The sequence below is a fragment of the Lytechinus variegatus genome, chromosome 8 (genome assembly GCF_018143015.1).
Source record: "Lytechinus variegatus isolate NC3 chromosome 8, Lvar_3.0, whole genome shotgun sequence".
NCBI classification, from domain to species: Eukaryota; Metazoa; Echinodermata; class Echinoidea; order Temnopleuroida; family Toxopneustidae; genus Lytechinus; species Lytechinus variegatus.
The window spans coordinates 29,249,722-29,303,179 of NC_054747.1; the positions used below are offsets into that span (position 1 = coordinate 29,249,722).

General features: G+C 34.9%; 1 protein-coding gene across 1 annotated transcript; it reads left to right on the forward strand.

Moving 5' to 3' along the window:
• The first annotated feature begins 39,429 nt into the window (after window positions 1-39,429).
• Window positions 39,430-49,077, forward strand: LOC121420802. The gene is made up of 8 exons (XM_041615439.1): window positions 39,430-39,854; window positions 41,836-42,114; window positions 42,828-42,848; window positions 43,331-43,597; window positions 45,964-46,266; window positions 47,025-47,147; window positions 48,174-48,277; window positions 48,518-49,077. The coding sequence occupies exons 1-8, from the start codon at window positions 39,479-39,481 to the stop codon at window positions 48,758-48,760; spliced, it is 1,716 nt and encodes a 571-aa protein (XP_041471373.1). The 5' UTR covers window positions 39,430-39,478; the 3' UTR covers window positions 48,761-49,077.
• The last annotated feature ends 4,381 nt before the right edge of the window (window positions 49,078-53,458 follow it).

Consider the following 53,458-nt stretch of genomic DNA (forward strand, 5'->3'; position numbering starts at 1 on the left):
CCACATAGAAGTACTAAACTCATTGTCCACTGATGCTTTTATTAATGCCCTTCGACATTTCATCTCTGTTCGTGGTCCTGTTCGTCAACTGAGGTCGGACAGAGGGACAAATTTTGTTGGTGCCTAGAATGAACTCATGAAAGCCTGGAAGGAGATGAATCATGAGAAAGTTAAACATCATTTGCTCAGAGAAGGATGCGATTACTTTGACTTCGCCTTTAACTTCCCCTACTCAAGCCACATGGGAGGAGCTTGGGAGAGGCAAATACGTACTGTTCGTAGAGTCTTGGAAGCATTGCTGTGTAATAATAGTCAGCAACTGGATGACGACTCACTGCGAACATTGCTATGTGAGGCAGCAGCTATTGTGAATAGTCGTCCACTGTCTGTAGAATTCCTGAACGTTCCATCTCACCTAGAGCCCATAACTCCAAATCTATTGTTGACTCAAAAATCAAGGGTAATACTTCCGCCGCCTGGTATTTTTCCTCGGGAGGACTTATACGCAACGAAACGTTGGAGAAGAGTTTAACATCTAGCAAATGAGTTTTGGTCTCGTTGGAGAAAGGAATTCCTGAGTCAACTTCAATCAAGAAATAAATGGACTGTTCCACAGCGTGACATGAGGATTGGCGATATCGTATTAATCAAAGATGAGAATGTTCCCAGAAATATGTGGTCTCTGGGTAGAATTGTTGAAACATATGCTTCTGGTGACACTCATGTTCGCAAAGTGAAAATTGCAATAGGTAATTCGAAACTAAACAATCAAGCAAAGCGTGTTTCTCCACTGTGTCATCTCGACCGCCCAATTCATAAACTGGTTCTTTTGATCGCGCAAGAAGACCAAGTATAAATTCCCAGCCAAAGAGCCTATAGACATTTAATTAGGATTTCGCAAACTTCATAATTGATTTGCTATCTTCTATTTAAATATGTTATTAATTGATATTTGTATAAAGCGAACTCAGAAAATAGTCAAAATGTGAATCAGAGAAAAGGTTCTCCCTTTTTTGCGAAAACCAAAGGACATCCATATTTGAGAACGTACTTTTGACTCCAATACTCCGATTGGACAATGATGCATTTCAAATCTACAGGGAAGACTGTATGAACATTTATGGTTGAAGAAGGATGAACATTTGACATAAATTTGAATTTCTCTAAGAGTAACTTATTCATTTTAAGGTCTGAAATTCAGACTACATGTTCATGTTCAGTGATATATATGATCCTGTACTTTAAACCAGAATTTAAAAATGGGGGAGGGGCCTATAATCGGGGTAGCCACCAACATTTCCAAATTTTGATAAGACCTAACAAGTTGTAGAGGATACTACCAAAAACCCCTATGAAGATATGTCACAATACAAGGGCCATGAAACGGTTTTCAAAGTGTCGGGGAGGTGCTGAGCCAAAATTGGGGGGGGGGGGGTGTTACACCCACAAATGTAATAATCGCCCACAAATGTAATAACGCCCACAAATGTAATAACACTTTACCCAAAATGTAATAATTTCACCCACAAATGTAATAATGCACTTTACCCACAAATGTAATAATTTTTGATCGCCCACAAATGTAATAATGACTTTACCCACAAATGTAATAAATTTGAAGGGATTTTTGGCAAATCCTTTCTAAGCTAAAATCGTATAGTAATGCGTTCATTTAGCACAAAAGTGCAAAGTCTCATTTCCTGACCCGGTTAATTAACAAATTATATTATAAGTCCAAAGTCTTTATTCCAAACCCGGTTTTTTTCAAAAATTATAATATAAATCCAAAGTGTTTATTCCAGACCCGGTTGTTTCGAAAATAATAATATGAGCCCAAAGTCTTTATTCCAGACTCGGTTGTTTCAAAAATTATAATATAAATCAAAAGTCTTTATTCCAGACCCGGTTGTTTCAAAGATCATGATATGAATCCAAAATCTTTTTTCCAGACCCGGTTGTTTAAAAAAATTATAATATAAATCCAAAGTCTTTTTCCAGACCCGGTTATTTCAAAAATTATAATATAAATCCAAAGTGTTAATTCCAGACCCGTTGTTTAAAAAATAACAATATGAGCCCAAAGTCTTTATTCCAGACCCGGTTGTTTGAAAAATTATAATATAAATCCAAAGTCTTTATTCCAGACCCGGTTGTTTCGAAAATAATAATATGAGCCCAAAGTCTTTATTCCAGACCCGGTTGTTTCAAAAATTGTAATATAAATCAAAAGTCTTTATTCCAGACCCGGTTGTTTAAAAAAATAATCATATGAGCCAAAAGTCTTTATTCCAGACCCGATTGTTTCAAAAATGATAATTTAAGTCCAAAGTCTTTTCTCCAGACCCGGTTGTTTCAAAAAATTATAATATAAATCCAAAGTGTTTTTCCAGACCCTGTTGTTTCAAAAATTATAATATAAATCAAAAGTCTTTATTGCAGACCCGGTTGTTTAAAAAATAATATTATAAGTCCAAAGTCTCTATTCCAGACCCGGTTGTTTACAAAATAATCATATGAGCCAAAAGTCTTTATTCCAGACCCGATTGTTTCAAAAATGATAATATAAGTCCAAAGTCTTTATTCCAGACCCGATTGTTTCAAAGATTATGATATGAATCCAAAATCTTTTTTCCAGACCCGGTTGTTTAAAAAATCATGATATAAATCCAAAGTCTTTTTTCCAGACCCGGTTATTTAAAAAATGATAATTTTAGTCCCAAATGAGATACATTAATGATATTCCAGTGGAATAAAAATGAGAATCGAGCTTAGTCTTTTCTCCAGACGCTAATGGTAAATTGAAAATCAAGCATTTCATCAAAATCGGATGTAAAATAAGAAAGCTATGAAATTTCAAAGTTTTGCTTATTTAAGAAAATAGTTATATGAACGAGCCAGCTACATCCAAATGAGAGAGTCGATGATGTCACTCACTCACTATTTCTTTTGGTTTTCATTGTTTGAATTATACATTATTTCAATTTTTACGAATTTGACGATTAGGACCTCCTTGCCTTAAGCACAAAGTGTTAAAATAATAAATTTCCACGTGTTGCAGGGAGGAATGAAACTTCATTTCACATGACAATGACGAGAAAATAAAAATATTTCATATTTTATTTAAGAAAATACAAAAGAAATAGTGAGTGAGTGATGTCATCAGTTCCTCATTTGCATACCGACCGAGATGTGCATATAACTGTTATGTTAAATGAAGCGAAACATTAAAATGCCATAACTTTCTTATTTTACATCCGATTTTGATGAAATTTTCAGTGTTATGCTTGTTGAATTTTTCTCTTTTTATTCAAATCAAGTTTTTGTTGGGGTGGACTTGTCCTTTAAAAAAATAATTTCTTGCATATTCCTTCCTTTTTTCTATGAAAAAACCTAAATAACAAAACATTAAAATACATATGAAAAAAAAGAGAAATAAGATATCAGTAAACAACAGGGGGATTAGTTCCCAAAAACGATAAAGTTGTTGATTGACGATCTATGATATATTATATAAAAGAAAAACATTCTAACAAGAGGGGATAACCATTCCATTCCATGTTTTTATTTGGCAATAAGTCATGATTGACTATTTTTGCCACCCACTGTATGAGAAGTAGGGTAACAATTTTATTTAGTATTATTTTTATTACTTCTTTTTGTCTCACCTGCATAGCAGAGTGAGACTATAGGCGCCGCTTTTCCGACGGCGACGGCGGCGGCGGTGTCAACATCAAATCTTAACCTAAGGTTAAGTTTTTGAAATGACATCATAACTTAGAAAGTATAAGAACCTAGTTCATGAAACTTGGCCATAAGGTTAATCAAGTATTACTTAACATCCTTTTAGAGTTTCATGTCACATGACTAAGGTCAAAGGTCATTTAGGGTCAATGAACTTAGACCATGTTGGGGGAATCAACATCAAAATCTTAACCTAAGGTTAAGATTTTGAAATATCATCATAACTTAGAAAATATATAGACCTGGTTCATTAAACTTAAACATAAGGTTAATCAAGTATCACCAAACATCCTGCATGAGTTTTACGTCACATGACCAAGGTCAAAGGTCATTTAGGGTCAATGAACTTTGGCCGATTTGGGGGTATCTGATGAATTACAATCAAAACTTAAAAATGTTTTGGATCTGATTCATGAAACTTTGACATTACAGTAATCAAGTATCACTGAACATCCTGGGCAAGTTTCACGTCACATGGTCAAGGTTAAAGGTCATTTAGGGGCAATGAACTTTGGCCGAATTGTTTGTTGAATTACCATCATAACTTTGAAAGTATGATGGTCTAGTTCATAAAACTTGGACATAAGAGTATTCAAGTATCACTGAACATCCTGTGTGCATTTTAGGTCACATGACCAATGTCAAAGGTCAATGAACTTTGGCCATAATGGGGGTATCTGTTGAATTACCATCATAACTTAGCAAGTTTGTTGATCTGACTTTTGAAACTTGGACATAAGAGTAATAAAGTACCACTGAATATCATGTGCAAGTTTCAAGTCACATGATCAAGGTCAGAGGTCATGTGAGGTCAATGAATTTTGGCCACATTGGGAGTATTTGTTGAATTACCATCCTATCTCTGTAAGTGTATTGGTCTAGTTCATAAAACGTGGAAATAAGAGTAACCAAGTATCACTTAACATCTTGTGCGAGTTATAGTAGTTTTCAAAGTCAGCACTGCTGCTATGTTGAATCGCGTGATGCAGGTGAGACGGTCAGAGGCATTCCACTTGTTTATTATTATTATTTCTTGTATATTAATTTCTTTTTCATGAAAAAAACCACAAAATACATATAAAACAAAAAACTGAGGAATAAGATATCAGCACACAATATGGGGATTACTTCCCGTAAACGATAAGGTTGTTGATCGACGATCTATGAGATATTATATAAAAGAAAATCATTCTAACAAGAGGGGATAACGCTTTAACAAGTTCTTCGGTACTTTAAATTTTCAGTGTACCAAGCACCATTTGTAATATATTCAGCATTTTCTTTTTATTAGTTACAATTCCAATAATCTCAGTGGCCTAATATATATTTTCTGGGGTTATATTGACCTGTTAAGTAAAAAAGAGAGAGAGAGAGGGGATTTATGTGATCAAGAAGTGATAAGATAGGACAAAAACTGATTCGAAATAACTGAATGAGAGACAGGCAAAGAAAGAAGAGCCCCCTCCCACACCCGTACCAGAGTTACGGAGTTAGGCTGTCCCGTCGGTGGATTAAGGTCCATCAACATCTTGAGGTTAATCTTTCCAGGGAGCAAACGTGTGTGTGTGTTTGAGTTTTGTCAGACGTGTCTCAATCAGATATGAATATTTACGTCTGGGACCGACCTTTAACGTCACCATCCGAAAGACGTGACCAGGACTCGAACCTCGAACCTCTGCATCAATTTGTAACTTCCCCACATAGCTTGGATTACAGGCGCACGCCACAACGCCCAGTCTTTAAATATGGTGTAGTCTTTGCTCTAGACCCATGCAGTTATTTCAAAATAGGAAATTATTAGAAACGATAAAAACAGACAAACAATATTAACAAAGACGCCACAATATCATTGATGTAGAATAACGTTGTTGTTGTTATTTTGGGTTTTTAAAGCGCGTACCATTCAGATCTGAATATTTACGCCTTTTATTAAATTAATAAAAACGTCAAATTAAATTTGACGTTTTTGTGGTATGCCTTATCACAGGGTTTTATATTTGGGAGATGCTGGTGTCTAAGTTTTTAGATTAATCTTTTGCTTAATTTGTATTTTAAGAGAACTGGATGTGGGGTAAAGACAACTCTCTAAACCCAAGCATTTTAACTGGGTTTAATTTTAAAGATTGGTCTTAGCTTTGATTTTTTTTAAATATTTGTTTATCTTATAAATAGCTGGGTCTAGACGAAGGTCTAAGCATAATAATAATTTTATTCAACAGGAATAAGAATATGACAAAGTCTTATGTTTTTAAGATTGTTTGAATTTCTAAATGACTGGGTCTGGAATAGAGACAACGCTCTAAACATGTGCTTTTGTACTTGGTCTTAATTTGGAGGATTGTTGGTTCTTAGATTCGTTGTTGGGGGTTGGGTTTTATTTTTTTTTTATTCTTGAAATTATTGTGTCTGGAGGAAAGTCTACGATCGATCTCCATGTTATTCCACAGTAGTTAGATTATTGGGTATTTGTTTTAGACAATTTTATTTTTAAATAATAACCAAGTCTGGAAAATGGACGTTTTCTTTGCAAATGCATAATTACAATGTTTTGTAGGGGTCTTAGTATTATTATACAAAAAAATCTGGGTGTGGGCTACAGACATATTTTTACTGGGTGTAACTTTTGAAAACTGGTTTTAGACTTGATTTTCTTTTTTAATCCATTTCTTAGATTACCTGGTCTGGAGGAAAGAGTACGTTTTACAACTCATGTTATTCTAAGAGAATATGATAGGGTCTTGTGTTAGAAGATTTTTTTTCGTAAGTTTTGTAATGATTAGGTCTGGCATAAAGTAACATTCTAACCTCTTTTTAAAACATGTTCTTAGGTTCAAGGATTGCTTGGTATTAGATTTGGAGTTATTTATATTTTTACTCTTAGCCTTATTTTGAAAAACAAATGACTGGGTCTGGCTGAAAGACTACGCTATATGTCCATGTTATCCAGTATTAATAAGATTATGGGGTCTTTATACGGTTTTTGTTGTTGTTGTTGTATTGTTATTTACAACTTTTGAATAACAGGGTTTGGAGAAAAGGCTAAGCTCGATTTTCTTTTTTTCCACTGGAATATCATTATGGTATCTTAGTTTTGACTTATATCATAATTTTTGAAATAACTGGGTCTGGAAAAAGACTTTGGACTTTTGTGCTATATGAAGGCATTACTATAAGATTTTAGTTTTTAGTTTTAGATAACCGGGTCTGGAGAAAAGACTATTCTCAATTTACTCATAGCGCGTATATTCACAATACGTTCAGTATAATTTAAAACAACAACAAAGATTTTGATTCCACCAGTTTCAATTAACTGGGTCTGGAGAGAAGACTAGGCTCGATTCTCATTTTTATTCCACCGGAACATCATTATCGTATCTTAGTTTGGACTTATATCATAATATTTGAAACAATCGGGTCTGGAATAAAGACTTTGGACTTATATTATTATTTTTTAAACTACCGGGTCTGGAATAAAGACTTTGGATTTATATTATAATTTTTGAAACAACAGGGTCTGGAAAAACACTTTGGATTTATATTATAATTTTTTAAACAACCGGGTCTGGAAAAAAGACTTTGGACTTATATTATCATTTTTGAAACAATCGGGTCTGGAATAAAGACTTTAGGCTCATATGATTATTTTTTAAACAACCTGGTCTGGAATAAAGACTTTGTACTTATATTATAATTTTTGAAACAACCGGGTCTGGAATAAAGACTTTGGGCTCATATTATATTTTTTTAAACAACCGGGTCTGGAATAAAGACTTTGGATTTATAAACCGGGTCAGGAAAAGAGACTTTGCACTTTTGTGCTATATGAACGCATTACTATACGATTTTAGTTGAGAACGGATTTGCCAAAAATCCCTTCAAATTTATTACATTTGTGGGTAAAGTCATTATTACATTTGTGGGCGATCAAAAATTATTACATTTGTGGGTAAAGTGCATTATTACATTTGTGGGCGAAATTATTACATTTGTGGGTAAAGTGTTATTACATTTGTGGGCGTTATTACATTTGTAGGTAAAGTGTTATTACATTTGTGGGCGTTATTACATTTGTGGGCGTTATTACATTTGTGGGTGCAACAGGGGGCTGACCATGCAAAAATCACAATCGTATGGTCAATTTTACATTTTTATACATGCTTTTGGAAAAAAGCACCCTCACCCTGCTTCTGCGGCCACTGCAATATTGTGCTCACTCAACCATGAACATACGATATCAAAATTGTGTGTGGAGTGGCTAAATGATGGATAGTAAAACAGCATTAACACCATAAAATTCACCTAAAAACAACTTTTGCCCAACTTTGTATTTGCACAATCTGAAAAACGACTCTTGTGACTTTCAAAAATTGTCATTTTTAATTCAATCTTTAATTATTCATGCATTACTCAACCGATCAAATCTCATTTTTTTGCGTAATGAGTGTAGAAAAGTACCTACGAAATATCTTATCTCAAAATAATTCCGTTCAAAAGTTACAGCAATTTGATTTAGGGGGACTTACTTTTTTGTTGTGTATATATTATGAACAAGCCGTGTATATCAATAAACGTGATGAGAGCACCAACAGCGCGCTTAAATTTTTGATACAGGCGTAATGACCCGAAACTATCTTTTGAAGTATTGTCCAAAGTGAAGGAAAAATGTGGGGTTTTCATGGATCTCACTAAGTATATGATGCGAGCGAGAGCGCGATCTGAAAATTTAGACCTTTAACCGGTCATTCTAATCACACTCGGTACCGAGAGCTCCCAATGTTTGCATTGCGAAAAAATCACACTTTAATGACATTGCAATTTGACATTTATTCGACATTGACAAAGATAATGGAACTCAATGACCAGGCAAGAAAAAGGTACATGGTGTAGTTGGAACATCCCTGCGTGACCCGACAGACGTCAGCCCAACACCCCTGCGCTTGCGTAATAGACAATTTATCATTTTGCAATATCTCAGAGTCCGCATCTTTAGCTACACCGACACAAGGTTTACCCATTCATATCCTCGTATACCCCGTCTCCCTTTCTATCTCTCTCTTTGATTTTCTCCTTCCTTTTGATCAACTCCTCAACTTTGAATATTTTATGAGATAAGTATTTTCCAGTCCAACTGTTCTCGATATTCAGTGTCTCGTTTGTGCATTAAAATAATTATTTCTCGCGCTTCTGCAATAACCTCCCTTTTTTTCATGATGCATAAACCGGTTTCTCCTGTCTGTCCTTGTTATGTTTCCTGTTGGATAGTAGATTCAATGACCTCTAGCCCCGAACCCTAAGTCATGTATTCGGTATTTTTGGGAGGGCGTAACAGTGAATAACAGCACAGCTTCGTGACGGTCGCCAAGATCATGAAGATTTTACATTATTATTATTTTCAAAAATGACGAGTGAAGCTAAGACACAAATTAAGAGATCGCAGTTTGATGTAAATGTACTAATAATTTTCTCTTCACATTTTGTTCCATTTTTTTCAATATTTCTTTAATAACTTTTGATTAATGTGTGTTTCTTTTCAGATATAAATGAATGTGCATCAGATCCTTGCATTAATGGCGGAACATGTGTGGATTCAATAAACTCATATGTCTGTATGTGTGTTCCTGGTATTTCTGGCAGTACTTGCTCGTTAGGTATTTTCACAATTTATTGTCATTTGCATATCATAAATTTCAGACATTATTGAAGTGGAAGAGATTCAACTTTGTGTTTTTATTTACATGCTATGTCTCATTAGTTTAATCATCTGGTCTTGTGTATTATGTACATGAACAATACTAAGATAATCCTTTATTCACGACTATTTTCTTTCAAGCTAATTTACTGTAGTTTGCCAATACTTGTATAATGATTATTTTGGTTGTTCTGTTTCTTTGCAGAAATAAACGAATGTGTATCAGATCCTTGCATGAATGGTGGAGCCTGTATAGATGGATTTAACACATATATCTGTATTTGTGCTCCTGGCTTTAGAGGAAATACTTGTTCGATAGGTATTTACCAAATTTATCATCAACTCCATATTCATTATTCAAGCAAACCTGATTCCACTTCCTTTTTATTGAGATTTTTGTAGAATTTTGTTTCTGTTTTTATTATAGTCAATCCCACAGGAACTCGGCAGTAAGCTTTTTTCTGGAATAATTCCAAGTAGGTTCATAATAAATTACCTATGTAATATTTCACGCCTAAGTTAGCCATAGTGGCTGACCATAAAGATGACAGAAATTGCGTTCGGGTCCTTTTTATCAAAGGGCGGACAATGATAAAGCGCGGGCTTGAACTCAGAACCTCACGGATATAAGTCCAATGTTCTTACTACCAGACCACACGACCCCTCGAGTCTTGTTTAATATATGTACATTTAAGATGATTCTTATTCACAATTATTTTCTTTATATTGTTTGTTGTTGCTTGTCAATACTTATATAGTTATCATTTGGGTCATTATTCTGTGTTTCTATGTAGAAATAAATGAATGTGCATCGGATCCTTGCATGAATGGTGCAACCTGTATGGATGAACTTGGCTCGTATCTCTGTCTTTGTGCTCCTGGCTATAGAGGAAGTACTTGCTCGATAGGTATTTGCCCGAATTATCATTATACACTTCCTGCATGGCATGCATTATTCCAGCAAAGTAGATTCAATTTCTTATTTTTCATTCTGTCTCAGCAGTTTGTTTATCTATTTTGTTAATACAGTTTTCTGGATAATTTTTGTTTCGCATTTCTTTCCTTTCTGTTTAATTGTAATCAACACTCATATATAGTTATCATTTGGGTCATTATTCTGTGTTTCTATGTAGAAATAAATGAATGTGCATCGGATCCGTGTATGAATGGTGCAACCTGTATGGATGAACTTGGCTCGTATCGATGTATTTGTGCTCCTGGCTATAAAGGAAGTACTTGCTTGATAGGTATTTGCCCAATTTATAATTCATGTCATATTATACACTTTATGTATTGCATGGATTGTTCCAGCAAAGTAGATTCAACTTTTTTTTATATATATTCTGTCTCAGCAGTTGTTTATCTAGTCTAGTTTAGTACATGTATGTTTACATAATCAGGATAATTCTGCTTTAATTCGCAATTCTTTTTTTAATGTCATCAATACTCATATACATTGTTAGAAAATTTATCCGTAAAAGAAAAGAAGTTCCTGCAGCAGAGTCTTGAGAAAACCTGTAATCTTACCATATTGCGTAATCTTACAGGAAATTGGTATTTGGTGTGTGGAACCTTACAAATTTACTTTTAGAAAACATCCTTTCCCCTTATAGAAGCATACCTGTTCTGTTAAATTGCAGAAAAATACCTGTTTATGAATTTACAGAGTGATTCTGTTATTGCTTTCTGCGAAATCTTCTATTTTTAGGTAAATCAGGGTTTTTAACAGTGTAGTTATCAATTTCGCTCATTATTCTGTATTTCTTTGTAATGTTTGTAGAAATAAATGAATGTGCATCGGATCCTTGCATAAATGGTGCAACCTGTATAGATGGACTTAACTCATACCATTGTATTTGTGCTCCTGGCTTTGGAGGAAGTATTTGTTCGATAGGTATTTACCCCATTTATCATCAGTTTGATATTTTACATTTCACGCATTATTCATAGGAAAGGATGTTCAACTTTATTAATTATTTAAATATCGTGTATCATTAGTTTGTTCATCTGAAATGAGATATTACGATATCAATAACCTCAAAAAATAACAAATTAGATTTATTTTCAAACTTCATCTTTTCTTTAATTACTGAAAAATGACAATGAAAATCCATAATTTATTGTTCGAAGTAGACATGAAATTAAATACTCCGAAAATTTACTTTGCCCAATTGATCGTGGGCCCGGCAGCCACTGTGCAGCGCCAGATCGACGAGGCTCTATCCCTTTTAATCGTTGAATGCCAAACAGGGTAGCAGCAACTCCCATCTTTTAACGTCTTTTGGTCTGACGCGGCCGGGGTTTGAACCCCCGACCTCCCGTTTGTGAGACGGACGCTCTACCAACTGAGCCAACACACCGGTTGCAAATGCAAACAAAATAACAGATCATCTTACTCAATATCCATCAGTGGAATGAAGATAAATCAATTTCTCAGGAACTAATAATTCCTCTCTTCGAAATATTTGCAAACATTTGATTTAACATAGATGTACACTAGGCACTGACATAAAATATCCTGGCTCTGAATCCTAAGATCTGATCTTGAAAAGAAATTTCCTATCGTTCTATACAACTTTCCAATCTTCCAGAGAGTTCCAAATTAATTTTTGAAAAGAACATTCTGCTTCTGTCGTAGCAAGTCCAATTTTGCATGTTCTAGAAGTGCCTTGAATAACGTCCATTCAATAATAAACTTCAGTGAAATTAACAAAATAAACAACATTCTTAATTCTTTTGTCTTGTATCCCTTGCATGCATTCCCTATTTTCTAGAATTACCAGTTCATTATTGTAAATTTCAACACACTTTAATACGATTCCACTGTCCCAATAAATATGCTTGCCAACATGTACTATAGTAGGAAATATTGCAACAAAACTTTATTGAGACATTCTAAATATTCTGGTTTCTTGAAACATAGCAATTCTTTGCCTGTAATTTCTTTCATTTAAGAATGATAATTTCTCATCTGCAATCTCTCTTTGGAGTTATGAACAAACAAAGCGATAAGAACAAATCGCATGTAATTGTTTTTTATTTGTAACTCAATGTGTATATATTCATTACAGAACTGTGGTTTTCTAATTAACGTGCATTATTGCCAGAAGGATTGTGCACCTTCTACTTCAAATATAAATTGCAAATGGATGACTGGAATCAAATATAATGTATAAAATCAATACAGGTAACTACATTTGTCTGTCCTATATTACAGATATTAACGATTGTGGTCCTGTCAGTTGTATGAATGGTGGAACCTGTAGAGATGGAATAAACTCTTACACCTGCGATTGTGTTCCTGAATTCACTGGCTCGCGTTGTTCAACGGGTAAATGGTGATTTATCTTGTGATTTATATTTTCCAAAACCACTGCTTAACAGAAGAATTCTTGATTCAAAATTGTCCTCCGGGGTGTAAAAGATGAATTGACATGACAACTGATTTAATGCATGAGATTTTCATTGCTGCAGCTTATATTATTATGAGGGAGACATACCTATTGAAATACGAAATAATGGTGATTGCATGTAATATCATATGAAATGGGAAATGTGAAGTCATCAGCCCACCTCAATATCGATGAAGATCTTATTAAGCTTTAAGCTTTACTAAGCTATAAATTCAATAACTTCGTTATTTGTTATCAGATTTGGATTAATCTTTCAGCATTTTCCTCAAAGAATTTAATATATTTATTTAGATAATAATGCTGCTTATCTTGGTGTTCTCTTTTTTCCAAAGGAATATAGACCAAATATAATTCTTGCATTGCAATTCCACAGCTTCCCGCTTAGTCCGCAAAGGGCTCATAAGTGCAGTCTTTTCATTCAAATGCGAAAAAAAAATTCGGATACGGTACCTGCGGTATATTTTACGAATTATGCGTGATTTTAGGTAAAGAATACGTGTTATAAAATTGGTACTCTAATGGGAACAATCTATAATATATGACAATTTCTATTTTTTTTATTTAAGAATGCAGATGTTTCACAAAAATTGTAAACACACTTTCTTTTCAAAGATAATGGAAATTAAAGTGTCCTTTTTTCTTTCTTATTTTTTTTTGTTCATTGGCTCGTGATTTTATTTTGCAGGGTGTATCATTCAACATTTTTAAACATTTTTAAGCGCTATTGTGAATTTATAGTCACTTGCAGAGCCATGATCCTATGAAGCGGATAGCGGAAGTGCAGTAAGCGCAAATTAAGATAGGGGTTCTTTTGCCTCGTACCCCACCCCACCCCCCCCCCCCCCCCCCATAAAGCCGTGAAGACCTTTTTGCCAAACAACATTTTCAAGTCCTTGGCATTCCAGCTGACTCTCTCGCTGTGACTGTGAAGCTAAGCGTGAGAGAAGACGAAGTAAAAGAAAGGTGGTAAAATCAAATCTTCGAAGACATATACCGGACTTATTGTCTGAGATATAACACACTCCCATTGAAAGTGAAGACTGATATTTCTACCGTGTCAAACTTGTATTTGGTGACCAACAAGGCTTTCTCGGGATGGTTGATAAACATTCATACCCAACTTTATGATAAGTCCTTCCCACTTTCAGTTGTGCAATTAAGCTGGGTAATCGTTTTGCTAGGTTCTTCAAGGTAAAGTGTGCAATTAGGAATTAAACACAAACTGAATAAAGCAAGTCTTCAGGATGTAACTTCTTAAACCGGTGGACAATGCCAGTCAAAGCTCCATGAGTTCCAGAAAGTTGCTGAGGATCACATCTTATGTATAATCTTGTCGTCGTCATATGCATCGTGCGAGTTAAAGATTTTTGCCAACAGTGCTAACAAAGTGATTTACATACGAGCTTCTTCCAATTTTAATAACACTGGTCAATGCAAATCTCACGTCGGGTGTAATGCCTCATTTCTTTTTCCGGAAGACCATTGTTACTCGTTTCTGGAGATCAATGATGGTGCTCCACAAGATGATCTGACAAATGGTCGCCCTATTTGTACAACGGTGGTTAGAGTCGAGTATGCAAGTGGGTATTTTTTTTTAAATCAAAGGGTTAAACAGTGCTTGGAAACAAAAAATATATATTTCATGATGGTTCTATGCCATGTTTGTATTCCTTATCTTAATGTATATCTTATTCAATCCAGACCTGCCGAGAGGAGGATTGTCAACTGCCATTGTCATAGTAATCGTGATAATTTCTGTAATTTTGGCAACAGGACTCCTAGCCCTTATATATTACATTTGCAAGTAAGTATATTTTTATTTTTTTAATGTTTTTTTTTATTTATATAATTTGATAGTAAAAGGCCATCCTGGGAACACGCTTTTTTGTTAGAGATGCGTCATTTTAAATGCATAAATTGTAAACAACATTAATTTAGGACATTTTACCGCACTTTGCTTAAGACATTGTCCTGTAGAGAATTCGCGTTAGAGCTATTATCCGCCCGCTCTGTGAAATTATATATTTATTCATATGTAACGTTAATCCCTTTTATCATCATCCTCTCTACCCCCTTCCCTTCTGTCTTTTTCTATATCTCTCTGTACTCGATGATGCAAGCCCAGGCGCCGCTTTCATTCATCACTGATAGCAAGGCAAGTTAGAATTTTCAATTTCCCTATTTTCTGTCATTCTAGTATGGACAATACTGTGGAAAAGTGAAAATGCATGTAAGATGGATATTAAATCAAGGAAAAGATCCAAAAATACCGCTTTGCTATATTTTCATTCATAGGACAAGTTCACCTCAATAAAAAATGAATAGAAATAGAAAAATCAATCACCTAAAACATTTCATCCAAATCCGATTTGGGACTGATGACGTCACCCACCCACTAATTCTTACGTATTTTATTATATAAAATATTCAGATTTTCTTTTCATTGCCCTGTGAACAAAATGCATTCTCTTCGAACAAGGAGAATTGCCACTCTTTAAACATGTTATGGTTCAGTCAAGTTGTTCTTTATTTTTTATGAAATATCGTATAAGATAAGACATAAAACATAGGAAACAATAATTTACATGTCCTGAGTTGTGTATTATGTGAAAAAAGAAAATGATAACTTTCGTATTTTCTTAATATCAGGCATACATCCAATTTTGAAGAAATTTTCGGCGTTTGGCTTGTTTGATTTTTCTCTATATATTTATATCGATCGCGTTTGGGGGTTAAACTTCACCTTTGATTTTTTATTTAGGTATGATTGAAAAAAATATGAAACGTTACAAGTATCGAGCAAATTTAAAACAGACAAGTGCTGTGTTGACAAAATGTACATACACAATATGTGAAGCTCTAATAATGAAAAATTCTCAATATTTGGACAATGGATGGGGTATAGTATAGTAGTATGCCTATACTACATTGAGGTGAATCTGATCTAGATAACCAGTAATACAGAGCCTAAGAAGTCAGTGGTGGATGTGCTCACTATAAGTGAAAACCCCCAGTATTGTATCTCAAATTTTGACCTAAAAACAAAATATCTTGAAAACAGCGAATAGTTGTAACCATATCGTTTCCGGCAGGGATGTGTCAATGTGGTGCCTACTATTTTTATAATAAATACTGGGCACATCCTTACAGAATCGGGATACGTTACACTGTATAATCGTATGGTAATGCCAATACATCGTATGCCTGTATTTTCTCGCAATTAGAGAGCAGCATCCATCACCAGGACAGGTTCAAGATACTGCAGTCAAAATGTAAGTGTCCTGTCTCGCAGCCCATTTTTATCATTTAAAACAAAAACATTAATTGGAAGTGGAAGTTGGTGGAGGTTGAGATTCATAAAATAAACATACAATAAAAAAACCCCACTGCATTTGACGAAGAACACTTATTTGGAGTGTGATTGGAAAATAAATCATAAAGTTACCACATATTTAGTCATTTTGCCCCTCGGTAACATTCCTTTACCTTTACCCTGAATCGCCTATGAACAAATTAGAATGAATGAATGAATGAATGGAGAAACATGATCGGCTATAGACCAATTTTTTTCAGAATGTCCACTGATGACAATCGTATTTTTTTGTTAATGTATTGTAAGGTTGAGAAATTATAAATTTTGAGGTAGAAAATAAAGTTCTAAGTCAGCAAACTCAATTATCAAACTGAAGGGGAAATAGTGAAACTAAGACGCAAATAAATAGAACTGTAACCGAAGAAGTCTGGTAGTGCACTGTTTAATATCTGAGCTGCTTTGCCTCAGCTAAAATCAAATCATTCTATAATTTACATAAATATTTAAATCAGAAATAACAACCAATCAAAGTAAAGAAAATGGAAGGATCGAACTAAAATGTAAGAACCCAATTCATAAGATAAACCAATAAGGAATGAGATGAGATGACAAAGATGTCTGGTGATTATGTAATAATGGAAGTAGAAACTAAGGAGTCAGGTGAGGGATGGAATGAGTGGAACACCTGAAGAGAGAATAGAGAAGGAATGAAGATGACAAAAGAGAATTGGAGGAAAGGCATTCAGAGAAGAATGAATGAATGACACTGAATATCATCAAACTCAAATAACCTAAGTTCAGACTGCAAGGGCAGTGCTGAAAAGAAATGCAAATGAACTAAGTCTAGACAGAACAGAAATGTACAACAGCTGAAGAATAAAGGAAATAAACAAAATAGCAAAATGACAAAATAACCATCCTACAGTAACATTAATATTGACAGGCTTTCAATATTTTCCTTTTTTGCGAACTAGACACTTTCTTCATTTTTTTTTGTGGATTAGACGTATTAAGACTACAGTAGGCTTCGTTGGAAGTGGCTGTAGTACCGATTTGCTGTTTTTGTTTTTGCTTATACGGCGCATTTAGCAGTGAATGTTAGCGCCATACTTCAGTGTTTAGAGTTGTGATCTGTGTATTCATTAAGTAGTTGTATCTTTCAAACTACCCATGAACAGCACTCAAAACAATCTGCCAGCAAATGAAAGTCTGCAAGGAACTTCAAACCATAATTATGGTGAAGTATCTACAGAAAATCTTAAAACACAACGGGAGCATGGGTAAGTATCCAGGAAAGTGTTTTTTTTTTGGGGGGGGTAATTTGGAATCAAAACAATTTGAAGGTAAAGTTGCACCCCTGCATCGCTTCTGGTTCAAACGACTAAATTCGAGAAATTATCTTAAATGTATACACAAATTTTAAGAGAGTTTTTTTATTTATGTATTTATTTATTTTATTATTTATTTAATTATTTAGCTATGTTGTTAAAGTTCCGAGAGATGTTCTACCTGAAATTGTGATGAGGCCGCTGAAAGGCAATAAAGATATAAAGGATGCCATAAATGGCACAGCAAATATTTATAGGAATAAAGATCTGCTTAATAATAAATCATGACCACAAGCATGATGGTCATCGTATTAATGATCACACGAATTATAGACCTAATAGTGTTAAGATAATGGTGCTAACAACAATGATAATAATTATAATAGTTATTATGCTAATAGAAACAGGTAACAATAATGATAAAGATAACATTTGGAGACCGCTGTAGAATCCTTTCTAAGTCTGTAAAGTTATAACTTCTTGACGACTCTTTTTTGTGTGTATTTTTTGTAAATTTTCTCAGTCAACCTCAACAGGCCGCCGCGACAACTCCTTATTATCAGCCTTTACTCTTTCCCCAAGCGCCCTCGTCATTAGCTGTTCTGACGTAAGAAATGTCATGATTTTTCACTTATTCATATATATAACAAAGAAACAAGGCATTGAAATGTTCATGTATATTTCGAAAAAGTAATCTGTGACAAAGAATAAAACAGCAACGTGATTGTTATTTTGTTATGAAAAAGGAATATTATTCAATGTTTGTCATTTAAAGATTAAAAAAACGTCTTGGCCAGTATTCTATAGTCCAACAAAGTAAATATATGTTTGTAACTATAACTATCTTTCGGCATTAAAAATTACTGAGTCAGTGATCGGGAAAAGAAATAGAGTGAAGTATTAATGTCCGCAATAAAGCCAAGATCGTAGTATAAGAAATAGTGTCTTGATCAGCGAATGTTTAAAACTTTTTTGTATGCTTTATGATTGATTGCAACCTTAATCATTGCAATGAATTCTCGAAATTTTAGCTACTTGAATATCTTATAATCAACATTTCTAGATCTACTCACCAACGTAAGTTCAGGAAATTATTCAAAATAAGATTTTTTTTCCATAACTTCACAGAAGTCTGAAGCAACTAACATTCAGATCATCTGTGTAAGAGCGTCATCATGGTCATTGTTAGCTTCCAGGAAAGTGTCACTAATCGTACGTAGCCTAATCGTTAACTTACGAACACACTAGTACAAAACATCGATTATGTACCACGCAAAGCTATAATTACCTAATGGTTTATTGGTTACCTTTCTCAGTGATCAGCAACTACGGGATGGAATGCCTGTGCGTCCTCCACCAGTACCACCTAACGATTCCACATCTACATTCGATAACCCCACCTTCCAAACAGAGTTTCCATAAGCCATGTGACAGGCCTACTATAAAGTCGGCAAACTGATAACTTTCGTACCACAGCTCTTCGAATCGCGACTTAAAAAGGCACACGGGAGTGCATATTGGTTAAGCCTGTTTATAATTATGCGTACTTATCATTCATGTAAATATTATGCGCGGGGAAATTCATAGGCCTGAATATAGCTTCATTTTTTGTGATTTTTAAAAAGGCATTTTTATGTACAGTTTACGATAGGTATTTGGCTATTGAATTGAAAGAAACTTACACAATTGATAATAATACTAATGGAATTACTTATCGCAAGGTAAGAGGAGGGGGAGTGGGCCTAGGGATGGTTTGATATTACAGAACAATACTTATCTGCCTAGTGGGGATTGTTCCAACCCCACCCTGCTCTCGAAGCTCGATAGACAATTTTCCCTCTAATGAAATTACCAAAGTCTTTTTTTTTGGTAGGCACCCAGTAACCAATTCCCTGCCAAAATATGACAATAGCAAGTAATTATGATTAAAATGATAACGATACCACTATTTCCCATAATAATAAACTTAAAAGAAAAACAAATGAGAATAAATGGATGATAATTTGATTGAATAAGCAAATACAAATCAGGAGCATTTTAAAGCAGCGCCTAAAATCCTCATTTGAGTTTAACCAGGCTCCTCACAATAACGCAACATTTTGAGAAGTTTAGTTTTTTTAAATTCAGGCCCACGTGAATAATTACACTACACTTCATGAATACATTCATATCGCAATAAATGTTACCAAATATCTAATTAAGTACTTTCGTGCGCAATGTCTTGTATTATCATATATATAAAGAAACAGTAGCGGACCGTAACCCGGAGGAGACAAAGCATTGGGGAGGTACTGCATTGTTTGTGAACAATGCCTTACATAGAGCAAATGTGACTGAGGTCCAACAGCCTGCATGTGAAAATGCTCGTGTTGAGATAAATTATTCAAATTACGGCTTTTTTTCAACAAAAATGAACTCTGAAATTACATTTTTTTTTTCATTTTCGTATTTATAGCAAAATGTGACTTTCAGTAAACAAAATGAACCATGTTTCAGTTCAGTATATTTCATCCAATACATTTAGTGGTAAGCTGTAAGATTGGTGTATTTTGAACAAATAGAGGGCAATTCGTTTTAGAAAGTTGTATTTTGAATACATTTGTCAAATATGTTACATAAATCCAGCATGTCAAAGTTTATCGACAACGTCATCTCTGTGTCACATTGTAACATTTCACCAAACTACCATTATATTTATTTATTATAAATTATTCTCAATCTCAAAAATATAACAACATGGTGCAAAACCATCAAATCACCAATTTATGTTGCAAAGACTAAATGTATGTTGTAAAAAAAAGAAAATGTGTTTTAATATCAGGACAACTGTCCGTGATTAGAATATTAGAGTGTGTGGAATCAACATTTCTTGGTATACGTATCGACAGAAACTTTACTCGGAAAAAAGTAGACAGTGTCAGCGATCTCCTAAGCAACAAATTGAAAAACCTTAGATTATGGAATTATGTTACAGAAGAAGCTATGTTATACACCTAATTTATTTACCCAGTATAAAAAAAATTGTCTGGAGGTTTGGAGGGGATGTGCAAAACAACCCCAAACACTGAATTACTACTTTTTAAAATAGGAAGTATAATGACGTTCAACCATCACAAAGAATAATTTCGATTGGCGTATATACTCTTATTTGAATGAGAGCGCTGTTAAAAACCAAACACCAACAACAACACTTATCACTCTACTCCGTTATTTTATGATCTTACTATTCTGGATATTTTCCAATAATACCAATGTTTGATAGGGGTACTTATATAATAAGTATAATTGGTTGCCGCATAGTTTTATTGAGTATTTTTCTTTCACAGACCATCCTTGAAATATGAATCTTGATGAAAATAACACCAGTTTGGGAAAACATTCAATTCCATTTGCTGGCCCTACTGTATGAAATGATAACAGAAACAACCCAGGTAGAAAGATATTTAGAAAATCGGTAAAAATGATGCCGGTGGGTGAATATAATTAACTAGGTATTGTATATAGTGCCTAAAAGAGAATAATTTCTGTATAAAGATTTTTGTGAATGATTATATTTTTCTGTAAATATTGTATATATGTTCACTTAACTGCTTAATATGTTCACTTAAAATGACCAACATTGTCTGTATTAGTTATGTAAAATTGATGCTGATTGCTGAGATGTACAATGTTGTGATTTACTAGAATTGTTTAAACTGTGATAATGCCATCAATTGGAGCTAACCTTGATTAGCTTCTCGTTATTATGTAAGCTCCTAATACTTTTGTTCATATGTAGTGTACTATTTCATGTAATTGTTCCTGACAGTGATATTTGGTAATAAAAATTCAATTCAATTCAAAATATACCCTTCTGATATATGACGGACATATTTTACTACACACCGATGATGGTTGTGTTATTGAGGAGATAATAACATTACAACTCCGTAATATGTTTATTGAATATGTATTCAAACTTACACATACATTAAGATATTCTACATTTATTTTGAACAATACGAAAATCTAGTGTATTATTCAAGATGATTTTCGATTATATTAGAGTTAGACTTGCACAGAGAGAATATGTGACGTGAAACATATTCTATTTATTATAAAAGATGAGTAAATGTGTACTTTGAGTTAATTAGAGGGTGTGTGTGCGCGTATGAGGGTGTGTGAGAGGGTGTGTGTATGATGTTCGCTTTTTTTTACTAGTTCATTTCAATATAATTTTCTTTTGTATCTGATTTGCAGGTTATTTTTTCTGTTTCTTTTTTCACGAAAAATTAAACGTTCATATTCAAATTTGCTTGTATTATGTTTGTATGTGCATGTGTATGTGGGTATTTTGGTGGGTGGATGTACTTATGTCAATGTATGTCGAAGCATGATGTAAAATTAGATTAGGGATGCAATGATAACATGTTGATTTGCTTTTTCCTGCAAATCACTCAATGTTGATTACTATTAAAATACACATAAAGGGTTGGATGGTAAGTTTTTTTTTGTACAAAGTATATTCCTATGGCATTTCATTCTATCCTTATTTGCTTCAATTTTTGGTAAATATTTTGGATTTATTTTTGTAGACATAAAATGAAGATTTGTGTTTTTTTTATTTATCTTGAGTTTATGGAAATAATTTGAATGAAATCCTGAATAAAAACATGTTAAAAAAGTGTGGGTGTATGGATGTGAGTGCGGTTGCGCATGTGCGTCTAAGTGTATTGAGCGATGTTGGGCTGTTTCCTGCTACTTTATAACAACTGAATTTATCAATATGTTGATATAGTATAAATTGCTATAATTGACATGATGCTTGTCTGTATTTGGTTTAAATCATAATAAAACGGTTTACGGGAAATATGCTGGTGTTATCATGCGTTTATTGGAGCCGATGTCATATTTAGCTGGTAAGCAGTGAGGGTAAAATATAGGTACTCTGTTCATTATGGTATCGTTTCATCTTTCATCTACCTCTCTTGTCAGAGTTCCATTTTCCTTCTTTCTCCCTCTACCCTCATTTTGCTGCAATGGAGAAACTTTTCTTTTCTTAAATGAAAAATGTTTACTAAGTTACGCGATTTTTTTTCATATTGATAAATCCTTCTGGATGTGTTAATTCAAGCATGTTCAAGCTAATTTTTTTCGCGTTCTATACGCGTGGCAATAAATGATATTTTATATCACCTGTCATGGTTTACAGCTACTTACAAATGGCAAAAAAAATGTTTGAATTTTTGAGCACGTCGTTTAAGCCTTTTACTCTAACAACTGTTGAAAATGTTAAACAGGATTTGTAACAAATATTTTAGACAGGTTGTCACAAAATAAAAAAAAAGTCATTTAAAAGTCTAAACAATCGAAGGTTTAAAGTGACGCAGTCAAACATCGTGTCTAACATTTTGGGAAGAATTCCTGTGAAAGACAATTTCGGATTACAAGTATTTTGAAAGATCCAGCCGAAAGGATCACACATCTTACAATGAAAGATGTGATTGCCTTTGTTACAACCCAAGTGGGCAAAAGTACCCTGGTGGGATATGCAAGAAAAAATTAGCTCCCTGAATTGCCAAATTTGGTGGGACATGAGGGAGAGAGGGGACATAATCTAGACATTGAGTAGCCTACAACCCTTAAAAACATTTAAAGGAATACTCCAGACTGAAAATGATTATATCTATTAAAATAGTTGGAATGATATTTAGTGCGCATCTGCTGTGAAATCAATGGAAATCTGATCACAAATAACACATCTATTAAATTTTAAAGACAAGTGATATTTGTGTAAAGAGTTATATGTATGTCGTGATGAATAGTCATTAGGTGGGCGGATGATGTCATATTCCCACTTTCTTCTTCATCATGTTATTACATGATATCTCAATATATATGTGTATAATGTGTCTCCCTTATGATAAAAAAGTTGCAACATTGATTTATTTTTTCATTCATTTAATAAAAAGAACAAGTAGAAATATTAAACCATTAATTTGCTCAATAAAACATTCATGAACACATGCACAAACCTGTTTCACGGAAATAATTCAATTATTCAAAATGTTATAATTTTTTTAGAATTCTTTGTGCGATTTGACCAAGTTTTCAGTGTTTTGCTTGTCTACTCTTTCTTTTGTTAAGTCAAATCATATTATATTCAGCCTGGAATATCCCTTTAATATAATATTGGTAATATCTTTACAACGAAACACACATCTTCATAATACAATGACGGTAGCTATCAATAAAATGATTAGATGCCAGGTCTAGAAAACTAACAAAAATGAAATCATGTAGGCCACTTGCCCCATGAAAAACGTCTACTTAAGATCGCGAATCAAATTTCATCTATTCGTGTGTAAAAACGCCCCTAATATTGACAGTTGTTACAATCGTTTAGTGTTCATGTAAGTGGTACCACGGAAACTGATACTGGTCTGATGTTACTGCACTTTAAGTACTTACATTGTGATCAGCGAACAGAATGCGCGAAGAACATTGTGATAAAAATCATAAAATAGATTTACGGCTTAGCATTACCCAGGTCTGTCAAAGTCTTTCATATTTTTCTGTGTTAAGACAGACCTACAAAGGAATTAACCAGCAGCTGGACTATGGAATGAAAAATGTAAAACAGAGGTTTCCACCTAGATTTCATAAATCTCAAATTTCATCACATTGGGAAATGCATTTACCCTTAATGGGACTGTTTCTCATCATACTATTGCTGGAAGTAAATTAAATGTTTGGAATCCTGTATGTTATGATCAGAAAAGTAAAATGCACTCAAGAAAATGATTCAACGTTCTTTCTCAACCAAAGCTAATTTACTTTCGGCCAGACATTTTACACTCTAAATTTGCACTGCGGTTTATACGCCACCCCCCCCCCCCCAAAAAAAAAATGACAGCTTTGAGTTAATATCGTTGATTCGTCATTGTTTTCCATTCAGGACTTATCAAAATCAAAATTCTTCGAAGAATGGAAACGAAAACAAAAGTAACAATCGATCTCGATCCTGGGAGCAAAGAACCTTCATTCAATAGTGAAACCTAAACGGAAACGCTGAAACTACGGCTATTTTTCTGCCGCATTGTAAAAACCGACTCTAGACCGATAAAAACCATTAGGCCTACTTTGTTTCCTGTGGCATATCATAGATCGATTTGGATTTGGCCTCCTCGGTGTGAATGTTACACAAGGGTTACATTAGGACATTTAAACCAACCATTCATCAAGTCATTCCACGTCTTGATAATTGCACTATTACAACGTTCGAATTCGTTCCACTGATTAATCCTCTTGAATAGGCTAGATATGATAAGTGTTTCAGTTTTTGGTCACATACAATGTAGAGAAGTTTCCCTGTTCACGTGACGTTAGGCAGTGAGATTGGACTATTATTTTTGCTCATGCAGACAGATGGATCGTATATCTATCGATTAATTCATACATTAATTAAATCTTTATTTTCGTGTTTGAGATTATCTACGGAAATTAGGAAACTAGGCATATGAACTATATACTATTTGTGGAAGCCAATTTCGTCATTTCACAATATGATCAAGTTCCTTCTACATACATCACTATTATGCCTGACAGGACTTAATTTAGCGGGTAAGTGCATTTTATTCTTCGTTTTCACTGTTCATTTTTAAGCATTTTCTTTGTTCTATTGATGATGCAAATACCAACAGTAGAAGCATGATTATTCAAGCAATCAAAAGAAGAAGAACTTAATGTTCTAGCGGCACTGATGGCTATAAAATTAGTAGCCTTCGGTAGAGGTACGCGCATACGTTCATTTTTTTAGTTGTATTTTTGTTTGTTTGATAAAATATCAATATCTACCATTCCAAATAATGACGTATATAAGGCAATGCTATTGCAACAAAAAGTAATTCCTTGTTTTAATATGATCGATCCATCAAGCCCATGTTTGAGCACACGTCAAATGAGAAGTCACAATAAAGTGTAATTCGTGGAGTTTGCACGCTCGATCAAGGCCCTGGGGTGGTGGGGATGATGCGTATATGATTCACCATCCGCAGCACACCAAGGGCGAAAATCTCTCCCTAAAGGTAGGGAGACCTGGGGCTGGAAACTTTGACAAGCAAAAAAAACCGAAAGGTTATCACCCCAAAAGTAAGGTCATCTCGTCCAAATTACATATTTTATTTCGATTTTGATGTATTTTTACCTTCGCAAAATGCCAAAAATGCAGGACCCCCTGCAAATTATGTAGCTTGGTAAGCTAAAATTGTACAGATTTGAACCATATCTCCTGCATTGGGAGCGAACCCCACCCCCTATTTTAGCTTGCCAATTTGATTTGCTTGACCGAAATCCTCTCGTTTTGGAGTAAATACTCCCCCTTGTTTTTTTTTGTCTGTGTTTTTTTTTTCTTACCAAAATTACATTCATCATTTTGGACTGAATAACTTTTTGTGGGAGGAAGGGGTGCTAGACAACAAACCTTTCGCCCCCTCCCCCCCCCCCCCCCTTAAGCAATAGTTCAAGGCCCCTTCATTTGTTCAGCATATAATTGAATTACGCTTCGTCCTTTGATACGGAGTTTACCTTTGATACTCTATTTTCTACTTTATTTTGCATGAATTCAAGGTACAACTGAAAAAAAATATGCGTATTTCATGTGGTTCACAACTACACCTAAAGCGGTGGCCAAGGTCTGTGTTGGGGGAGATGTTAGAAATGAAAACATATCTCCAAAGTAATATCGTTACTTAAAATGTTGTACTTTTCATCGTTCAGGTCCACGCGTTTCCATTTTCTTTCCGATGCCCTTATGCGTTTTGTGTAGATTTTCCTGACACACACATGGATAAGATTACCACATAAAGACCAAAGATACTTCAAATGTAAACAAAAGTACATTTAGAAAACCTATTTTACATAAACATTCACTTTTACAGGAAGAATATTAGCAAATGTTCAGTATATAGACGTTATGACTGGAATCGGTCAACCCGTTCTTCTTGATTGCCCCTTCTCTTCAACCACTGATGACTTTGCTCGGGCTACCTGGACAAAGGAAGGGCACCGGGTACATGTCGCCACTGTCGAGCAATGCAATGGCACAGATCTACCTTCCTGCAGCATTACCGTGTTTAACCCAAGGAAGCATGCCATAGCTGGATCATTAGCTCAAGGAGTCAAACTAATGATTCACCAAGTGGTCCAAGAAGATAAAGGGTTGTATACATGCATGGTCGTTTTGAAAGGAAATTTGATACAAAGGAGTTTCCTGCTAGACATATCAAGTAAGATCACAAGTACTAAGATATAACTTTTAAAGAATGTCATGGTAAAACGTTTTTCAACTGTATTATGGTGTCCTTCATCAGGCAATGAAATACTACTACCACTACCCAAAAAGTTGAGCAATAATTTTATCACTTGGCATTTAGAGTCTCAAATGCATACCAATCAAAATATTCATAATATTCAAGGTGAATAATTTTATGAATATGGTTAACCAGACTGTAAACGGGAAATTCTCTAAAATGTGTCAAACTTGATTTAAGATTCTTACCCAAAATGTCTGATCATCTTCTGAACCCCATCATCAAGCCCATTCGATTGGCAGTATGTCCTACACGAATTTAATCCTGTGTGCTGATTGGTTTAAATACCATCATGTGACCAAACATAATATCACTATTTTTCGATGATGTTGAAAATGAAACGTCCACTTGACGAAAATTACTATATATTTCGTGACGTCAGTGATGGAAAAGTGTATTATTAACCGTATCAGACATCTCAGCAGGGCCAACTTTAATACATTGATGCCTGCTTAAGACCGTGATCAAGTGGTTGGTCAATAAGTTTCCACTTGTTTAACCATGGAAAACAATTATTGCCCGCTCAGGAAAGTCTAGGAGAAAATGCGTACAAATGTATCGGGCAATAAGCAATAAGGCAGAGAGTTAACATCCGCGTATTCTACGCGTGTTTGACGTATCGCGAGTGCGATACGTCACAATGTTAATCAAGATGAGAAAACACTTGATACTGCGTCCCCAGCCCAGGGACGCGTCATTTCAATTACGTCAAAATGGTAAAGTTCAGAGGCCCAGTCTGCTCAAGATGACAAAAGTAGATTCCAATTCTTAAAATGTAAAATATCAGGGGTGGTATTCTGAGACGCCATTTTATCGCCGAGATAAAGTTTACAATTTTGTCTTGCATAAATATAGATGATACGCAACAGAACAGTGCCTGCGTAGACATTCCCATCGCGTATCTGGGTAATTGCAACACGGATGATGTGCTTGCGCCCAAGTTACTTAGAAGAAAAAATAAAATAAACTTAAAAGAGGGTATAAGGGGATATTTTATCTCTGCGACGTTGATTTCACCAATATTTTTAGGTGAATTAACCCCCAAAGTTGACATGAAAATGAAAAAAAAAAGTATACATTTATTGAGAATAACACCTTAACACCTTATTCCTGTACAGTCATAAAGTATTTCATAGGATATGTCTTTGAAATGATGATTGAAAAGATGCAATAGAGACTTCGAAAAAAGATGAGAGTATTGTCTTTTTTATTAAAAAGAAATCTCTGTGAAGACACGCAAGCGTATAGTGCAAGCGTTTTTGAAGTCAATAAATTGACGCAATCTGTCCCCTTTGCCACACCTCCTAGCGGAATGGATTTCAATTGGTTGAGTGACAGGAGAGAGCTATAAAAGCGCGTGTTTAATTGGATATTGATTAAAAAGTAGGTGTGTCTTACAGAGATAAAATGAAGATAAAATTGTTCGCAGAATACCAATTCGGAGAGTTTTTAAGGGTACTAGTATTTTATCTCACTGATTTTAACGGAGATAAAATATTTTATTTTATCTGAGATAAAATGGATCTCAGAATACCACCCCTGAATACTAACGATTTTTTTTTGCTCTAGATGTCTGATTTGGTTAATAATACCAATATTGACTGGCCTGGGGGCAAAAAGGACATACATCGCCCTCACCAAATTGATACCACCCTCGTCTATGACGGCGTATGCACTAATACGCATTCCGCGCGCTTCAGGTGAGTGTTTCATAAAGCTGTTCGTAAGATAAGAACGACTGGTGATCCTTTCTTTTGGTAAATGGTATACACCATAGGCGATGGTTTAGCGCGTAAGAAAGGATCACCAGTTGTTTAGGTCGCTCCTAAAGGCGGTTTTCCACTAGGGCGCGGACAAGACCAGGAAGGGTTGCGGAAGCTACTTTTGTCATTTCGGCATGCTGTCCGCAACCAAATTCCGTAAAAGATTATGCAAATGATCTTGTCCTAGGACACAACCAGGACTGTCTGCGTATTGTCGTAGGTCACTCCTGGGACTGTCCTAGGACAAGATTATCTAAATAAATTTGTCGGCGTTCGGTGCGGACAGCATGCAGATCGTATTAGGACAGAACCGGAGACATTTAGGACAACGTCACGAGTGGTAAATTCAAGGACTAGGACAATCGGACAACTTGCGAATACTCCATGAAAATTATCATCCATATATTTTTTAAAATGAATTAAGGGGTGTTATTTTGGTTTTCTTCGACTACAAAGACTATATAGGATTTTCTTTTATTTCAAATCAAATTGCATACATTGGTGGACATCCCAGGGGGACAGGGGCGACGCGTCCCCTCTCTTTTTGGAAAGTCCCCAATATTTGGAACGAGAAAAAAAATAAAAAAATGGAAAGAGAGGGAAAAGAACCAGAAGGGAAAAGAGAAGAGAAAACGAAGAGGAAAAACAAGAGGAGAAAATTTTCGCTCACGCTTTGTGCCCGCATTGCCTAATCTATGAGATGTATAACTTGCTCAATAGACTTATATTGAGCTTAAAAGATCAAGTTTTGAAGTCAATATACAAAACATTTCTCGGAAATTAAGTTTTCAATTTGTTTGATTTACAAATGGATTTTATAGTTTTCTATAAGATGACTATATTTTATGGTCTAAATATTAACATTTTCCGCTCGCGCTGCGCGCTAGCATTATTTGATTTGTCAAAAAACTATTCTCTTCGTGTATTCCATATTTTTTTTTAAATATCCCTTTTTAGGATGGTCTGATTGTGAATAGTATCAGCTAAAGCTGCTCGCTTGCATTTTGATTGGGGAGTTATGTATACCTGTATCAATTGTAACAAATTATTTTAAATTCCTCTTTTGTGACAGTTTATTAACATTTTCGGCTCACAGTTTGCGCTGGCATTATTTTTGTTAAAAATATATCAACCCATGTATCCTATTCATGGTTACAAAATGTCCAGTTATCTAACCTTAATATCAATTTCGAGCCCTCATTTGACTAATAAGTCATGTAACAATATTTTCATGATTTCCTAATAATCATTGTCCGTTTTTCTTTTTCAGAATGGAATATCGACAAGTTTCATAAATCGCTTAGGAAGATAGTCATCATAGTCATTTGAAGACAAAAAATGACCTTAAAATGTCCCGGTTGCTACTCAAAATATATGTAATGATAAAAACATAAACTTGAGCTTCGCACTCGCATCATTTATTAAGCGAGATCAATATCCAATTCGTAACTGCGCTTAAATTCTTTTTTTTAGATCTGAAAATCAAATATATTTAGCTCGATCATCGCGCTCTTATTATTGATATTATAATAAAGAATGTAATTGGAAGTTCCTGATTCTAGGTCCGGATCTAAACACACGCACGCATGTTTATTTAGATACGAATCTTGTGCCAGTTTCAGATCAGATTACCAAATATTATAATTAATGTAGGAATATTATCCATCTATCCAATTATCCATCCTTTTTCTGATTTACAAAACGTGATATGTCGAATTTCGTTTCGGCTCGCGCTTCGCGCTCACATCAAGTGTATAGTCATACTCCTTTCCTGTTCATGCTTTTAAAAGGTGCTTATATAGAATGCCCAGTATTTAGGTAGGAATGTAAAAAAAGTTCAGCTCGCGCTTCGCGCTCGCATTATTTGATTGAAATGTGGAGGATAAAGGAAAGTGTGTTAGCGGTGTAATGTAGTATTCACTTTTTGAAAGCAGATTTTGTGTATTTTTATACATAACAATAAATTATCTCGGATCTTGATTTTTTTTCAACTAAGGTAACTTTAAAAAGACTGCATATGTTCATAGCAAAGTCGGGGCTCTCTTCATAACATTACTTTCTTATAAATTTTTTACAGTTTAATACATAATCATATATTACAACAGAGGAAGAAAACAGGAAGTTAGGATGCAAATTGCATTCGACAGGCACATGCGGATCAAGGGGTGAGGTGGTCTTGCTCCCCTTTAAAAAAATACAAACAGAAGAAAAATAAGTGAAATGGAAAGGGAAACTTAAAAAAAATGATATGGTGGAAAAGAAAAAGGGGGTGCCGTGCTGATGCGGCCCTCCTCTCCCTGCTGCTGGCTTACCCCTCCCAGTATTAAAGAGATATACAAACAACACAAAAGAAATAGGAATAAACAAAGGAGATGAATGAAATAAGGTGAAATCGAATCGAGGAAAAAAAATCGCGATAATGAACAGAAAATAATTGGTCGAGATTATGAAAGTGTAAGATTAGAAATATCAGTTTTAATTTATAGACGAAAATGTGAATCCAGTGTCTAATCGCCTTTGCCTCCTCTTGTACCAATTGAAATAGACTAAGTAAGAAAATGTAAATGGGCAATTCAAGGAGGCCGAATGCGAACGCTACGCCCTATTGACTGCGTAAAAATAGGAAAAATGGAGTAACCAAAGAAGAGGGGGAAAAAGGAAGAAGAGTGAAGAAATTGACAGACCTGCAGACAGGGAGAATATCTGCGTTTCAGCTAGTTCAATTTGTAGAAAATAATGGTCCATTTCACGCTTCATACTTTCAATAGTTTAATCATAAGAAGATTGTGCACGCTGTTCATTTTTTACGAAAAATACTTAGGTCTTTTCTTTTTCGTCCTTGATGTCTGAAAGAAGTGAGTTCGCGCTTCGCGCTCATATTTTATGTTTATGAGAAACATGCTCTGTGCACGACTTTTTTTCAGGAAGGCCTATTTTTTTGTAAAGAGTCGTGGTGTAGTGGTTCTGACTCCCGCCTTGTAAACGGAGAGTCGTGTGTTCGATTCTCACCGCGGTCTAAACCGTCCTTTGGCAAGACGTATTGCATACCTTGTCACTCTCCACCCAGGTGCTAAATGGGTACCCGGCGGTTGGAAGCGAAAGATATTGTATGCTTGAATTTGCCAGCGCAATTTTTAGACCGGGATAAATGCAAGGAATGCTTCCCAGGGTGTGGAAATTGTGCACTTTTCATGCGGGATTGAAATGAATCCTGGGGTAAATCGTTTTGAGCCGTTCTGATAAAAGCGATATTTATAAACTTGCTACCATTTATTATTATTTCTTATTAATGGCACCTCATTCATGATCAAACAAAGTGCTTAAAGTGTAATAGGAATATACACTTGAATTTCAGTTTGGAATCTACACCTGTATTATTAATTTTGTTAAGATATTTGTCCTATTTGTAAAGTCAAGCGCTGCCTAGAAGGTCCTTTTTTTCAGTCGAGTACATTAAAATAATCTAGTTCATAATCAAACGTTGCATGAAACATCTTTTTATGTTCAGTACAGAATAAAATAATCTGCTCACATCATTGCCAGTTTAACTATTGCAAGAAATATTTTAAAAGTCCACTTTTCAGATCAGTAGAAAATTCTTGAAATATTCCTTCTTCAAGTCTGTAACCCCCCCCCCCCAAAAAAAAAAAATCAACTCGTGATTTGCGCTCGGGTAATTATGTTTAAAACACTGCTTGAAATACTAGGTTCTCGGTTTGTTTAGTATATACTAATTAGGCCCCTTGACCCCGTATTTCTTTACTTTTTGTAATTTTCTGTCTTGTTTTATCCCGTTGCCCCATCTAGTGCTTTTGCAAATGGTTTTTGCTACTTGTGTACTCGTTCCATACATATTAGCATTGGATCCACACATTCCTGAATCACTCCGCTTGCCTTCCTATTCCAGTCCGAACGTTCCTGAAACAGTCCGCTTGCCTTCTTATTCCTGTCCGCACGTTCCTGAAACTGTCCGCTTGCCTTCCTATTCCAATCCGCATGTTCCTGATAAAATCCGCATGGCGTCTTCTTTCCTTCTTGAAGCTGACCTGATTGCGGATGGTTTCCGGAAGACGCGGAAGGGTTTAGGAAGGGCAGGACATCATCAGGACATCGTCAGGACAGGGTCCCGAAGGTGTCAGGAATTCATTATCCGCGTCCAAATTTTGGTCTCGACCAAAATTTGGATGCGGACAAATTTTGATTTCCCGAACACCTGGAAGGGTTTAGGACAGCGTGCGGACACTCCTAGGAATGTCCGGACAGGTTGCGGAAGGGTCGCGGATTGTAATTATTACATTCCGCGCCTTGTCCTGACGCTGTCCTGGCCCTAGTGGAAAAGGGGTTTAACTTACGAACATCTTTATGAAATATAGAGCCCTGGAGAAGTATATCAGTCAGCACAGTGGGTTATCTATATTTAGATCAAAATTGGATGAATCGTCAACACTACGAGTACAATAATTAGTTCATCAAGATCTATTGCGCTGACTTATTAAAGTAGGATATACAACTAATATACCTCGCATTAATTTCGAAAGTATAGAGGGAATTATCATCCTCGATTGTACCGGCAAAATAACTTTTTTCCCCTAGGGGCTTCCTCCCTCGGGGAAAAAAATAGTAACGCCAGTCCAACCTCTGATGAATAATTCTCTATAAAAAGTATGATTTTTTTCATACTTTTTAGCATGGACCTACTTCATGATTAAAGCATCACTTGCAATCGTGCGTATATCCAGTTTGATGGCCAGCAGCTCATCCACATCTCCTCAAAATGTAATATTTGAAAGCTCAAGCTGTGAGAAAGATTAGGACAAAGCATGACAATAATTATGTTCTTTTCTTAGAATGACCATGCTTGAATTAGTAAATTATGTGGGTGTTTTGCATTTGTATTCGCAATAGAATTCGCCATGTAAAAAGATGCGTGTGTGTATTAAATGAGTTTATGTAAAAAGATATTGGAAAAAGCTGCCAAAATCATGAAAATTCTGAAAGAAATTTGTAATTGTTGATGAATGCTCCCCTATATGATAAGCATAGTTATGCTGAGTTGTGATATTGACCCATTTAGTATGAATTATATTTTAGAATAATCATGAGAATATATTCTGAACGGGCTAACATTTGACTAGCTGCAAGACACAACATGGTTGATAATATGAAATTGTGCTCGTGACAGATCTATTATATTGCCCAATTAAGATTAATACAAATTTAATGTCTCTCGGTTTCGCTTGTTTTAAATGATAAAAGGCCATGTTTAACAAATGACTTTAACGGTAATATGAAAAGCTACGTACTTGTCCTCTTGAAAATGGATCTTTCAAAGGAGTTTGTAATATTCATATAGCAAACTACTTCTTATACAGAGTAAATGAATGCGGGGGAGTGTAAGTGTCTGGTTGAGATGTTGTGCGGGGTATGGTGCGTGTGTTTGTTGACTCTGTTGAGAAGAAAAAGGGTAAGCACACATGCGTGTATGGGGGGGGGGGTCGACATAGTGTACAAGTACGAATAAATAGGAGTGCATTTGTGTATTAATTGCCATATCGTCTGATTACTGAAAATAATTTTAGGTTTTAAAGTTGATTTTTTTCATATCAACGTGTATTCATGTGCGTCCCAGAAAAAAGAAGAAAGTGAGATTCCAACATCTTTTTTCTTCAAAGGCAATTAATTATATTTCACTTACATCATCCTAAAAAAATGTATCTCTGTCGAAACTTTTCAAAATCTTCTAAAAACTTTTTTTATTCAACTCTTAGCTCTTTATGCTCCTTAAGCACTCTACAGAGTAGATTTGGCGCTTTATAAGTCACATTAATATTATTATTACCATTATTATTATTATTATTAAATTCAAGTATTCCTTTGTATTTGATAACAGATGGACAAACACTTCACTCATTAATGAGCATGACTAGTTTGAAATTCTATTGTCAAATCAGGTTGCACAGAAAAGTTGGACGGCATTGGTTCGTGATACCACAACCTTGCTTATTCGATTGGCTCATTAGCATTTTTTTTCTATTATACCCTTTTTTTCTCACTGATCCTCGAAGTGATAGCGGATTCAGATTAACATGTGTTTTTCTGCGCAAATCGTTTCTGATAGGCCTCAATGTTTATTGCTTTTTAATCTGTCATGTACGAATGTTTTCTAAGCTGCTGGTCTCAAATCAAAGATGACATTCGACTCTTGCCATAAAAATCAAATTCATAGTAAAAACAAGTGTAATAATTTTGAAGTCTATCTCTGAAAACTGGTTTCCTTTTTTTGTGGGACGCACTGTATAACTTGGATGAATTATCCAACATGCAAGTTAAATCATCTTCCAATGCTTTCTGTAGGATATCATTTCTATTGAATGTATGACCTTAATAGGTGTAAACTAATCCATGTAGAGCCTTATACTTGTAGTAAAGCCAAGGGGGTTTATTCCAAACAAGTTTTGCTTTCAACTTTACATCATTACCATTCACCTTATGTTTGAAGCACTACAGCAATAAATAAATAAAATATAAATAGATTAGACCATTTATATAGCGCAGTCACTATGTAAATATACTCTACTGCGCTGTAGTGTAACAGAGCTCCCAACAATGCTACTGCTCAAACAAATTAAACAATTATGCATATAATACAATTAACCAAAAACTTCTGAAAAAAGATGGGTCTTCAATAAATGTTTGAAGATGGTAACAGTTGGTGCTTTTCGTATTTCCAGGGGTAATTTGTTCCAAAGCTTTGGAGCAGCACAACTGAAAGCACGATCCCCAAGAGTTACCTTTGTTCTCAAGTGAGGTAGCTTTAGAAGCAGCTTATCCTGTGTACTTCATAAGTTATGTGCATATGAATGTGACCTGAATGATATTAATGCAGACAAGTAATTCGGAACTTGACCATTCAGTGCTTTGTAAACAAGCAAAAGTATCTTAAATGCAATTCTCTGCCTTATTGGCAACCAATGTAATTGAATCAGAACAGGTGTAATATGGGAAAACTTTGAGGAACCGGATACAAGTCTTGCACATGCATTCTGAACATGCTGCAGCTTGTTGATTTGTGAGTCTGGTAAACCAAACAATAATCCATTACAATAATCAAGCCTACTGCTAATAAATGCATGGATAAGGGTTTCTGCGCTTTTCTGGTCCAAGTATCTACGAATATGGCGTAAGTTGTATAACATATAAAAAGATGATCTACTAATGTTGGATATGTGTTTCTCCATGTTAAAGCGAGAATCAAGCCATACACCCAGATTTTTCACAAAATTTGATGGTTTAACTTCTGAGTCTCCAACTGTTATGTTGCTAACACTCAGTTTTGCTACTTGCCTACCTGTCCCGACTATGAGAAACTCTGTTTTTCCATCATTAACATGATTAAGTATTTGCTTATGTTGGGACATCCAAAAACGAATATAGGTTATATACTTTGAAACAGAGGGTCGTGGGTTCGAATCCCAGCCATGGCGTAATTTCCTTCAGCAAGAAATTTATCCACCTTGTGCTGCACTCGACCCAGGTGAGGTGAATGGGTACCCGGTAGGATTTTTCCTTGAACGCTTTAGCGCCTATTAATATGGCGGCTCAGCTACAGCCGGGGTAATAATATGATACCAATTATCAAAAGCGCAGTAGAGTATATGCACATAGTAGCTGCGCTATATAAATGGACCTATTATTATTATACATGATTCCAAGTTTGAAATATTGTCATTATGGTTTTCCTTATCAGGGCTGAAAGAAATGTATAACTGTGTATCGTCAGCATAGCAATGACAAGAGACATTAGGGAAGCGCCTTTAAATGATAGTCATGATAGTAATCAAGTTACTTGTATAAAGAGTAAAAAGAAGGGGGCTGAGGCGTGACACTTGAGGCACTCCGTATGGAACATCAAAATTCTCAGATATAACATCATCTACTATTATATTTTTGTTGTCTGTTAGAAAGGTAAGATTCAATCCATGTGAGGACACAGTCGCTCAAACCAAAAGATGTATGTAGTATGTTCAACAATATCCTATGATCAATAGTGTCGAAAGCGGCACTCAGATCCAACAATACCAAAAGTGTTACCTTTTGATTGTCCATTGCCAATTGAAGATAATTTTTTATTTTGACTAAGGCTGTTTCGGTACTATGAAACTGTCTGTATGCTGACTGCATACATGGAAACAATGCATTATGAGAAATATGTTTTAGAATTTGCTGAGTAGCAGCTCCTTCAACAAGTTTTGATATATACTGTAAATTACTAACTGGTCTAAGATTATCAAAACTAGGCTCCATACCATGCTTCTTAAGAAGTGGCTTCACCAATGCAACCTTCCATTCGGAAGGGAAAAGGCCATTTAAGAGTGACAAGTTAATAATTTTCGTAAAGACTGGGAGTAGCGATTCATTACAATGCAATAGAAGATTAGTTGGGATTGGATCCAAAGAACATGATTTCTTGCTAAGATTTGTGACCAGTTTCTCCACATCCCTTTCAGATAATATTTCAAAATGAGAGAAGATTTGAGACTGAGAGTGTGAAATCTCAAAATTTGTACTATCCAAAGATATGTCATCAGGAGTAAAAGTTCCATTATTTACAGTTAACTCTATTTGAGAATGAATTTTTACGATCTTATCGCAGAAGAAATTCCCTAAGTCATTAACAATTGTTCTCTTATCAATATGAGGAGGTATCACAGGATGAAGCTTGGTCATATTCAGCAAACATTTAGTAACATTAAAGAGACTTCTTTGATTAGAACTGTTTTCCAATATCATTTCAGAGTAATATGTACGTCGAGCACTATTCATAACAAATAAGGTCTTATTACGAGCGATTTTGAAATTCTCGTAATCAAGAGAGGATTTTGTTCTCAACCATCTCTTTTCAGCCTTTCTCCTTTTTCTTTTTTGTGTTCTTACATCATTTGTAAACCATGGTACCTGCGGGTGAGATGAAACGGTCTTGGTAATCAAAGGTGCGTGTTTGTTCAAAATTGAATTAAGTGTATCATTATATAGAGTGACCAATTCTTTAAGATCATCAGGAGTACTAGCACAAAGTGAACTATTAGCAACATCACCCTTCAAAGAGTCCAAATCTATACAACCAATTTTACGGAAGGATGTTTTCTTAGGAGGCAACTGTGACTTCAATGAGTTCAGGTGACAAAAAACAGGGAAATGATCAGATATTAAAGAGCCAGGCCACGGTCGCCCGACAATTATGTTGTCTGACTTACGAGATATAACCAAATCTAGAGTGTGACCATGTATATGAGTACAAAAATCAACATGCTGAATACAAGAAAATGACTCAAGTAGATCCATGAATAACCTAGACTCTTGATTATCAACATCGACATGAATGTTAAAATCACCAGTGATAATAACAGGTATATTGGACAACAAGTGTTCCTGTATAAAGTCGTTAAATTCAGACATAAAAACCGACATTGGTACAGGATGAGCATCAGAATACGGTGGTCTATAAATATTAATTAGCTTAAGTTGGAAAGATTTGAGTGATATATGGTAACAAGCAAACTCAAACGACCTCTTTTCACCAGCCAGAACCTGATGAACATCGAGATTGTCCTTGAAGAGAAAAGCAGTTCCTCCACCACGACGAACAGTACGCGGGCAATGGACAAATCGGTGACCATCAGGAATGATATCATGGATGATTGCAGAGTCATTATCTGTCAACCAAGTCTCAGTCATAGCGTACAAGTCGGCCTTACTTTCACAAACGAAATCCAAAAGCGATGCTGACTTACTACGTACTGAGCGAACATTCACCGTACACAACTGAAGGTAACTGGAATGAGTAGAGATGGAGGAGCTGTTGCTACTTGTGTCTCTCACCTCCTTTCCCTTACCACCACGCGTTCCTCTCCTGGTTTTCTTTTTACGATTAAATCTGACTGTACTGCGATTAATGTGAAGTTTGTTGATGATGCGTAGAACATTTTCCGGTAGTGAAGACCCGCGACCTTTCAAATGACGAAGCTGTGTTGGAGTGTATTGAATCCCTGGTTCAGAGGAAGATAACCCATGCAAAGGCGATGTAGATGACAATTGCTGGTCAGGGTAGGGTTTATATCTCTCCATCTTGCAGTAGCTCAATCTAAAAGGTGGCATTGCAGTTCGAGCTATAGGAGATCCTAGTCTTAAGGAAATGCTTCCTGATGAAAGGCTGATGAACAGAAGGAAGAAATGTTGACTGCCCATTGTAATGTCCAGGTCCATTCATGTGAACATGCAGACACAAAGCAACCACCAGGCACAGCTGAAGAAGTCCCATTGTGTTCAGGTTCTGGTTCGGCGCATATACTTACATAATACAATGAGTACACATTACACATAGACAGCTACTTACAATGTACTGGAAGCCATACTACCTTGCCTTAACTGAGATAACCAAAGTAGCCAAAACTTGAAATTGATATTACAGGTAACCACAATCACAGAAAACTCTAAAAAAGGTCTAGTAACATCTAGATAACTAGCTTAACCAAATAGCAATGACCACAAAATATAATTCTGTGCTAAAAGCAGTAAATTAACAATGTAAATGGGAGCTCTGTGGAGAGCCGCACAGTGTGCGCTAATTCTAACTTCATATATATATATATATATCGTTGGTCTTACTTTTTTATGTTTGAAGTTTTGTTTCATTTTGAAAAAAAGAAATTGAATTAAAAGTATATTCGTGAAAGAAGGCAACACATTCATCTCAAGCATAAAAATGTCAGTTTGTTATTATAGGTAATGACCGGCAAAACGCATTACTGTTTCTCTCTTTCGGTGAGCTTGCATATACGTCATAGCAGTGATACTATATTTCGCTAGTAAAAATATCTCTTCATGGTTCTTATTAAAAATATATATGTAGTTCCACCAACCAAACTAATTATAGAGGACTTCAACGCTGTTTTAACTGGCATGGGCTCGGGCCTAATTCTGTATATTACCAACAACCAACGTCGAAGCCTGAACTGCTCTGTGCTCTCCCCATCTCATCCGCATGCAACTATCACGTGGTTCTTAAGTGACGTCAACGAATCGATTATTCATAATCAGATAAACTTGCAAGCAACTGATAATACGTCATTGATGACATCATCGAGGCAAGTCGACTTGATTCCCACCATTGACGACGACAGGATGAATATTTCATGTTCAGCCGAGCACCCGGAGCTAGCGAATGATCTTCAGGTCGGTGTGACTTTAAGGGTTGGAAGTAAGTATCCAGATTTTTAAAGGAAACCAAAACCCAAGAAGAGAAGTAATCTTATTGGACAGAGTAAAATAGGAAGAACAATTTAAAAAAAAGTTTCATCAAAATCGGTTATGAAATAAGCGAATTATGGACGATTAAAAAGTCTTGTTGTACTTACTATGTGGATCCTCAAATTGGCAAACGTGTTTCAAAATGGCTGATTTTGTAGACAACTCTTCATTTGTTTTGTACACAAATTTTCAGACTTTCCTCATTATCTTTCAAATTGCATCTTGCCTCCTTCTGAGTACAATATATAATGGGAAAATATAATCCACACCATATATGTCAAGGTCAGGACGAGATAATATGAAATATGTAAAATAAAGGGGAAATCTGAAAATGTGTGTACCAAACAAATGGAGAGTTGACCACAAAATAAGCCATTTTGAAGCACGTTTGTCAATTTGAGGATCCACATAAGTAAATAAGTAAGTACAACACGACTTTTTTAATCGTCCATAACTTGCTTATTTCATAACCGATTTTGATTAAACTTTTTAAATTGTTCCTCTCATTTTACTCTTTCCAATAAGATTACTTCTCTTCTTGGGATTTGGTTTCCTTTAATCTTAATTAGATCGGCTTGTGATCGAAATCTATAATAAAAGCATCTAGCATGTAGGTCCGGGATGTAGATATGTGGAAATTTACTAAGGAAATATTACGGGAACTTTTCATAAAAGGACTTGTCGGACGCCTTATCCGACATGATTACCATTTCATAGGGAATCAAGAAAAGTCAAGATCTGATGTCACATCAGACAAACATGTTAATAAAACGTTTCACTGGTGATTGTTTCTGTGGCCACATTAGAAAGGAATTTTCTCACGTATTGATCATCTCCTTGAATTCATTCAAACGTAAACTCAAACGTATCCTGCTTAATTCCTATAATTCTTCGCAACGGAACTAACACTTCATTATCTTGATTATAATCCTTACATTTTTCACTTTTATTTTATCTTTTTTCATCTATATTGTCCAGTCATATCCTTTGTTATTTCACCAGATCAAGCTGGTTCATGGTCAGCCCTTTCCCATTCTTAGTTTTACTCCTTTTTAAAAACTAGTTGTCTTGTACTGTCCTGTCTCTTGTTTTGTCTTGTCTTCTACGTCTTGTCATCCCCTCTCTCTGTTTTTTTTTCCTGTCTTGCGCAACATATCCTTTACAACGAAGACCTCTTTGTGTGAAAAGCTTTGCATTTGTTCAGTTTTTATGTTTCCGTCAATATGATTTCTTTTTCTCTTTTTCTTTCCTGTAATACATGCATGTACGCATATAGTAAGTCGACTATAATTTCCTTCTTTTCCAAGGGGATCCACAATTTTACAAGCTTTGCTTTTTAGTGGATCCCCCTCATTTCCATATCCATTTATGCTCTATATTATACTGTTTTTTTTACGAAGTAAGAATGCCCTTCTGTAAAATTGTATTTGATTTGTATTGTTTTATATTACTTTGTATTATGTTTTGAATGGAAATGAAATAAAAGAATTGAATTGAAATTAAATGTAATAAGCACTTGTAAAAGGTATACCCGTCTCTCCTTTTCTCAAAGGGGTGATATGGGGACAAATTGGAGGGGAGAACAACATTGCTAATTTTGAGAACATTACTAATGGAATACAGTTGTTTTTTTTCTCAAAATACATGAAATATGCGAAGATGTGGAATGATACACCCCTGGCTTGCCATTAACATCCATGTTATCATGGTTATAGCCCAGGGTAACTCGCACACACTATTTGCATAATTTCCATGAACACTCGAAGTCAGTGTGGGGCAAGTCTAAACAGCCGACTATAAAATCAAAGAATCCACCCCACCCCCTGGTATACTAAATAAGAATACTGGATTTAGTTAAATTGAATAATTACCATAGGCTGATGAACAAAAATGACACGATCACATGGTATCCTTTCATTCGATGTTCGCAGATTTACCTGATAAACCAACCAACGTTACCGTTCTGAAGCCTTCTGTCACTACATCTTCGTTCACTATCTTCTGGGAAAGTACATCTTCAGATGAGTATCCAGAAACATTTATGGTGAAGTGTTGCACTGTCCTTAATTGCACTAGGATTTCCAATGTCACGCAGCCGAGACTGGCAATCGCCGATCTTCGGCCATCGACGGTCTACAGAGTAACTGTAATGAGCAGGAATGCATTTGGCACTGGCAAAGGCAGCGACCCTACTGAAATAGCAACAAAACGTAAGGATTCCCGAATATATAGATACCTATCTAGGCAGATATTTCATACAAATATTTGATGTTTAAGATATATACCCCAAACTTAAAAAAGTAACGTGTCAAATTATGTTTTTGAACTTCAGTAGGGATAACTGACATCCTCCATGATTGAAAATCAATTAAAAGAGGGTTCTCCGTTGTGAAAATAATTATATCTGAATAAATACAGTAAAAATCACCGAGCAAAATGCTTTTGGAAAAAGTCATCAAAATCTGATAAGAAATAGCGCAGTATTTTGTGAAAACAGTAACACGCACATCGTCATTTGTATTCATTATTAAAGTAAACTGATGAATAATATGTTTCCCTTTATAGTAAAGTAGGTTGCATCAATAAATATCTATAATGCATTCAATCATTTGTCATTCAAAACTTATAATCCTTAAAGAACAAAATAGGAATAAAACCCATTTCCAATAACACGATATAAAAGAACAAGTGGGCATATGACATCATCATTTCTCTCATTGAATATTCATGAACGCACGGAGAGAACTCTTTTACCGAAATAACGCAAATCTTTATGATGTCTTTGATGTCATAACTTTATTGATCTGTACTACTACACGTAACAGATAGAAAACAAAACATTGTTTTCATTGATATTGCTGATATTTAATACAAAAATTGGAGAGAAAAAATAAATGTATTTATATGTACTTTCATTTTTCAGCATTGGCTCCCTCAGACCTAGGTGAGTGAAGAAAGATCCGATTTAAATGTGTTATCTTTGTAATTTCCTTCATGATACCTACTTAAACTCATTTAAGTAACATAGTTTCGTAGTAGATTAACCATTATTGCATGTGATACACTACAAATAGTTGGCAAATGTGTTCGTTCAATTTACGTTAAGCGTGTCAAGGGGCCTCGGTTCATTACGTCATGATGTTAGCGTATATAAACACAATTGTGTACCGGTCTGTAATTGCAACATTCTAGATTGAGATTCTTTTTTGTGAAGATAAACATATTTCAACAAGTTATGCACTTTTCGAAAGAATATTCCTACTTTGAATATTGAATATTTGTGATATAATATTTGTATAGTTATACACTTTTTTAAATGAATTTGTATGACTATTTGAATATGTATAATTTTATGTATTTTTACTTACTGATGTTTTCTTATTAATTCATACATGCATTACGTCAATATGCGATCCACGGAATCAGGTATAAAGGCTGTATATGACACCATAGAGAATCGAGTGGATATAACTCGGCCTGATACCCGGAATGGCCCACTGCCATTTGGTCTCTGCTTTCAACTGATAAATGCGACCACCACTACAGACGAAATCGATCCAAGGTTGGGAGTCGACTGTGTTGGTGTTGGGGGAGCTGTCCCAATCCCTACTGGGTGGTCAGTGGGTAATATCAAAGTGCGAAGTGTTCATCATGGCCTCTTCAGCTTGCCATCTGATATTCATTTCAATGAAGGTAATTATTTGTCTCGTTTCTTTTCAAACTTTTGTGTAATGATGTCGATTGTAAAACTTTGTCTCTTAAAAGTCAGGTCCATCCCAGAAAGATGTTGACTTGAAAAAAAATCATTAAAATCGGATGCAAAATAAGAAAATTACACTATAAAAAAAGAAGGGCTATTTCTTTTCTTAAAGAGCGAGTAACTGCACTTCGCCTATATTATTAGACCTATACAATGCGTATAAAAAAAGTTAATACTTTGAAAAAATCCTGTAAAATTATACATTTATAATTTCCTGAAGATTTTTTTCACATTTTAACATTAGTGTAGGTCCATTAAAGCAAATGACGATATTACTGTCAAAAAATATTTCCGCTTGAGTAAGTACCACTTGCTTTTGAAAATTTAGTGAAAATGATTTGCGCAGAACTTTGAAATAGTTATGCAAATAAAAGACCTTAATCATGAAGAAAACGTGGAATTTAGCTAGATAAATTGATTTGAAGATTTTTTTACCTTTTTAAACTTGTTTCCTTGCCCAAAACACTTCGAAGAGTGCATTGCGCCCCATCCCACTCCCCCATACACCGAGGCTATCGAGACGTTATTTGCTTTACACTGAGATGTGATTTACATGCAATGGCTTAGGCTTGATTTTAATTTTGTAAATCATTGTCAAGCTTGGGAAAAGTGTGGAAAAAGAAGCATTAGATGAAAAATGAAATGAAAACCCAAAACAATGCTGGAGATGTCTGATGTAAAATTTTGTTCAGATTCATTTATGTCCTCAGATCCAGCTGGCACAAAAAGGGTAAAGGTTGTGCTCACTAAATGTTGAAATTTCAATTTGGGTGGCAAAATTGTTACAAAATGCTTTAATATATCCGTTTTATTTCAATTGACTAAAAGTGCAAGGGAAATGTATGAGAAATGTTTCGCAGGGTAAGTTAAAAAAGCGTGAAAACGAGCATTTCTGCGCAAACAGATTCCTGCGAGCTTTACAGAAATGGACAGTGCTCACTCAATTGTAACATTCTGTCAAAACTTTTACTTTCATTGGAAAGATGAGACCTAAACCAATATTATATGTGAAAGAAATACCCACATGTTGTATATTTTTTAATTCTCAGCTCTTTTTCAAAGTGTAAAATTTTTTTTGATACGCACTGTATATATGCATAACTAAGTGATATGCAAATCAGAGTCAGTGATGTCCCACACTTACTATTTATTTTGTTTCTTATTGGTTGAATTATAAAATATTTCGTTTCTTAACGATGTGACAATAAGGATCATCTTACTAAACCATAACATGTTAAACAATGGTAACTGTTCGTGTTCAAGGAAGAACAAAACCTTGGTTTCCCAGGACATTGATGAGAAAAATAGATTTTTTTTTAATTTCATGTAATAAAGTTCAAAAGAAATAGTGATTTGGTGACGTCATCGGTTACCTCATTTGCAGACCAACCATGGATGTGCAAAACTGTTTTGACATTTTTTTTATTGAAATCAATTATTTTGTTGGGATGGACTTGTAATATAACAGGCCCATATTAAACCATTTCATGTGTGTCATCTAAGAAAATGGATTTGTCAAGAATTGCACTTGCTAGGGGTGTCTCATCTTTATTGGGTGTGATGCATTTTAACTTTGGTGGGAAAAAATCAACGTTAATATGGGCGCGTCGTGGTCTAGTGGTTCTGACTCTCGCCTTTTAAACAGAGGGTCGTGGGTTTGATCCTGGTCGTGGCGTGTTTTCCTTCAGCAAGAAATTTATCCACACTGTGCTGCACTTATCTCAGGTGAGATAACTGGGTACCGACAGGAAATAATTACTCAAAAAGCTGTGTGCACCTGAATCGGTAGCCTAGCTTAGCCGGGTAGCAATAATAGCATGGCCTGCTGGGAGAGCAGGTAAATAATTTGCTCTCCTTATAGGTGCAATTATTGCTAGTTTTAAAAAGGCTTTTCTTTGAATGCGTTTTCTGCCTAACTAACTTTCGCATCGAAGTGCGCAGAGAGGACGGTTCGTGGTGCGTGTGATTATATATATTTTAAAAAACCTGTTTGTATCACAAACATATTAAAATCTATTTCAAGACACTGAGAGTTAGTCCAAATTTTATGTTAAATTTTGCTTGCCCCTCCCCTCCTTCCTCCCCCCCCCCCAAAAAAAAAATATATATATATTTGTTTTTACTGAAATCCTACTTTTCCAAAATGTTCCTTTTACTAGTAATAATAATTATGATAAAAATGAATAGAGAGGGCGCATTAAAAAAAACGAATTTCTCAGATAATCGAGGTATTAGAGAAAAAACATTAAAAGGTAGGTGGATGGTTGGTCAATCCGACTTGTCTTCTCTTTTCAAACAGATAAAGACCAACTTGCAGCTCCCTTTAACGTTTCAGTTGTGGAATCCTCAATAACAGCCACTTCTTTCTCAATATCATGGGAGAGTAACGCGTCGGGAGAAATGTTTCAAACGTTTACAGTGACGTTTTGTCCAGTTAATGATACCATAGAATGTACGACCATCTCCGAAGTAACACAGACACATCTCACGATCGCAGGGCTTCGGCCGTCTACGACATACCTAGTCACCGTGAAGAGTGAGAATGCTCTCGGGGTCAGCAACGACAGCGAGATCATTGAAATATCCACCTCCGATCACGGCAGTAAGTAGACGTCAATGCATTTCTGATATTCTAGGGTACTTCTTTAAAGGCTGTTTAAATGTGTGGATTAGAATCAATTGAAAAAAAAATATCAGACAAGCATTATGTTGAAAATTTCATCAAAAACGGTTGTAATAATTAAGAAAGTTACGATTTAAAGTTTCGCTTATATTTCACTCGATATGCACAATTTGTTACATGCAAACGAGAGAATCGATGGTGTCCCTCATTCACAGTTTCATTTGTTTTTATTGTTCGAATTATACATTATTTCATTTTTGTAGATATGACAATGAGGACCAAGTTGACTCAACCATAAAATGTTAAGCAGTGGTATAATTCAGCATGTTCAGGGGAAAATCGAACTATGTGTCATATAGGACAATGAGGAGAAAATTAGAATATTTCATATTTGATATAATAAAATACAAAAGAAATACTGAGTGAGTGATGTCATCAGTTCCCCCGTTTGAATACCGGCCGGATGTGCATATAACTGCTTCATGAAATAAAATGAAATAAAATATTTCGAAGAAACATGCAATTTATATGCTGACGTTTCTGGCTATCCACATTTGTTGTTAATTGTATCTATTGCTGATCTTTGTAACACCGGGCCCTGGTAAACTGTATCACAGAGAAAATTCATTAACTAGTGACAGATTGCTTCTAAACGGAAATAAACTTTAGTTATGCTTACACATCATGTAACGACTAATAATTAATTTACGATGTAAACTTTCATTCTAAATCTCCAGGTGATGTAGTTGATAATAGTGCATTTGTTGGCCAACATTTAACCGCCCCCATCAGTGCCTGTGTCGCTGTCCTTGCAGCCTTGATTGCTTTTACGATGTGTTTGAAGATGAAGAAAAAAAGGGGTAGGAGAAATCTTATTATGTCTTTGCACCCACTCTTGCACGCGAAATAAAGGTGAAGTCAATTGTATGCAAAGTACTGTACCGTCAATTGCAGATCTATCAGCGTTCTGTTTGGTTTTCTACCTCCGCTTCTTTCGGGAATGAGCCAATTGCAAGAAAGTAATCTTAACGATATTGGAAATTATTAGGGGTATGGTATGAAGCATGTTAAAAGAATGATCCGTTTTAAGGGTGTTGTTAGCATTCAGAGTTATACTTTTTATTAGCTGCCGAATACGTGCAATAAGATAGCAAAGTAAAGAGATCCTTAGAAAAGTTTTGATGGATGACTGATGCAACATTTTAATTCAAACTGGAGTGCTTCACCTAATTGTGATAATCAGTCTTATCACCCAAACTTAAATTGTGACATTTTGTCTCTTTCAAGCACTTCCATATTTCTGGAAGATCCTCTGCACTTCCTACATGCCAATATTTGTTATGACTTTGAATGATAACATGTTTTATGTTAGGCCTGATAATTTACTTTGTCATGTAGCGCGTGTGTTTCAAAATATTTTGTTAATGTGAATCGGGAAAGAATGAAACAATTATTAGTTTAATTTTATTTACAACGACTTGAAATTTACTTGGCCAATATTCTATCGATGGAACCTGTCGTATTTTGGTAAAATAATTCGATACATCTGTCATGCATCAAGAGAATAAAAGTTAGTATATATATGATGATATCGTTTTAACTAGAGCGAGAATAGATTTTAATTTAGTCAAATAGATAATATTCCTTAAGAAACAATTAGAAACAATTTTGAAGATGTTATATGGATTGGTGTATAGACATACAAGTATGGGAATGTTTACAAAAACGCATGATTAACATTTTTTGTGATAAAACAGCTACCAGAAACTCGAGTTTGCAACAGCAAACGTGTAAATATATGCCCACAAATAGCTAATATCATCATTTTTCCAATGTATGGTTTAATTGTAACAGCCGAAAACTTATTGGGTTTTTTTTATCCCCAGATCGTACGAAAAGTGTGAAAACTTTTAACAAGACGCCCATGTCGACAGCTCCATCCCAGTCACAAAAGGCGATAATTGACAACGGTGTCGCATCGGAAGTTGAAGTAAATAATTTTCTAGTCTCTCTGTATATCAATTAGGCCTATATAAAACTAATACATACAATTCTTCATTTTCGTGGCCAACATCATCATCATTAGTAATATTATCACTACCGCTATCATCGTTATTTCTCCATAGTATAACCATCATTGTTAAAACCCGACTTTAGGAGCAGGCCAAGATATAATGGATTTCAAAGATGAATTATATCCATGCAATATTTCTCACTGATATTTTCACAGCGCGTCAATGATCACGAATACGAATCCATGCCTGAAAATCAACTAGGACAGCAAGAAGATCCGGAGAAAGAACGCGATCAAGATGACGTCACCATCCATCATACATACGCAGATTCTCATTGTTCAGACCAGGACATAGAAGAAAAAGAAGAATCCTCCGTCCGCTACTCGAAACATATCCTTAAGATTGAAAACAAAAGTGGTTTTGTCGCTGAGACCGAAGAAACCACAGAACAGATCTAAAGATCTGAAATGATACAACTTCTTTGACATATGCATTGTCATGACCGATAATTAAAGCCTTACTACGAAATATTTCATATTTTGCGCGTGAGATGAGATGATGCGTATTCCTATCATGATAAAAAAAATAAAATATAGAATACAGCAAACCTCACTTCGGGTAAGATAAAACAATGCGGAACGTCCATTTCAGAAAGAGTTAAACACTCGAAGTTGCAGCAAACTTATAAAACAAACATGTTGCCAAGTTGCATTTATTTCTTAACCTAATTCAAACAAGAACAAAATAACCCCAAAGATTTTTCTTATCTTATCTTTTTTTATAAATGTAGGCGTACAAAGATACTTGTGGACTTTTAGCAGTTCGTTTTTAAAATTAACATATGTGATAAATTCCAATGAATTCCAGAACCAACTGGCAATGAGGAAGCTGATACTGTTATCACACTATTTTTTCTTGTACATTTATTAAAGGAAATTTCCATTTGATCTGTTTATTCTATTTTCTGGGGGCCATTTCATAAAGCTGTTCGTAAGTTAAGAGCGACTTTAAGAACGACTGGTAAACCTTTCTTACGCGCTTAACCATCGCCAATGAATATACCATTTGCCACAAGAAAGGATCACCAGTCATTCTTAAAGTCGCTCTTAACTTACAAACAGCTTTATGAAACACCCACCTGTTCCAAGAATGAAAAGAATATGATTTACCGTTAAATTGATATAATGAATATTCATTGCTGCAGATTATTGGTTTGAGAGAATATTAGCTACATTTCAATGAATATCTAATTTCGTTAAATTCCTTTTAATGAGAGGTAAACTGTCGATTCGTCTACTGCCAACTCGACACCTCACCACATGGTCTACTTTCAGCCATTCTGTCCATCAACATTTCGTCTAACAACCGGTAACCATTTGGTCTAATCATAACCTCGTCTAAGCACCACTTCGTCTGTGACCATTTCGTCGTATAACCAGTTGGCCTAAGATCCTTTCCATTTTCATTCAATTTTGCACAATTAACTTTTAGTCCAATTATACCAATTGGTATATATATATAGAATAAATGGCTATTGGACCAAGTGGTTATTAGACGAAAAATGGTATATGGACGATTGGCAATTAGAACATGTGGATAGTGGACGAACTGATGGTAGACCAAATGATAGTAGATGAGTTGGCAGTTGGGCGAATTGGCATTCGAAAAATTGGAAATAAACCGTAGGAATTGAACTAATGGTTATGCCATCATTATTCCGTCATCTTGACAGGCAGATGGGGTTTTGTTTTCCAATTTTGAAGAAAAGAAATAACCCGTTTAAAAATATAAATATATATTTTATATATATTCAGTGCTTATTACGAGTGAAATGATACATTTCGAGCACATCACATTCATATGTATGTTGGCGAAGAAGCTCAAAAAACATTGAAGCTAGAGACGTAGCCTTCTTCAAGTTTTATTAGTACAAGCTTTTGGCCATTTAGTTGGGCCTTCTTCAAGTATCTGAAGATGTAAAAGACATAATGACTTTACATATACCATGCATATATTTGGATTAATTTACTTAATATAGATATATCTTAAAAGAAAATGGTTTGAATAGGATTATCCAATAGCTATTAAAATCAATTAAGTTTACGCAGGTTTTTATTACAAACATTTTTTGGAAGTATGTAGACATATTGTGTTATGTGTGCTGTATAATACATATATCTCAAAATGTATAATAATACATATATCTCAAAATAATATATATCTCAAAGGAAGTTGTATTGCATTGGTAATACTTAATTAAAATTATCCAAAAACTATTAAAATAGATGAAGTTTACACAGATTTTTATTACAAAAATTATTTTATGAAAGTATATAGACATATTGTGGTGTGTGCACTGTATAATATATATTGAGTAAATATTAAGGAAAGGTATTGATTCATATACATTCGCGTCTAAGCACGTGAACTTATGGATGTAAGTAATCACACTCGCAGTCACACACTCACACATACGCGGAGACATATGTATGTATATATAATCATATACATATATATATATATATATATATGTATATATATATATATATATATATATATATATATATTTATATATATATATATGTATATATATATATATATTTATATAAACCCCTCAAAAAGTTTAGATATTTGTGTTTGGCCATAAATTTCTCCAAACTCCCAATGCCATCATGAAAAGAGCAGGATTCAAAAGCTGTGGATGATGTCTGAATTGAAAAGCTGCAAAACGAGCAGAAATAGTCATGAAGGGTCAATACAGAACATGATTCCTTTGTGTCAATAGAGATGAAAATCCATTCAAATCAAGCCCATTTTTCTGTAGTGATGGTTCTGGTAACATGGTTTGTGTCGTTGTTTGAAATACCCATGCATGTTTATTTGTTATGTATTTGCTTGTGCAGAAGTGTGTTTTATTCCATGTTAATGTTAATGTTAAGGTGCATGCAAACAATTAAAAGAAACCGCTGAGAAACTCACACATCACCATGGAAAAAAAGAACAATCACTTTCAATAGTGTCATTTTGCAACTTTTGAAATTTGACCTTGCCCCACATTTCAAGGTACTGCACCTCCATGTGAACCATAATCATATCCTGTATCGTTTCATTTTAAAGAAAATTAAATGATCTCTTCATTGGTATTAATTACACATTGATATTTCCTAAAACCAAGGAGGGATTATCGATCGAAGTCAGATTTCCAAACTTTTTTTGAAGAGTTTATATATAAGTATATTGCCAAAGCAGAAAGATCTGATTAGAAAAAATGAATATTTATAGCCATGTTATACTTTGAAGTGTAATTAGAAAGATTAATTATCCACCTGTGCTAACTATAGTACGTTGTTGGATTGGTCATATAGTCAAAGTCTAGAAAATCATGCCCTGTTTACCAAAAGATTTTCTCATCTCAACATTTTCCTTATATCCAAGAGGGTAAACATAACGAAATCAGTTGAAATGTCAGGAGTAAATGATGTATAATTTAGCTCTATAAACTCAATGATCCGTATTCTGAAGTCAAGTTTAACTTAAACTCAGGTTTAAACTTGTGGTTTAAGTATGGATAGCCAATTGTTACCAAAATCTCTAACAGTAGAGATATCACATTTCAGCTCATTTGGCTCTCAAATAATTAAAAAATAGGAAGCATAAGTAGAGGATTGTTTTCACCATCGAAGAATCAGGAAAGAGCACAGTAAATTTCAAGAAACATACAACTTAATAAAAATTTTGACAATTTTGGCTTCTCATAATTTTAGCAGAGTTAGATCATAGTCTAAGTTAACCCGACTCCAGAATACGGGCCAATGCGTCTGTAGTAAATCTTGAATATCGTGTACCTCACTGTACGAACATAATTCTTGAAATATAGGGGTAATTACTTAAAATGCACACATTTTCCATTTGCAATAAAATGAATAAACATGTGTTGTTTATATTTTTATGGTTGTTACATATTTAGGAAAGTAATAGCAATCCTGTACAATTACAATTCATATTTGTAAATAATGTAATAAAGTTTATAAGCTTTATTTGATACACTTTTTATTTTTATTACATTTCTTTCAATTAATAATGTCAAATTTCCTTAGAAATCATAGGTCAAATCCACTCAAGCAACAAGTTGATCCCCTATAAAGAAAAATATGTGACAAACATGTAACAGTGGAAATTGAAAAAGTCGTAGCATTTTTTATATTCACTTTTTCACACAACTTCATATCGTTTAAATGGTAGCACATTCTTTGCTACTGTATTCTTTGCAACAGAGAAGAATCCATTCCGGATTTGTATGACACAATTCCAAGGCGTGGCGCATTTGTTTTTTTCATTTCCTATGGGTTAGCACCATCTGCAATGAGGAAGAAAAAGTATGACACCAAAGCTCGTAAACAGGGAACATTCATATACATGTATATTAGAGTTTTTAGAATGGAGATATTACTTATTGCTTTGTCTTATTGTATAAAGTTTATCTGTCTTGTTAAACACTTTTCCTAAATTGCTTCTTTGTACAATGAAGTGTTGCAAAATAAACAACATTCAATTCAAATTTGCCTATAGGTAGATTTATTTGTCTAGGAAAAATGATGTCAATTATTTGCTTCTACAAAATTTTGTGACTTCTTGAAGTTTTTAAATGTTTTGCCCGCATGGACAGAAACCCTTCGGTGAGTCGTTAGTTTCAGGATACAACCTTAGGCGTGTGTTAGGAGGGACTTTGGATGGACTGTGCTAATTCAACTCACAATAATTGTATTGGTTTATTGCAAAAATAAAGTATTTGTGTGCAATGCACAACTGCTTTCTGTCGACTTTCCTCGTCAAATTTGTCTTTTATACAGTCACATGCATTCATCAGTAGGCCCGGCACACACACTCATACCTAACCCACACACACGCATATTATGTAGACGTAGAAAAGAGCTGTGGAGCGCTTCATCAACATTTACATCCGACAAGTTTTCAGATCCGACAACTTTCCTTGATTTTGATTGGCATAGAAGCACTGTTACTATATGGTAACTGTCAGATACAACAGGACTTGTCAGATGAAGTCCTTTCAAACAAACGTTCTCAAGGTGCCGACAGCTTGTATCAAAGTATGGCGTTCTTGTACCCGTCACTCAAAAACAAATGAGAGATACGAG

Coding starts and splice junctions, on each gene's coding strand:
- LOC121420802 (XM_041615439.1), top strand. CDS start 39,479: ATGGTTCTTATTAAAAATATATATGTAGTTCCACCAACCAAACTAATT. Junction 42,115..42,827: donor TACTGAAATAGCAACAAAAC/GTAAGGATTCCC, acceptor TTCATTTTTCAG/CATTGGCTCCCTCAGACCTA. Junction 48,278..48,517: donor GTGTCGCATCGGAAGTTGAA/GTAAATAATTTT, acceptor ATATTTTCACAG/CGCGTCAATGATCACGAATA.